Below are 71,547 nucleotides of genomic sequence, written 5' to 3' on the forward strand. Positions count from 1 at the left end.
AAAAAAAAAAAGTACTGATTATAATGATGACAATAACTACAATGGAAATAATTCGTGCATTTATTCATAACTAGGAGTTTAACGCGCGCAATGAGCGCGTGCTAATTGGAGTTTTAGTTTGTAAACGTTTTCTCGGTTTTTCTGGGTTTTTTGTTTTTTAGTTTTTTTAAGTTAATGTTTTTATAAATATGTATATATGAATGGAAATTAATCTTATAGATAATTGTATTTTGTAATTATGAATGAATGTAGTGTATGAACATTACTTAGCCTTGTTTTGATAAGAATTAAAGTTGTTTTTTTAATATAATTGTCATTTGTAGTGAGAGAGCAATAAACGAATTTGGCTTTTTTTTCTCAAAAAAATAAAAATAAAATAAGTATGTCTATAATATCTTGCTTGATTTCAGGAAGCTCTCAAGCCTCAAAATGAGTATTATAAAAATATAGTTGTAACTCTTGTAAGTACTTAGGTCCTTCATCAGCAGGTATTAAACCAAGCAAGTAATGATAAATTTGCCCGATTATCATGCCCCTCTCGTAAGCTAATTGCCCGATTATCTGAACTGAATACTGAAGTGGTCTCTTGATTTTCTTATGTAATCTTCTTCTTAAGTGATCTTTTTTCGTTCTTGAGTGATCGATCTTTCATTTTTTTGAAAACTTTCTAGCTTAAGTGGTATCTTTCTCTCTAACATTTAGTAACTCTTTTTCCTAAGCTAATTTCTTTTATAAGTAATCTTTCTTAAGTTGTCTATTCTATTTTATGTTAAGTGACCTTTCTTAAGTGGTGTCTCTCTCTTTTTAGCATTTTGTAACTCTTTTTCCTAAGCTATCTGTTTAAAAGTGATCTTTCTTAAGTTGTCTATCCTTTTTTATGGCAAGTGACCTTTCTTAAGTGGTCTATCTCAATGATCTTTTGTAAGTGGCCTCTCTCTCTCTATAGTTTATTAATAGGTCACTTCATTACTAGCTAATTGCCCTGATTTTCTTAAGTGGTCTATCTCAATGATCTTTTGTAAGTGGCCCCTCTCTCTCTATAGTTTATTAATAGGTCACTTCATTATTAGCTAATTGCCCTGATTTTCTTAAGTGGTCTAACTCAATGAACTTTTGTAAGTGGCCTCTCTCTCTCTATATAGTTTATTAATAGGTCACTTCATTATTAGCTAATTGCCCTGATTTTCTTAAGTGGTTTATCCTTAGTGGTCTCGCTCTGTTTTTATCTCTCATTTTAGAAAGCCTTTTCCTAAGCTAATTGCCCTTTTTTTTTAAGTGATCCTTCTCTCTCTCTTCTAAGACAATTGCCTTGATTTTTTAATAGTTTTTTAATAGATATTTAATAGTTTTTTCATTTTAGCTAAACAGTGATTTTTTAAAAAAATTGAAGTGGAATTATGTTTAGATCGTATTTTGTTTGAATTTTTGTAATTGATTTTAAAACGACTGTCTAAATTGAAAGATACACTTTTTGTCCTGTCCCCCCCCCCAAAAAAAAGGAAATTTAAAAACTTTTGTATAATACACATTTGTACAGAAGAAATCAAAAGGTATTATACTATAGTTCAGCTTGTATCTTTCTCTTTCTCTCTCTCTCTCTCTCTCTCTCTCTTAAGTGATCTTTCGTAAGTAATCTCTCTCTCCGAGTCTATGTCTCTAAACTGTTATATCTTCATAAATTAGCTTAGGAAAACGTAGTGCTCTCTCTCTCTCTCTAGCATTTTAGTAAGTATTTTTCTAAGCTAATTGTGTTTTTCTAAGGTAATTGCCCTAATTTTAGTAACTCACTCACTCTTTTTTTTTTCTCTCTCTTTTTCTCTCTCTCTCTCTCTCTCTCTTCTTAACTAATTGCCTTAATTGTTTTTTTAAGAAAATTTTGTCAACAACTACCAATTAAAGTACGTGTTTTGGAAACAACTACCTATTTTTTTTTTTAAAGAACTACCACAAAGTTGTAAAAACTTTAACAAGCACTACCACTTTAACAATTTCGACTAGAATCTCCGGCATTTGGTGTTAAATTGTGACTCGAAATCTAGTCGTGTTGACTTTGAATGCAGATGTCTCTCAAACTACAAGTGATTTTGAGGTGATTCAAGTTGTAGGTGATAGATAACTTAGTTCAAGTGCTTTCCAACGATAGTATATGCCCAATTCCGATCAGAAACGAGAAAGTTATGACTGTTTTATGATCAACTAATGCTGTTGGAAATATACTAATGACGTACGCGACCAGGCACGGCCATGCGTAGTCGAAATTATAGTTTTTTGGTCCAGTTTTAGCTTAATTATTTTAGGGATAATTTCCTAAAATTATATCTTTTCTATGATGGCTATTTGGGTATACTTGGGGAACACTTTTAGGGTTTTATTAGGGTTTCCTTGTGTTATAAAAGGACCATTTAGTTAATAAATTATATCATACCTTTTTGAGCCATTTAGATTTAAGACTCCTTGTATTATTCTCTCGTTCTTTCTCCATTATAGTGAAGAAGCTCTCGAATCTCCCCGTGAATATAAGTCTAATTTGATCGAACCACGTAAGTCCTTGTGTTCATTGTTTATCTTCTTTATTGCTTTTCTCATTCTTATTTTTCATTGATCTGATCTGCATTAATCAAACACAATTACACCCTTATATCCTAACAAGTGGTATCTAGAGCAGATTTTAAGGTCTTAGGTTTTAGGTGTTTATAGATTAGTTTGAATAAATTATGAAAATGAAATTTGACGTTGAGAAATTTGATAGGCAAATGAATTTTGGCCTATGGTAATTGAAGATGAAAGCCATCTTGGTTCAAAGTAGCTGTCGCAAGGCTCTTGAAGGTGTATCCAAAAAGCCTTTGGGCATGACAAAGGATACGTAGGAGGAGATCGATTTGAAGGCTCTTTCGGCAATTCAATTATGTCTCTTTCATGATGTTTTGAGAGAGTTTGTCAAGGAGACGACTTTGATTTGCGGGTTTGTGGTTGAAGTTGGAGTCACTTTATATGACAAAGAACGTGACCAACCATCCACTACTCAAATCTAGACTTTATGATCTTCATCTAGAAGAAGGTAAATCGCTTAAGTCTTATTTAGATGAATTCTTCTCTATTATAATGGATTTGAAAAACATCGATGTTGAGATCGATGATGAGGATATGGCTATTAGGTTGTTGTGTTCTTTACCGCCTACGTATAAGCACTTTCGAGATACTTTATTGTATGGTAGAGATGATTTGAGTTTGGAAGATGTTAAGGATGCCTTAATCCAAAGAGATTTAATTGATAATAAGTTGGTTAATAAATCTACTAATCCTACTTAAAATATTGCTTTAGTTGCTCATGCATGGTGGGAATAAGAATTTTGGTAAAGGAAAAGTTTGTAACTATTATCATGTGAAGGGTCATATCAAAGCCGAATGTTGGAAATTAAAGAAGAAGAATGAGGCGAAGTCCAATGAGGACAAATCCGCAAATATTGCCAACACCAACGATGATGATGATTATGCACTTTAGGGTTATGAGATTCGGGGTTGCGGTTTCTACGATCTTTTCATGATAATAAGCGCCCCTTTGAGATCTCTTGGTGAAACGAGAAACCGTGTGGATTTTGGTATGGAGTTTATGATAGATTTCTTTTGATTTTTCGTTTGTAATAAAGTAGCAATCTTGGTTATGCATCAGAATTTGATTTTCATAAATTCTCCATAAAGGTGGGTGTACGTTAATTTATTGTAAAATGGGTTAAAATTATGTTAAAAGTACTTTTTTTTGAAGGAAATGTTAAATATAAAACGAGTTAGAATTATGTTAAAAGTTATTATTTTTTATTAATAAATTGGAAAAATGTAATATAATAATCTCACCTTTAGTCGGTCTTCCATAAACAATCTCACCTTTTGAAATTCCAGAAACAATCCCACATTTAACATGGATCTTCCATAACGATCCCTGACCGGTTGGATTGTTTTGGTAACCGGTTTTCTTAGGTTTTATGACACGTGTCGATGTTTAATAGGTTTATTCTATTTTTTTTTCCAATTAAAAAAAAAACAAAAGTAATAAAAAAAACCAAAACCACTGCCGCATCCCTTCCCCGGCAACCCAACTCAGGCATCATCTCTTCCCCGACAACCCTAATCGGCGAATGATTGATTCAATTATCACCACGCATCATCATCACCACGCGTCTTTCTTCTTGGCTGTGCACTGCATCATCACCACGCAATCCACACATCATCATCAACGATCCTCAACAGCTTTCATAAATGGTTTAAGCTCAATCATGGCAGTTGGATTGATTCAATTTCATTCATACCGTACAATTTCACACGCGAAATATGGTTTTGGGTGGTGATGTTCAATTCATGTGGGGGTTAGGGTTTAAAATGGGGTCGAGTTTCAGCTAAGGTGAGGGCGGGGGTGGGGGCTGCAGCCAGGGGAAATGGTTGGGATGGTGGAATAAACTTGCCGCGGCGAAAGAAGTCATGGTTGGTGGAGGAATGCGTGGGTGTTAGGGGGTTGCTGGTAGAGGAGTGCGTGGGTGTTAGAGGGTTGCTGGTGGAGGAGTGTGTGGGTGTTAGGGGGTTGCTGGTGGAGGAGTGTGTGGGTGTTAGGGGGTTGCTGGTGGGGTTTTGTGAGGGTAGCGCTTGGTGCTGGGCGACTGGTGGCTGGTAAGGAGTGAGGAGTTGAGGAGGTAGTGGTTTGGGTGGCAGCTCAGGTGGTAAACATGGAGGGAGGTGGGAGGAGAAGAATTAAAAAAATAAAAAAATTTGGCCGGTTTAACCGGTAATAGGTCAAAAGGATCGTTAATGGAAGATCCATGTTAAAAGTGGGATTGTTTCTGGAATTTCAAAGGTGGGATTGTTTGTGGAAGACCGATTAAAGGTGGGATTATTAGATTACATTTATCCTAATAAATTTTATCTTACAAAAAACTTATAATTTATTAGATTAATTATATTAGTTTTTATAGTATGTAATCCGTAGCTATAAGAAATAACACATTAAAATAAAATTCAAACCAACGACAAATTAAAAGTTACCCTTTAAGTAGTTAAAGTTACCATAAAAATAGTTAAAGTTACACTTAAACAGATCGTTTTTTAATAAAATTAGAGTTAAGCACAAATTCAGGTACTCAATTCTACTTCTTTTCACCGTTTAGGTACTTAATTTTTTTTGCTTTGCTTTTGGGTACTGAGTTAAGAATTCCGGCAAAAAAAATTAATTCAGCCTAAGAATTCAGTACCTTTAGTTTAGAATTCAGTACCTTGGTTAACTGAAAGTGGGCCCCACCCGATTAAAAAAATGCGTGGGTCAGCCCTTTTCTTTTTCCCCTTTCTTATTCTTTATTCCCCCCTTTTGCCCCTCAATTCTTTCCATTTCTGGAAATATTTGCTGCGCATAACTCGAAGAACATGAGCAACAAAATTCGATTCTGGGGAAAATGACAGCGAAAGCCGCCATTTTTTTGAGGTATGCTTAATTACTCATGGTTTTTTTTGTTAATTAGATATAAATTTTGAATTTTTTGCCCAAATGATGATGTTATTTGCGACTTAGGGTTTTGCGTTTTTTTTAAACGAAATCAAAATGACGATTTCTTGTGTTTTTTGTGTTAAATTTGTTGTTGTGTTGTTGTTTGTTGTTGTATTAAGCTTGTGTTGTTGGTGGATGTTGATTGCATGTTGATTATTTTGCTCTAGGGTTTGATTAGTTGATCTGTTTTGCGTACTAAAACAGGGGAGGTTTTGGTGAAATTGTGTATGTGTGATTGATGGTGTTGTGTGTGTTTTTCTTGTGCATTTGAAGTGCCTAACTTCAAAATATGGTCAGTGTTCTGTTTAGGGAAGAATGGAGCAGGGAGGAGCTGAAAATGAAATTCAGTCTTTTGAAGAAGGTGTAGCTCCCTGTTTGGGTGTTCAAACTGTTCAAACTACTCTTTTGAAGAAGCAGCAGCAGGGGAAGAATTGAAGAAGTAGCAGCAGGGGTAGAAATGAAGAAGCAGCAGCTACTGTTTTGCTTTTTTTTAAAAAAAAAAAATCTGGGAAAAACGTTGTTGAAGAATTTGTGCCTAAATAGACATGGTGAATGAATCTGTTTTGATGATAGGTGTTGCTGGTATACTGCTACTGCAGTGCAGAAGGGAGCTTGAGAAAGAAGCAGCAGCTTCTGTGTTGCTGATTTTTTTTTTTTTTTTTGAAATTGAATTAGGGAAAATCGTTTTGAATGAATTTTGGTTAATAAAACATGGTAAATCTTCCTATTTTGATGCTACTGTTTTGCTGGTGTTTTCATGGCATTTTTTGGCCAAGTTCATGCCCCTTTAAATAGAGTATAACGGCTAGTTTCTGAGTCTTGGTTAAGAAATTTTCTTTTTTTTAAATATTAATTTTTTAATTAGGTATGGTTAGTGGTGAGTTAGTTCACCTGAAAATCAATTTGAGTACCCAAAAGCAAAGCAAAAAAAATTAAGTACCTAAAAGGTGAAAATTGGAAGAATTGAGTACCTAATTGTACTCTTAACTCATAAAATTAATGTATACCCATTTTACACAGGACTTATTCTTTGATCTTCTGGTCATCACTAGCAATGTCATGTGGACATTAAAAGGCATACTATTACGGAGTTCAAGATTAACCATGACCTACATAGAGAACAAAATACACCCAATCACCCACCAATCCACCATAAACTAGTCAATCGACCCCAATCAGTGACTAGTCAATTTGGAAGAGTTGAGGATAAGGGAATCTCCTCCCTAAGTTGTCACTAACAGGCCATTAGGAAAAAGTAACAATTGTTAAAAAGTCATTAACGTTATTCTTCAACCCCCCAAAAAAAAAGTCATTAACGTTAGACTTTGGGCATCTCCCGCGCTTTTGAGCTTAACTCAACCAAAATGGCGCCTTTCACTGCCCAAATGTTCATAGGATTTCGAGGAGAGAGAAATTAACCAGAAATTCTCCAAAAAAAAAAAATAAGGAAAGAAGAAGAAATGGGAGTAGAAGCTAAGGAAGAACAATGGAAGCAGAAATTTCCAGCATTTCCATACAAACCCTACTCCATTCAACTCGATTTCATGAACTCCCTCTATCAATTTCTCGACAATGGCGGCATTTTCATGCTCGAAAGCCCCACTGGTAAAACCCCTTTTCTTCCTTTCTAAATTATTCTAGAATGTTCTCGAAATCTCAACAATTTCGGGTGTTACAGGTACTGGGAAAACTTTAAGCATTATTTGCAGCGCATTGCAGTGGCTCGTCGATCGGAAAAATCAGCAAAAACCCAGTTTAGGGAATTCATGTCCGTCTGATGATGAACCCGATTGGATGCGAGAATTTGTGGTAAATAAAGAAAACCCAGTTCAGGAGAAGAAGAAAATCGGGGTTAAGTCAAAAAAGTTCACTGAGGCAAATCGTCGAACAGGTGGTGTGGGTGATTTATTCGGCCATGAGAGTGAAATTGGGAAGAATGAGAGGGTTGAGAAGGGGGGAAATGGTGAGGGGAATGATGGGAAATTGTTGGATGTTGATGATGAGTTTTTGGTGGAGGAGTATGAGAGTGACAAAGAAGAGGAAGAGGGTGGGGCGTGTAAGAGGAAGGGTTCGATTAGTTCGTCGAGTGATGAGGATGAAGAGGATAAGTTGGATGGAGAGGAAGAGGGATTGAAGGTTTTCTTTTGTAGTAGAACTGTTAAAAATAAGAGGAAATATTTGACTGGCTGTATTTTTCTATATGACACTTAAGTTTATTACATGCCTTATATAGGCTACACAACTACGGAGCCCTAATATACAATGAAAATATAATAAGTCAGACCCAATACATAATATGGGCCTTGTCTATGTTTTCAATACTCCCCCTCAAGTGGGAGTGTGAGGATCCCGAACACCCAACTTGGACAATAACGTCATAAATTGGGCTTCTCCAAGAGCTTTAGTAAACAAATCTGCTAGTTGTGCATGAGTACGAATGTGAGCTGTGGTAATGACACCGGCCACAAGAAGCTCACGAACAAAATGACAGTCAATCTCTATGTGTTTAGTGCGTTCATGAAATACCGGGTTTGCAGCTATATGTAAAGCTGCTTGATTATCGCAAAATAATCGAACAGGTTGTGTATGAAACACACCAAGAACAGCAAGAAAACTCCTTAACCATTTTACCTCCGCACAAGCAAAAGCCATAGACCTATACTCAGCTTCTGCCGAAGATCGTGAAACAGTTGTTTGTTTCTTCGTTTTCCATGAAATGGGGGAATTCCCTAACATAATAAAATAACCTGAAACTGATCGGCGTGAAATTGGGCAGCTTGCCTAATCTGAATCACAATAGGCATAAAGCTGGAGATCACTATCTGCACGGAGGAATAAACCTTGACCTGGACGAGCTTTCAGGTAACGCAAGACCCTAATGGCAGCATCATAGTGATCTTGGCGTGGTTCTTGCATAAACTGTGAAAGAATGTGAACCGGGTATGAGATGTCCGGACGAGTCAAGGTAAGATAGATGAGACGTTCGATGAGACGCCGATATACAGCAGGGTCAGAGAAGAAAGGGCTAGTTGAAGCTGCAAGCTTGTGATTTTGAGGAAGTGGAGTACTTTTAGGTTGTGCTCCAAGAAGACCTGTCTCAGAGAGAATATCCATAGTGTACTTCCTTTGACATAAGAACAATCCTTCAGCAGACCGAGTAAACTCAATACCCAAAAAATATCTCAGCGGACCCAAATCCTTCAACTGAAAACACTTATCCAAGTATTTTTTGAAAGAAGCACAAAATGTGGGATTGTTACCTGCTACTAGGATATCATCAACATAAACTAACACTGAGATACAATCATCCCCTTTTCGAAGGGTGAAAAGAGTATTATCAGCATGTGATTGTTGAAAACCATACTGACGAAGAGCAGTTTGGAGTTTGGCAAACCAATTTTGAGGAGATTGTCGCAGCCCATATAAAGATTTTTTGAGACGGCATACTCTGTTGGGAGAAGAGGATGAGAACCCGGGAGGCAACTTCATGTAAACCTCCTCATGTAAGTCCCCGTGTAAGAATGCATTATTCACGTCGAGCTGGTGTATCTCCCAATTCTTAGTAACAACAACAGCAAGAAAAGTACGAACGCTCACCATTTTAGCAACAGGTGCAAAGGTATCTGTGAAATCCTCTCCTTCCCTTTGCAGATTTCCAAGAACTACGAGTCGAGCTTTATCTCGCTCTATTGTTCCATCTGAGTGATATTTGGTCTTGTAGACCCATTTACAGCCAATTGGAATTTTTCCTGGAGGTAAGTCACAAATTTCCCAAGTGCCATTCCTCTCCAAAGCATCTATTTCCTGTCTCATAGCACCACGCCAACGTGCTTCCCGTGCAGCCTCTTTATATGACCTAGGCTCAACATTAGAAGAAACAGCAGCAACAAAATTTCTATGGTCAATAGATAAATTCTTGTATGTGACATAGTTTGCAATAGGATACCGCATACCTGAGGAAGACATTGGCAGGGTTTTGGAGGAGATTGGGTGTGAAAGACGAGCCGTGTGACATATATAATCAGTCATCCAGAATGGTGGACGACGTTCACGTTGTGGGTGACCAGTAGGTTCAGGAGACAATGGAGAGGCGGTACTCGATGAAGAGGTACTTTATTGAGTAGCATTATCAGAATCTTCTCGCACCACTGAAATCGGGGTAAGAACTGATTGGGATGAGGTAAGTTGTGGTGCAGGAGCACTTGTACTAGAATTGGGTATCAAAGGTTGCTGGGCAGCAGCTTGGTCATTGCTCCCCCTTACAACAGGTTGTGAGTGTGGAATGTGGGCATTAGGAGCAACATATTCTATCTGAAACTCTCAGTCACACATCTCAGTAGTTGGAAGTGATGAAGGAGCAACAAGTGAAGCATCAAGGACTGGGGAAAACGGAAACACATCCTCCTGAAAACGAACATCTCTTGAAACAAACACCTCATTAGTCTCTAAGTCCATTACTTTCCACCCTTTCTTGCCAAATGGGTATCCAAGGAATACACACTTTCGACTTCTAGAGGAAAATTTATCCTTTTGACGAGGTTTGTTATGAGCATAACAAAGGCATCCAAAAACACGGAGCATATTATAAGGAGGAGGAGAACTAAACAGAATATCGTATGGAGTTTTACCTTCTAAGATTTTTGTCGGAGTACGATTAATCAAGCTGACTGCAGCATGAACTGATTCACCCCAAAAACGTATGGGAAGTGATGCTTGAAATCGCAGGGCACGAGCAACCTCTAAAATGTGACGGTGTTTCCGCTCCACTCTACCATTTTGTTGTGGTGTTCCAACACACGACGATTGAAACAATATTCCCTGTTCACCAAAAAATGGTAGCATACATGTAAACTCAGTACCGTTGTCAGAACGGACAATCTTAACAACCCTGCCAAATTGGGTTTTTACCATAGCAAAACAATTCCTGAAGCATGAGGATACCTCAGTTTTCTCCTTTATCAAATATACCCACACTGCTCGTGAGCAATCATCAACCAAAGTAAGAAAATAATGTGCTCCAGATATAGTAGACTTTGTGTAAGGACCCCATAAATCGCAATGCACAATATCAAATAAATTCTCAGCTTTATTATCACTTAAAGGAAATACAGAACGAGTTTGTTTGGCCTTAAAACATACATCACAATTATCCAAGGCCTTTTTAACCTTGCTATTACGACTAGAACTAGAAATAAATGATAAAGCTTGGCTAGAAGGATGACCAAGACGCTGATGCAGGAGCAAAGTATCATCCAATGTGCTGAGATGCGAGCTAACCTTCTGAGTAACTGGCCGAAACACATACACCCCATTCCTAAGCTCCCCCAGACCAATAGCCATCCTCGTAGTGCGGTCCTGGATGATACACAAACGTTCAGTAAATGTCACAAAACAAGATATATCAAGAATTAATTGACCAATAGAAATCAAATTGCATTTGAGATTGGGAACATATAAAACATTGTGTATGATCAGTTTTGGCATCAATTGCACACTTCCGGTTTTAAGAGCAGAGGTTTGAATTCCATCCGGCAAACTAACCGACAATGGTGGTAAGTTAACACAATCAAACATTAAATCCAAATTGCTTGTCATATGGTGGGAAGCTCCACTAGCAAGTAACCAATCACCTATAACATCAACCTTACTGTTTTGGGTAAATTTACCCTAGCCACGTGGGCTAATCAATGGGCGACACGTGTCATTCTCGCATTGGTCTCAATGGGACCAATGTCCTTTTGACACGTGTCACCTCGCAGTCTGGGGGAAAATGGCGGCCTTCAGGCCCAATTCCCGAGGCAGTCGTAAAACGGCGCAGCCCACCAATGCTTAGGGCAATGACCTAATCATGGGCACTTTTTTCGATGACCCTATAAATAGGGGAATTTCCTCCATTTTGGGGACATCCACATTTATTACAACCTAACCCACTTTCTCGAAAACAGAGAAAACACCTGATCTGCTCGGAATTCGAGACGATCTCACCTAAATTTCCGCACCTTTTTCTCTCCCTTCAAGTTACTAACTTGATCGTCGGAGGCGGAGCACCAACCAACCGGTGTCTCCGTTTGTTTTGCAGGTACAGGCGCGCCTGGATCATACCTTGTGCTGTAACTCTCCCGAGGGACTGAAAACACCCAAAACATTTGGCGCCGTCTGTGGGGAGAGTACCTCAAGGATGGTTCAAGAGTCTGTATCACCTTCTGATCACCATGATCACCAACCGGCTATACAGCCGGGTAATCCGCATGACCCTCAGCCGATGGTCTATACAGACCATGAGGATGATGAGGTCGAAGCTTATGTGGCCCAAGATGGGTCACTCGTTTCAAGATACATCCGTTCTAGAGAACAACTAGAACGGAGACCAGACCAAGCGGGTCCTAGCAGGCCCCCTGAGCAGCCGGAAGGGGAATCCCGGATGGCAAGAGGATCAGCTCCCGTCACCAGAGACGAACTCATGAAATTCATGACTAGTTTCAAGGGTGAGATTAAGGACCTGATCAACAAAAACAAGGCTGGCCCAAACAAGGGTCAGTCGGCAAAGAAGACTCCTCAAGCTGAGAGGAGAAAGCCGGTCAAGGACAGGCAGCCAACTCCGCATCCCAAGGAGAAGGCAGCCGGTGTTTTTGATTGGTCAAAGATCCTTCTCCCAGATAAGGGTCCCAGGAAACCCATCCGGCAGCAGCAGCCGGGTGGAAGTAAAAAGTCCATCCCCGACGCTCGGGAAATTATCGAGCGCCGGAAGAGCCAACAGCTGTCTGAGTCGGCATCTACTTCGACCTTCCCAGACAGCTTCCGGAATACATCTGCAAGGAATGCTCAATCCTTGCATGAGAGCTATACAGGCGGTAATACCGTCCTGTCTGGACCTCAGATGATAGGGAATGCCCCGTATGTACCCCCTATGGTATATGGGCAGTATTCTCCTCATTTCATGCAGCCTGCCCTCTTCGGGGGTCAGGCGGCATACAACGTCCCTCCACCGGACTGGCAGCTCCGTCTGCTCAAACTTGGTGAACACACTTCTGCGTTCACCAAGGAGATAACCGAGGCGGCACAGCCGTCTAAGGTTAAGAATGTGTTGGTCGGTGCTTATGATGGCACCACCAACCCGGAGGATCACCTCATGGCTTACACCAACCTTATGCACATGCAGGGGTTGGAGGACGCCATGTGGTGTCGATGTTTCCCAGCAACGCTGAAGGGCATAGCCCAACAGTGGTTTGGCAATCTGCCGGCTGGGTGCATTGATAGCTTCAGGAAGCTTGCCTTCCTGTTTGCCTCCAACTTCTCGATGAATATCCCTGCCAAAAAGACAAGCTTAGACTTAAGCACCATCCGGCAGGGAGATAGAGAAGGGCTGCGTTCCTACGTCAGGCGGTTCAACCTGGTTAGAATTCAAATCCAGGGGCTGTCTGACGAGGTTGCGTACACAGACTTCTTCAAGGGTCTGAAAGACGGGTCAACTTTCAAGTTCGACCTTGTCCGAAAGAGGGTATTCACCCTTCAAGCGGCGTTGATGGAGGCGGAGAGCTTTATTCAAGCTACCGACCTCTGCTCGTCCAACCATCAGTCGGACTCAAAGAAGTCTGACAAGAAAGAGAGTCGGTCTTCTCAGCCGGCTAAAAAATCTGCCGAGAGCAGTAAAAGAAAGGAAGTGTGGGCGGTGGAAGAATCTGACCAACCGTCCCAAAAGAAAAAGAAGGAATTCAAACCGTATGCCTCACGATACGAATTCAACAAGGACTGCAGCACCATCTTTAAAGAGGTGAAGGACCGGCTGACCTTTGAGAAGCCGAATCCAATGAAAAGTTCCGTCCAGTCCCGGAACAAGAACAAATTCTGCCATTTCCACAAGGAAGTGGGCCACGACACCAACGGCTGCTATAGTCTCAAGCGGTCGTTGGACCGTCTAGCTGACAAGGGCTTGCTCAAGTCCTATGTCTCGAAGTCCAAAGCGGCTTCTAAGACGAATCCGGGACAGTCCTCAAAGACTGCCCAACCGGCTAGTAGCTCGGAAACCGACAAGGATCCGGTCTACACCATAGCAGGCGGATTCGCATGCGGTGGCCCGACCATTCGGGGCACCAAGGATCATCTCAAGAAGATGATCCACTCGGTTGATGATGAACAGGCATCCTCAAGCGGGGTATTCCCGGATGTACTCATCACTGAGAAAGATCGGGGCAAGGTCCGCCGACCGCATGACGACCCAGTCGTCATCGAAAGCAAAGTGGCCAATCAGCTGGTTGGTCGCATTTTGATAGACACCGGTAGCTCTTCTGATCTCATCAGCTACAAGTGCCTATCCAAGCTCAATTATAAGCTGAGCAATCTGCAGGCGGTCTCCCATCCTCTGGTTGGTTTTGGAGGGGGAGTCGTCCACCCAGTCGGTCAAATTGATTTACCCATCCGGCTGGGGCAGAAGGGCCAAGGGCGCCATATGGTCGTCCGGTTCTTGGTGGTTAAAGAGCTGACCGCCTACAACATAATTCTTGGCCGACCCACTCTAAACGAGTGCAAGGCCGTCATCATCCCGGCTCTAATGCTTTTGAAGTATGAAAGGGATGATGGCTCTGTTGGTTCCCTTTACGGAGATCAGAAGACGGCAAGGGAGTGTTATCTCTCGGACGTCAAACCGACTGCTACTGCAGCCGGTCCTCAGAAGGAGCCAATAAACCTTGATGATGTCAAGGACCCTGACTCACCCCCACCAGCAGCCGGAAAGAAAAGAAAAGTTGATCAGCTGGTGGAGGTGAAGAAGGAGAAGAAATAGCAATCACTGACCGGGGAACGGTCAGATGATCTCCGTCCCCAGCCGGCTGGAGAGCACATTGATGTTCCTCTGGATGATACCCATCCGGAGCGAACTGTTAAGGTGGGGACGGCTGCTCTTAAAGAGTTAGGTGCAAATTTGCACCTCCTGCTGAAAGAATTCAAAGACATTTTTGCCTTTGAAGTGGAAGAGATGCCAGGCATCAGCCCGGATCTTGCTGTCCACAAACTCGCCGTAGATCCTAAAAAGAAGCCCATCCGGCAAAAGAAAAGAAATCACGGTGAGGAAAGAAGTCAGGCGGCAGCTGCCGAGGTTAAAAAGCTGTTAGACGCTGGGTTCATTCGGCCATGTAACTTCCCGGATTGGGTTGCGAATGTTGTTCTTGTAAAGAAGCCGAATGGTACCTGGCGCATGTGTGTTGACTATACTGACTTGAACAAGGCATGTCCGAAGGATAGTTACCCGCTTCCAAAGATCGACAGTCTGGTCGACTCTACAGCCGGTCATGCCTTGATGAGTTTCATGGACGCCTACTCAGGTTTCCATCAGATTCCCCTGTGGAAAAAAGATCAAGAGAAGACGGCCTTCGTCACTGATCAGGGGTTATTCTGTTATACGGTGATGCCGTTTGGGTTGAAAAATGCGCCTGCTACATTCCAACGGATGATTAATACAGTCTTCATTAATCAAATTGGGAGGAATGTAGAGGCGTACATTGATGACATGATAGTCAAATCCAAACTACAGGCGGATCACCTTGCTGATCTCCGAGAAACCTTCACCACACTCAGGCGGCATAAGGTCATGTTAAATCCTAAAAAATGCGTCTTTGGTGTTGAGTCTGGGAAGTTTCTCGGATTCTTGATTGATCAAAGGGGGATAGAGGCTAACCCCGAGAAGATACAGGCGGTTATTGACATGAAGTCACCTCGCTCTGTCAAGGAAGCCCAGAGGCTTACCGGTTGCTTGGCTGCGCTTGGGAGATTCCTTAGCCGGTCAGGTGACAAGTGCCTTTACTTCTTCCAAGCAATCAGGAAGAAGACTAGATTTGAATGGGGGGATGATGCTGAGGCGGCCTTTCAGAAATTAAAAGACCATTTGCACTCTTTGCCACGGCTGGTTAGCCCTCTGCCAAAGGAGACGCTTTACATGTACTTAGCCGTCTCAGATCATGCCCTAAGTGCCGTTCTCCTTGCTGAGAGAGACGGTGTTCAGCTCCCGGTATATTTCATTAGCCATGTTCTCAGAAATGCTGAACTCCGATACCCCATGGTTGAAAAATTTGGTCTCGCCCTTTTCATGGCTGTTAAGAAGTTGAAACCATACTTCTTGGCACATCCGGTGGTGATCTACACAGATCAGCCACTCAGGCGGCCAATGACAACCTTGGAGTCATCCGGTAGAATGCTCAAATGGGCTATTGAAATGCAAAGTCTTGAAATCACCTATGAACCAAGAAAGGCAGTGAAGGGTCAGACGTTTGCCGACTTCATTGTTGAAATGACAAGGCCGGCTGTTCCGGATAACCTCGATCAGGTTTGGAGGGTGCATGTAGACGGGAGCTCTACTATGAACGGCTGTGGTGCCGGTATTATCTGTCAATCTCCGGAAGGGGATAAATATGAGTATGCACTACGGTTCAAGTTCCAGGCCTCGAATAATGAGGCTGAATATGAGGCCTTGCTAGCCGGTATCCGTATGTGTAAGGCGGCAGGGGCAACTAAAATTGACGCCTGCTCGGATTCTCAGTTGGTCGTTAGCCAATACCATGGTGAGTATGAAGCCACCCATCCGGCTATGATCAAATACTTGCAGGCGGTCAAAACCGAGGCTGGGACACTTGAGGAATTTCATCTGAGTCAAGTGCCCAGGTCGGAAAACAATCAGGCGGATGCACTGTCAAAATTGGCATCCTCCGCCTCCTGTGATACGCCTCGGTCAGTCTTTTGGGAAGTTATGGAAAAAAGAAGCATATCTGACGAAGATCCCATTGGAGTGCTTGACCGAAGCTCTACCTGGATGGACCCCATCCGGGCATATTTGACAGACGGTGCGCTTCCTGATTCACCACAGGAGGCGGCCTACTGAAGAAACGTGCTGCAAGCTTTGAGATAAGAAATGGAGAGCTCTTCAAGGCGGGGTTTCTCAGACCTCTATTGAAGTGTGTTACCCCAGAAAAGGGAAAAGAAATACTCGAAGACTTGCACGCGGGATACTGCGCCTCTCACTCAGGCGGCAGATCATTGGCCGTCAGAGCCACGCGGCATTACTTCTGGCCCACTCTTGAGTCAGATGCTATGGAATTTGTGAAAAAATGTGACAAGTGTCAAAGGTTTGGCAAGCTAATCCACCGCCCGGCTACTGACCTAACGGCTATCCACAGCCCAGTCCCGTTTGCTAAATGGGGCATGGACATTTTGGGTCCTTATACGCCTGCACCAGGCGGGAAACGCTACATCTTGGTGGCTGTGGATTATTTCACCAAGTGGGTGGAGGCAGAGGCGGTTAAAGGCATCAAGACAAAGGATGTCATCTCCTTCATCTGGAAGAGTATCATCACCCGGTATGGGGTACCTATGTCTATGGTGTTTGATAACGGCCCTCAGTTTGAGACGCCTCAGCTTAAGACTTGGTTGGGAGACCAAGGGGTCTCACATTGTTTCGCATCAGTCGGTCGACCCCAAGCAAACGGCCAAGTTGAAGCCTTCAACAAACTCATCTCAGACGGTATAAAAAAGAAAATTGAAAGAGCCGGTGGTTTATGGGCTGAGGAGTTAATTCATGTCCTATGGGCCATCCGGACAACTGAAAAAGGGGCAACCGGTAAAACCCCATTTCTCATGGTATACGGTGCTGAAGCCGTCTTGCCCATCGAGCATTATGAACCGACTCTAAAGGTCATGCTTTACGATGAAAAGGCAAACTGGGAGGCCATGCGGCTTGCATTGGACTCACTCCCGGAGCGCAGGGGCAATGCCGCCCTGCGTCATGAGATTTACCGTCTGCGTATGACTCGTGCCTACAACAAGAGAGTGCACAAGCGTCCTTTGAAAGTTGGGGACTTTGTGTTACGAAAAATGGAGGCAACCGGTAGGGCCAATGAGCAGGGGAAGCTGACTCCTAATTGGGAAGGCCCCTACCGGATCTATGATGAAGTAAGAAACGACACCTACCGCCTGGAAACCCCGGACGCCAGGCGGCTGCCTAGAACTTGGAATGTAGACAATCTAAAAAAGTACTACTTCAAAGAATCTGTAAATTTTGTAAATGAAGAGCTTATCAATTAAAACGTTGCTTTTCGTTTCAATTTCGTTATTGCTATGTATACATACAGGCGTTACTCCTGTTCGCCGCCTGTGTAATACACAGACGGTCAAGCTAAGTTAAAAACTTAGTAATTTTATCTTTCCCATCTGCGTGATACACAGGCGGGAAAACTAAGTTGATAACTTAGTGGTCTTTGCTTTACCATCTGTGTAATACACAGACGGTCAAGCTAAGTTAAAAACTTAGTAATTTTTGTTTTTCCCATCTGTGTAATACACAGACGGGAAAACTAAGTTGATACCTTAGTAATCTTTACTCTACCATCTGTGTAATACACAGACGGCCAAACTAAGTTAAAAACTTAGTAATCTTTACTTTCCCATCTGCGTGATACACAGGCGGGAAAACTAAGTTGATAACTTAGTGGTCTTTGCTTTACCATCTGTGTAATACACAGACGGTCAAACTAAGCTAAAACTTAGTAATTTTAATTTCTCCCATCTGCGTAATACACAGACGGAAAAACTAAGTTAATAACTTAGTAATTTCTATTACTACCACCTGTGTAATACACAGGCGGGCAATTAAAAATGAGGCCAACGGCCGGATTAAAAATTTTATAAATTCGTCTGCTCCACTATGAGTATGGCGTCCGGCGACGCTCCTCCGGGTGTTATCGTCGCAGAGAGTATTTTTATCAAATGCTCTACACATATATGCAGACGGCAAAGATTAAACGGCCTAATTGGTCAACTCATAGCTGGCTGACCACGATAGTCTAAGAACAAGGTCTTAAACCGGGTGCCTAACAGCAGCCGGTGGACATTCTAAGTTCGGGATTGGACTATTCAACGAAGTTGCACAAGTTAACCCAATGGGGCAACTGAACAAGTGCAATGGATTGCAGGTATCACATGCGGCCTTTAAGTTGTCCTGGAACCATCATTTAGGCGGACTAAATGTCACCTATCTCACTGAAGGCCAGGCGGGCTATATGCCCCCGGCTGTACCATGAGACCGCAATTGGTCTTTGAATGTGGTAGATTATTTAACAAAATTACCGTTTGGTAAGACGGATAAATGTTAGCTTTATGACGGCTGTGTGTTGGTTTGGGGCAATCACCATTGTGATTGATTGAACTTGGAAACATTCCATACTCCCTAAAGTATCAAAAGTTCCAAGTCCAATCAATCATAGCATTGAAACCAACCACCCAGCCGTCAGGGGCAAGATCAGCCGGTGTACTGACCGCCGCATGCTTTAAACGAGTTAGGCAGTTTCAGGCATAGGTATATTTAAACAAGCTTAATAAGCAAATTTCAAATGAGGGAAGCAAACCGACTCAGTCGGCAAAATTCATAAATAGTCCCGGCTGAAAAAGCTCGGGTTGAAGTAAATGTATACCGGATCCTCGTCCGGGAAAAGAAAGATTGTTGAGTTACAAAGAAAAATACTCGGCACGCAGGCCGGAAATAAAGAGAAGCATTAAAATGGCATACTGCCGCTGAAAGACTAAGGCTTCTGGGTTTGCTGAGTCTGCTCAGCCGGCGCATCACCCGCCTGAGGAGCAGCCGTCTCCTCACCCTCTGCCGGCTCCTCCCACTGCTCGGCTACCCAGGCCTCAAAAGACGCTGGCAGAGGCTCTCCAGCATCTTTTCTGCGCAGAAGCTCTTCGGCATACTGGATAGCTTGTTCCCAGTGGCCGTAGCTGCTGCCGGGATAGAGAGCGGTCCAAGCCAGCTGCATCCGGAGGGTTGTGTCCTCCTCCTGCTCGGCAATCAGGCGGTCCTGATCCGCCTCGATTGTTGCCCGGAGGTTCTCTCGGACTTTCTTAGCATCCTCCTTCAGGCGGGCAACCTCAGCCTTCAGCTCAGCATTCTCCTTGGCAGCATCTTGGAGGGTTTTGAGTTCGTCCTTTGCCTTTTTAGCCTCCTCCTCAGCCGCATTGCGCTGCTGCTGAGCCGCTTTCAGAGCCTGAGCCGCCTCCCGGAGACGATCCGCCTGTTGCATCAATTTGGCTTTAGTTTTAAGGTTATTAATGGTGCATGAATATTCAGCAACATTCAGAGACTCTCTAGCGGATCTCTCTGCTCGTTTTACCTCCTCCCTCTTCCGGGTGTAGGGCCGCTTGAGCCCATCTACTCTCAGCATTGCCTGAAGAAGAGACTGTATTAGGCATCCGGGGTAAAATACATGTATTATTTCAAGTAAATGAGCATACCTCAGAAAGCAGGCTAGTGATCCGTTCCAGGTTGAACGTCTCAATGCCTGGAATGGCATCCTTCTCCCGCTTGGGAACAGCCGCCAGCATGGCCTTGGCATGCTCCTGCACGTCCGGCCACCTAGGCGTTTGATCTGCACCAGATGTATAACTGGGTGAGTGACCTATATAGGCGGCACCAATTTGATGCCGGCTGTCTGACGAAGATGTCTGTTGGGAGTGAGATTTCACCCTATAGGGCCATCCCAACTCCGGCGGGGTAACAAAAGGATTATATGTACCTTCCGGGGGAGGGACTGTACTGCTCCCGGGCGTAGAGACGCCGCCTAGGTCTAAGCCTAGACCATATCCTCCTAGAGAGACGCTTTTCCTGCCTATAGTCAAGCGGTTCCCAGGAGCACTGTTTGGCCCAATTGTAGCTGAGCCGGTTCGGGCGGATTTTGTGCCCGAAGGGGTGGAGGCGGTCTCGTCTCGCCCTCTTTTTCCAAGGTTCTTCGTTAAGGACCTTGGAGCCTCTCCTCCCTGCAAAGAAAAGAGTAAGTAAAAATAGCCGTCTAAAATAACGACTGACTCAGGCGGTGTTTCACTTACCGCAGCCTTCAGCTTGGCTGCCTTGGCCTCAGCCAGATCTCTCCGGATCTGGGCGGCAGACCGTTTGGGGGTCTTCTCATCAGACACCATTGTCAAAGCTTTTTCTGCAAAAGAAACAACATTAATCAGTAAACTTGCAAGAAAGCAACACAGACGGAATGCAACCGGACGTGTGGCAAACGTACGCTTGGGGAACATGGTGCTCAGACCGCAGGCGGACAAGAACGCCTCGTCTCGAAACCATGCGCACATGGGAATCCAGTTTCTAGGGACCTTTATTACATCCCCGTTTGACAGGGTTTCAGCTCTAAGTTCAAAGAACTTGGTCTCTAGAATCTTGTCATAGTCATCAACCGGGATTCGGGGCAGAACGGCTTTCTTGCCTAAAAGTTCAGGCTTCTTATTATACCGCCTAAGCTCCCGGTTTTCCCTCTGTGTGGGGGCAGACAGGAGATAGAACCGACTTTTCCAGCTGTCGTATTTTGACACTTTGTCAAGCGTCATTTGATATTGGGGAAGAGTGGTTAGGGTGTACCAGGCTCTCCAGCCGCCTGGGTTGCGGCTAAGGTAATGCATATGAGCAAATACCTCCCAGCCGGGGTTCAAGCCCTGCATCTCGCAGGCGGCGACGTATCCTAGAATGTTAGCCCATGAATTGGGGGTTAACTGCCAGACGCCTAGCCCGTACCCCCTCAGTATAGCCTTCACCGCATGGTGAAGCGGGAAGCGGACACCGGCTAGGAAAGCCGCCTCATAACAGCCAAAATAGGAGTTGGCGTTCGGCTGATCATCTTTCCAGGCAATGGTGCCCAGCTCAGGCGGTATCCGAACGGTGAATCCCTCGCCTAAAGGCCGTTTTTTGAAAAAGATCTCTATGTTCTGAAGCATGTTCCGCCTGTCCTTGGCGGAGAGGTGAATGTTGAATGGGTCATCCTTCTCATCCCATTTTTTCCTTTCCTCAGCCTCGCTATCCACAAGCGGGGAGAGGGGAGCATCACTATCCTCAGAGCTGGATTCTGAGGAAGATTCTCCGGATGACCCAGAGCATGAAGCAACAGCTCCTTGAGCTTGTCTTTGTGAGACGGTTTCCTCACCGTCTCTGTCCTCAATCTCGTCAAGGATTGAGTCGCTGGGAGTCCTAGGAATCCCAGACGGGGAATACTCCCCGGCATCTCTTCCCTCCTCAACCGGAGAAGTTTCACTAGACGGCACTTCCAATGTACCGTCCCTTCGACACCGTCTGTGGGCGGTCTGCTTAATCCTTGCCATTGTGTCCTGCATAGACACATAGACAGGCGATTGAGGAGGGGTACAAAACTGCTTCATGCACCCAGAGCCGGCACTCCCAGTCCTAGACTCAGCCGTACCTGGAGACCGGCTGACTGCTAACCTAGGCTGTGCCGTGTGTGGTGGTGATGAGTCCATTTATTGAAAAATGAAAATGAGTTGAAAGGGGTAGAGGCGGTACCTTACTATGAGCTCTGGAGATTGATTTGCTTGAAGATTGCTTGCAAGGGTCACAGACGGTGGAATGCCCTTCTGTGTCTAGTTCTTCAAATTGAGAATTGCTTGCAAGGGGCACAGGCGGTTGATAACCGGATGTGTTAGGCTCTCAGATTGAGATTGCTTGCTAAGGTGACAGGCGGTTGAATACCGGCTGTATCTGTCTTTGAGGCTAGGATTGCTTGCTAGAGTGTCAGGCGGAGAAATTACCGGCTGTATCAGGCGGAAGTCAGACGTTCTCTCTCTAAAAATCCGTGAGCTTTATCTCTCTAGAAAATTTATGTAAACGTCCGACTGAGATGGTTGACCCTCGTATTTATAGAGGGGTAAATTCAGGGGCAAAATTGTAATTTCCCTGGAATGTGAAAGGTCATCTTTTAAAAAAAAAAATTATTATTATTTGGCAAGAGTGACACATGTCACAGATGCCACGTGGCGCGCCACGTCACATCTGTGAGGGGCAAATGTTTTGGGTAAATTTACCCTAGCCACGTGGGCCAATCAATGGGCGACACGTGTCATTCTCGCATTGGTCTCAATGGGACCAATGTCCTTTTGACACGTGTCACCTCGCAGTCTGGGGGAAAATGGCGGCCTTCAGGCCCAATTCCCGAGGCAGCCGTAAAACGGCGCATCCCACCAATGCTTAGGGCAATGACCTAATCATGGGCACTTTTTTCGATGACCCTATAAATAGGGGAATTTCCTCCATTTTGGGGACATCCACATTTATTACAACCTAACCCACTTTCTCGAAAACAGAGAAAACACCTGATCTGCTCGGAATTCGAGACGATCTCACCTAAATTTCCGCACCTTTTTCTCTCCCTTCAAGTTACTAACTTGATCGTCGGAGGCGGAGCACCAACCAACCGGTGTCTCCGTTTGTTTTGCAGGTACAGGCGCGCCTGGATTATACCTTGTGTTGTAACTCTCCCGATGGACTGAAAACACCCAAAACACTTACCATTTAATTTATCATTGGTGGAAGATGTGTCAAGAAGGGTCAAAAGGCGCTGCATTTGCTCAGCATTGAGCCCTGGAAGGGATGTAACTGATGTTGCGGTTGAGGAGCTACTTTTGTTGTTGTCGCCTCGGCGAGGGGTTGATGACATAGCATTATGAGCCACCGCATTAGATGAAGAACCTAGCCCACGACCAGCTTGTCCTCCTCCCCTACCATGGCCCGAGCCACGGCCTCTACCACGACCACGAGAATTAGATGGATAGCCATGAAGTTGATAGCAATACTGAACTTCATGTCCCTGCCTACCACAATGAGTGCACACCATAGGTGTGGTTGCAGAGGGAATAGACTGCTTTGATGGAGTATGGGTAGCTGCCTGCACGGCGAAGCTCATAGCATCGGTTTTGTCATCCCGACCTCGAATGATATCTTTGTGTCTCTCTTCCTGAGTAGCCAAAGAGAAAGCCTTATTGAGCGTTGGAAAAGGATCCATGCTCAGAATTTGAGTACGAAGAGGACCATACTGCTCATCATCAAAACCCATCACAAAATCATGAATCTTCTCTGTTTCAGCCCGAGCACGAAGCTTTGGAGCAGCAGCACAAGTACACCCACAAGTGACATCCTCAGAACCATAAATCAAATCCCACAATTCCTTAAACTTATTGTAATAAGACACAATATTCATGCCTTTTTGGCGAAGAAGATGATATTGGGATTTCAATTGGTTAATTCTAGGTCCATTTACAGTAGAGTATCGTTCTTTCAAATCAACCCACATTTCAATTGCAATTTTATGAGACACGACACTAGGTTGTATGGACTCAGCAACAGAATTAAATAACCAAGAGCAAATTGTAGAATTATTAGCTTTCCAAGCTGCAAATTCAGGTGATTTGTCATCCTCAGGTTTACCAAAATCACCATTAATAAATCCTGCTTTGTTTCTACCTTCTAAAGCATTGATAATTGCCTTTGACCATACATCGTAATTTTCGCCAGTTAACAAGTATTTTGTGAGGGACATACCTGAATTTTCCGATGGATGCAAATAATAGAATGATGATGCGTCATGAATCAAGTGTGGTTTCTTGGTGTTGCTTTCACTTCCAACCATGGTGAAAAAGAGAGATTGAATAGTGGAATCCAATTGAAAAAAAAATAAATAAAAGGTAGGTGCTTTAGTGGAGGAGTATGAGAAAGCCACGTACACCCACAAAACAAATTAGGAAATTGGTGGATGTAGTGCAGCAACCAAGCAAACCCAAAAATAAAATAAAAATTGATTCGATAATGACGGCTATTGTGGAAAAAAAAAAATTATATAATTGATCTTGCGGAAGAAAGAAAAAGGGATCTTAAACCCTAAGCTGTGATACCATGTTAAAAATAAGAGGAAATATTTGACTGGCTGTATTTTTCTATATGACACTTAAGTTTATTACTTATATAGGCTACACAACTACGGAGCCCTAATATACAATGAAAATATAATAAGTCAGACCTAATACACAATATGGGCCTTGTCTATGTTTTCAATAAGAACACATTCACAGCTTTCCCAGTTTATAAGAGAGTTGAATAAGACTGTGTTTGGTTCTGAGTTGAAGGTTGTCTCTTTAGGTTCTAGGAAAAATCTCTGCATCAATCAAGGTATATAGACAATACTGTTGTCCATGTTTATTTGCATCTTCTGAGTTACATCCATATTCATCTTATAATTTTAATAAATAATTAACTTTTTGATCCTGAATCCTGGCAAAAGCTGTTAAGGATTATCTCTTTTAATTTACATTGAGGAACTGTGCATCATATGTATGAAATTATAGCATCGTCTAATGTTATTGAAACCTGCAACTTTTTAACACATTTCTCGCCAATTGCCATCATTAGCTATACGAAACCAATAAGAATCAGTTTTTCTTAGATGGAGTCTTGTGGCATTGGGGGTTTCTAACTGTATTATGATAATGGGAGGAAGGTTGTTCATTTTATATTTAGCTGTGGCCTGTATTACATTCCTGCTGCTTGGTGGCAAAGTTGTATTCCATGTTTCTTAATGTTTTGCAATGTGGGATTTTCTTTATTTATGTTAATTCAGAGGTGCTGAAGATTGGTAACCCTGCTAGCATCAATGAACGTTGTTTGGAGCTGCACAATAGTAAAAAAAAATGGAGGTTCTAAGATCAAGGTGTGTGATATCTTGCTTATTTAGATTTGCCCCAACTAAGTTGCAGATAGTTTCCTGGATAAGATTTATATGTATGGTTTATTTTTACCCCCTTGTGGATAACTGGATAATCATTAATTATCAGTTTGAAGGTTCCATGCGTGTGTTTTTCTCTATGGAACATCATTCTAATATCAAGAGTTTGCAGAGCCTCTTCACTTGATGTTCAATTTATTTGTTTTGTTTGAGGCAAGCCCCATGATGCATGTCTGAAGCTGCTGCACTTTTTGCTGCTTTCCAATTCAATACAACCTTTTTGTTTTGCGGGAATTGTGTTGAATGATATTTCTGTACATTTTTGCATACTTGTGTTGTTACCTGTAAGATTTATAACCATATACACTTTATCCAGAGATAGGTTAATTTGTAACCTCTTAACAGTTAAATGCTTAACTCTGACATGGCACCTGCTGATTTCAGAAGCTGGAGCCTGGAGGAAGGGTACGGCGGACAAAGGCTTCTGCAGGCTGCCCAATGCTTAGAAAACAAAAGTTGCAAAAGGATTTCGTGAGTGATGTCTCTCAGCAAGAGGCTTTAGATATTGAAGATCTTGTTGATCTTGGTAGCAGATTAGGAACTTGTCCATACTATGGCTCAAGACGTATGGTTCCAGCAGCGGATCTTGTTGTGCTTCCTTATCAATCTCTATTATCGAAATCTTCTCGTGAATCCCTTGGTATAAATTTGAAGAACAATATCATTATAATAGATGAGGCTCATAATTTAGCTGATTCACTTATCGGCATGTATGATGCAAAGATTACTTTGTCACAGGTAACTTTTTCCTCATTCATAGCCCTATTAGAGTATTAGCACCAGAATTCCTATCATGAATTGGCCATTCTTTGGTATTGTTTTGAATTGGACTACTGGAGCTCTTTATATACATAAAAAAGAAAATGACAATTTTTTTTCCCATCAGTTTAATTGCTTTAGGTTATAAAATTCAATTAATTTTGATTGTCTTCTATTCAGTTGGAAAACTTGCATCAATGCTTGGAGAATTACCTTGAAAAATTCCGTAGCCGTTTGGGGCCTGGAAATAGGAGATATATCCAAATCTTAATGATCCTGACCCGAGCTTTCATGCAAGCTATATTCAATGAGGATGAAACAAATGATAATGTAACTAGCAATGCTGTTGAAAGAGCTACAAAAGGTCCAAACGAATCATCAGTGACAATAAATGATTTTCTATTTGCTTTGAATATCGACAACATCAATTTTGTAAAGCTCATAAATTACGTTAAGGAAAGCAACATCATTCACAAGGTGCGCAAATGTTTGCAGCATTATCTTATGCATGATATTTTTGTGTTTCCTTGCAATCTTGTGTAGCTTACTGTCGTAGTTTAATGCTCAGGTCAGTGGATATGGAGATAAGGTTACATGGTTGGAGAAGCAGATCCCTGGAGCTATCAGTAAAGAAGGGGGAAGTACTTTGTCTGGATTTCGGGCACTACTTGATATGCTATTATCATTGACAAATAAAAATGTTGATGGGAGGATAATAGTCTCAAAGCTGAGATCAAAAGGACTGTCCGAGCAAGATGGATTCATCAAATATGTTATGCTCACTGGTGAAAAGATTTTTTCTGAGGTTTGCTCAACTTACCTTCCATTGCTTTCTACTGTGTGGTGGTATTCATGGTTGTATAGGTTTAGTTGGCTCCTCTAAATGAATGATGGCCATTTTGTAGATTGTAAATCAAGCTCATGCAGTTGTCTTGGCTGGAGGAACTCTGCAACCTATAGAGGAGACGAGGGAGAGACTCTTCCCTTGGCTACCATCAGAGAGTTTGCATTTCTTTACATGTGGTCATATCATCCCTCCTGAGAGTATCCTACCAGTTGCTGTATCAAGTGGGCCATCTGGCCTGTCATTCGATTTCAGCTATGCATCCAGAAGCTCGCCAAAAATGGTCCGTCATTTGCCCTCCTATTTCATTTTGCAAGACTGCTATATTGTATTTTTCTAATCCTGAGGACATTGTGCTGAATTTGAAGTCATATAGATTCTTTAAAGTACTTATCTGCTCTGGTGTAGTCTTCTTGGTGACCTTAATTTAAGTTCCCTGGAGTTCCTTTTGTTTTCTTGTTGATGTACATTCTTCTTTCAAGTAACTATTCAGCCAAACATTTGAATGCTGAAAGTTATTCTTTGTTTATGTATTTTGGAAGTGCAGATTGAGGAGCTTGGTCTCATGCTTTGCAATTTGGCGAGTATAGTTCCTGAAGGAATAGTTGTATTTTTCTCTTCATTTGACTACGAAGACAAGGTCTATGAGGTATGGAGAACAAGTGGCATTCTAAACAGGATTACAAAAAAGAAGCGTTTGTTCTAAGAACCTCGAAGCAGTTCAGAAATTGAAGGTGTTCTGAAGGAGTACAAAGATACAATTGACATGCTTTCTAATAAAGCCCTAAGTGAAAGCAAAACATCTCTAAATGGTGCAGTATTATTGGCTGTAGTTGGTGGTAAGATATCAGAAGGCATCAACTTCAGTGATGGAATGGGCAGATGTATTGTTATGGTTGGGCTTCCTTACCCTAGCCCATCAGATATTGAGCTGATTGAGAGAATCAAGCACATGGAAGGCATTGGTGACACAAAATTTACCAACATTCTACAGGTTTCATATAATGACACATATAATGGTGGAAATCTTAATTCTGGGTTTGACATTTTACGACGTTGCAAGCAAAGAGGCAAGGAGTATTATGAAAATCTTTGTATGAAAGCTGTGAATCAGTCAATTGGTAACCAATATTAGAACTTGACCTATAATTAGATGCTTGCTTTTCAATCTATGTTTATATCATGTATTCCAAACACAGGTTTAACCTCATACATGTATACTTCTTTTCAACTTGCAGGCAGAGCAATTCGTCACATAAATGATTATGCTGCTATTTTGTTGGTTGATTCACGATATGTGTCTGACCCTATAAAGCGAAGTTCTTCACACCCAGCTAGCAAACTACCACAATGGATTCAAGACCGTCTTATCTCTTCTACTTCCAACTATGGTGAAGTTCACAGACTGCTACATCAGTTCTTTAAGATTAACAAGAATAAGGTAAGGTAATGTTCAAAACTACAGAATCAGTTTTCACTTGGCAAACCAAGTACAGGGCGTACAGCCACCTCTGATATCATTCCCTTGTATAGATAGATGTAATACAATAGAATCTTGGCCAGATTCAGCGATGACTAGTTTTTTACTCTAGCCATGATTTTTACTTCTAAGGTTGTGTGAGTGTTCATGATACAATGCACAGCTATAATGGCTATAAATATGCATAATTTCATGGTATAAAAATTGCAAGTCAATGCTAAGATCTTCAAACTTAAGCTACTCTGTTTGTTAATTCATTCTCTCTCGAGAAATTCTTGGTCTGTACCTACTTGAGTCCAATTTGGACTCAACCAAAGATTTAAAAAAAAAAAGATAAAAAAAGAAATTGAAAAGCTTTACTACAAACAAAATAACTGAAAAAATAGTACAACAGTAGGGGGCCGCCTTCTTTTTTCCTTTGTACCAGAGATACCTTTCCCAAATTTTCATATTATGCACACCTTTGTATACAAAACATGTTTCTAATAATTTTGTTTATGTTACTATACATAAGAGTTTCTACAAATTTAAGTTAACATAACATAAATATTGTTGCCAAACATTTAAAGGCACATTTTCCCGTCTCCAGCCCATTATGCTGAAGTTTTTTTCAATACAAACATCACTAGGTACTTTTTTTTTTTGAAACATCACTAGGTACTTAATAACACCAAGATACCATCTTAAGGCTTGTTGGTATTCAGATCGAATGCCTATAAAACCTAATGAATACCATCAAAGTCCATATTGGTATTCAAGACCCATATTTAAAAACCATTGATCCAATATGAATACCATCATGCGTCAGGTTGGTACCATCCAACAACAGAATGGTATTTACATACAGGCTACGATGAAGAAGTAACAACTGTATACAAAGGTGTGCATAATATGACGGGGAAATACTAATCTGACAATTCCGTAACTAAACTTAGATAAAGAACCATCTTCCGCATTTATACATTTTTTGAAGTCTTTTTCCCTTTTACTGGGTAGCCTAACAATTTTTAAGAGACCTTCTGTTAGTCGGTGATGCACCACGAGGTCCCTACAAAGCACCACAAATGACATTCGGCTAGAAAAAAATGACATCAATACTACCCTTGATAGTACCAGACACACCTCCGTTGGTGTCAACAAAACGCCAATTAAGTTTTAACATAGATAAAAAAAATAAGCGACAACATGATTTTATTTTTCACTAGTGTAAGCTAATTACTTGAATCCCAACCTCAAACACCCAAATTAAGAAATGGATTTACATACCCAAATTAGCAAGAACATTTAATCACATTATAAATAAATTTCAACAGAGATTCCTCAGTTTTGAATTCTTGGTCTCCCACTCAGATTGCAAACTCAAGCTTCGTCTGTTTTTGCTTTGAATTCTTGGTCTCGAGTATCTTCGCCCCTGTTGATTTCTCACTCTGCTCAGTAAAATAATTAAATTGCTTTCTCTCTCCTCTAAGCCATCCTCTTCTACAATTAAAAACAACGTTTTTAAACATTTTGAGTTTCAAAAAGCAATCTGAGCACGAGGGGCCCACACCTCTGCCTTTTCTTTTTTTTATTTATAATTATACAACAGCTGCCACCCCCTAAAATTACTTTTTTATCCTTGGTTGAGTCCAAGTTGGACTCAAGTAAGTAGAGACCAAGAATTTCTGTTCTCTCTCTCTTTTATTTTTCATTTAATCTTTAAAGCACTTGTCCAAACATGTTGATTTAGTCATTTGAACAAATTTATGTTGTGAATTGAACCTTTGTAACCTTTATATGAACAAATAATCTAATATTATTTGTCATTTTGTACACCTAGTTTGAAATTTTAATGTTTTATCTTTTTTTTTCTCGAATTTTAATTTAAGGCTAAAATAAAGAAGCTTAATTGTCGACACTATTTATTTATTTCTTTTGAAGAAAATTGTTGACACCTTGATACTAGCTTACTTTGCTTGTACTAAAATTTAAAGTATTGAATAAAGAATTCCGCCTTACTTCCCCAAATACTACTGCAATGTCTGCAAACTATAGTCAATTATTTTGAAATGGATAAAATCATTTAGTATAAAGAAGAAATAATCATTTTGAGTATTTTAAAAAAATATAGTAGTATAACAAAATTATAAAAATAAGAAGAAAAAAAAAAAACAAAATATCTACATAAGACCAGAGATTCAAACTGTCTACTTGGTAAAACATATACGGATAATATTAAAGATCAGTTTATTAAAGAAAAAAAAATATATTTTCCATAAGGAAATTTATCTATATATTTCATCTATTACGACGCCATATATAATCAAGTAATCAACTATTACAGCAAAGAAATTATACAAAGTTTAAGCAGAAAGACTTGCATGGACCTGGTCCACAATAATATTATTGTGGACCCGAGGTTTATACACACGTAACTGACATTATTTAACATAGTGACCCTTATTTTTAACATAGTAACCTTATTTTAACATAGTAACCTTTATTAAAACTTGTATAACGTTTAATATTATTGTGAACTTGAAGTACGACGTTATGACTCTAATTTTAACATAGTGACCTTTATTATTTATATTGAGCATATAAAATATTTCATTAAAAAATTAACCTCTTATAGCTTATATATTACCAAAATGACATTTATTTCAACATAGTGACCTTTTTTTTTTATTATAGTGACTTTTTTTTATATTAATAAAACAATCATAGTTTCTCTAATGTTAGTGGTCCACAATAAATTAGTGTGAATCAAGTCCATTTAAGAATTTGTAAAGTTTAAGATAACTTTTATTAGTTTAACACAAAAGAGAGATATTATTTGGTATAATGATAATACGCGTTTAAGCTAACAAACAACTAAGAAAGAGCATGAAATATGAATATCCTAGTGAGATTAAAATAGCGTAAAAGATAAAATTGTTAAGATAGTCCCGTATGAAAATCAGGCAATGAGGCATTGAGAAAAATAGAAAAATAACCTGCAAATGCATAAGGGTTGACGTTATTCCTCAATTTTAATTCAAAAATCAAACATTCAAAATGTCGAAACCCCAAAACCCTCCATCATCTACCTAGTGGATACAAGTACCCTTGACTCGTTATTCATCGATGTCATCTCCTAATTACTCACCCCAATACAAACCCAAGTCTTGACCACTTGGGTTCACCCGACTACACCCCGGATTCATCTCCGAAATATTCATCCGGTTACATACCATCGTCCACTCTCGATTACTCACCCGAGTACACGCCGTCGTCTCCTGGATACTAGCGGCTGATGTCTCGAAATTACGAGCCATGCTAAGCAAGGCACCTTTGATGTAGGATCTATGTTGCAGATTACTTCTAATTCAGTAAAACTTGTTAGTTTGTTGACAAATTGTAAAGCAATTTAGTTCAAGAGTTTTTTGTTGTTAATATTTGTTCAATGTTCATGTTCAAACTCTGGATACATTAGATAATTCTTGTCATATGTTGGTCTAACCTATGATGCAGATTGATAATTTTCAAGTTGTATACACGAAAGTCAAACTTAAAATCAATAACCTAATATTCTTTATATATGATCCGCCTTTATAACACATCTCCTTAGTTTGAACAAATCTCTAATGTTATTACTTATTAGCCCTTATGTAAACTCTTTTTGAATTATCGGCACTTATGGTTATCTAGTTTACTTTGTAAGTTTATAGTATTGTATTAATTACCGAGTTAAATTCAATTGTATAGTGATATCCCATGTGGCCACGTGTGTGTCAACTTAGAAATTAAATTGCAAAGTGGGTTCCATTTTTATTATTCTAATTATGATTCTCAACAAATTCAGTTGTAAAATCAGAGCAAGAATTCAATCTCAACAGCTTACATAATGTCACCTGCCAAAACTTACTTGAAATGTCATTTTTTGTGTACTGTCAAAAAACTGACATAGGAAGCCTCTTCTACTGTACTAAAATTTCCTTTGTCTACTAAATGACATGTACAGACACTTTTATCTGATTTAAGTACTGATGTTTCATTAATTTGGTCTTAGCTGCCAAGAACATTGATTAATAAGTATCAGACTCATCTCTTAATGAATGTCCGAATACTTTCTATAGTCGAGAACTAGTTGTCACATTGTCTCAATCTCTTCTAGTAAAATATTAATAGGTTATGAAACTTATGATTTCGCTAAACATTCATCAGTACAAATGGAGTGGCTGTGTTATGACTGAAATCTTCGCTGCATTAAAGTAATTGCTTAAGTTAAAGAAAAAAACCATCCTAACTTAAGCTAATGGTTAAAAAATGTGACAACTTTTTCCGAACATATTAATATATGGTATACGTGACAATTTTGAATGGACTAAGAATTGATTATGGCAAGTGTAAGAAAGTGACCACACTACTACTATGCTGCAGGTCCATAAATTGCTTTTCTAAAGTGTATCCTCTGAATTTAGCAAATTTTTTGGGTCCATTATTGTCCAATTTCCTTACAACTGTGAGTTTCATATATATTGCAAGTAACAACTCTACAAATGAAATTATGCTTAGCTTAGTGCCAACACTATCCTACATAATGCCTGAAAAATCTATTAGGTGACTAGCCTTAGTATCTTAGCATGTTGCACTATTGTATGTACTCACTACATTATTTCATACAATCCTGTTATCATGCTAATCGAAAATCTTATCAGCATCCCAGCAGGTAAGATTGATTCAGGATCATGAGATCGTTTTCTATCCTTAGCTTTAAACCCAAAAAACCCCTGTTAACATACAACTAATTTTACCAAACAATTAATATCATCGATCAACTAACTGAATGATCGAGCTATCTAAAATCCGTTAAATGCAAACATCTACATCTTGACACCACATTATAAGATGAGCAAGGTATATTAGCCCCATCAACAAAACTTGAATGATGATTGAAGCCTTTTGTTTACAAAGATCTTGGGACCAGAAAACAACTAGGCCAATCTAATGAATGAATTAATCCTACTTTTATAATAAAAAGTAGACATAAAACATTAAGTTTGTAATCCTAAAATTCTATCAGATTAACAGAATCCCCTGTTCATTATTGTTGCTTTCAATCCATGAAAATTGCCCTACATTTTCGGGAATCGCATGGTTTTAACAAATAATTGATCATGATTTACTTAGTGCTTGAGAGCTATTATGTGACCTTTATAAACTTTTACCCATCCTCCACTTATTGCCTTTAGCTTTTCTTCCTTAATCAATGCCACTATCTTTTCCTTACAAATTTACTAAACAGATTTATGTTTAACCTTCAGGTAAAAAACTGGTAATTATAGGATCCCTTGTTATAATAATAGAGATAATAATTTGAATGAAACTTCCTATACGTACACAGTACATAGTACACATTCATTGTAGATAACTAGATATGAAAATATCGGATACAAATTTTGGGATGCATGGTCATCGCGTGTACCTATTGTATCATTTTTTGTTGTGTATCTTGAGACGAAGGGAGTAAGTACTTTGTCTTTTGTATTAGAAAGATTTATTACGCTGATGACTTATAAAAGTACAATTAAAGAAATGAGAATAATGTAAAAAACAAAATATACTTCGAATAATACTAGTTAAATTATAACATTAGTTCCAAAGGACTAGATGGTTATTTAGTACATGACTCATTCTTCTATTTAGCCTTGTTCATAATACATTAGTAGTTGAAGTTAGAGAGGGAAAAAGAAAAAAGAAAAGAGAGAGCAAATGTTGTTTAAGAAAACCATGCAAAAAACTAAAAATTTCTTCCAAAAATCTCTGCAAAACATCAGAAGCTTCCTCTTTGGAAGCTATGATAAGATACCAAGAACCTTATTCTTAAACCCTTTATCTTGCAGCAGCATTAACCAAAGAAGCCATCACCTAGATCAAATTTATCCAGACTTCTTCAACTGCAACCAATCATCAGTTTCCGGCCACACTGACCGAGACAATGCTGACAGTTCGATGAAGCAATTTACCAACACTGATGCTCATGACAACACTGAAGCAATCAGCACTGCACAGGATACAGCTGATGAGACAGCGAAACAAGTTGAAGGTCCTAAGAAAAATCAGCCATCTACTACAACTTCAACTTCTTTTAGGTATGCAATTGCAAATGGTGATGCTTACTTACTAGCTCAAAAAATGAAAGAATTGGATATGATGGATGTAAGGGATGTGGATCATACATTGGATGTTGAAGAAGCTCTTCACTACTATTCGCGCCTTACTTGTCCAGAGTATGTAGATATTGTCAACAAGTTCTTCATGGACATGTACGCGGATTTTCACCTCCCACAACCTTCAATCAGCATAAGCTCTTCGAGCAGCAGGAGACTCGGTCCCTTAGCACTTTAACCAGATTATTTACTACATATATAGGATCTGATCTTCATCTCAAGGTCTCATTATATTCTTCTGATTGTCTATTTTTTTCTTTTTTCCTTCCATTTCAACCCCTTGAGTATTGCGTGCTTAATTGTCCAGTGTGTGTTATTGTACTACTTTTATTATGTAATAAGATAATAAGGTTATCAGTGTTGCAGGAAAACATATGAAAAATCTACAAACAAAAAAGTTGCAATCAAAGCTTTTTGTTTAATCTTTAAATTTCTTGCTGAAAATGAACAAAAGGCTGTTTTTTTGCTGTAAAAAGAAAGTATCACTCCTTAAAAATACACAGCTGATAATACATTTGACCAAATATGGATCTTTTATTTAGCATGGAAACTTAGCTACAATCATAACTTCATAAGGCACAAATACCAGACAGTCAAACTATCTGCAACAGAAATGAGCCTGACTTCAGAAGTTAAAGAACTGGATAGGCACGGAAGAATCAGACAAACCAGCTCCAAATAATTTGCAGAGGCTACTAATGAAGAATGTGTAGCGAATCTCTTCAATGCTCTGAGTTCTCCTGGATTTTAGATAAGCAGAAAGTAAGTTCAAATCACAAGCTGGTTTCGCTTGCTGGTTTGAAAATCTTAGACCAATAATTCTTAGAAGGGTCAGAAAGGGGTTTGACATCAGGATATAAAATTGGTTACACAAAGCTGTAATCCTTTCGCGAAACTTTAACTATGTCATTTCAAAGGCACAAAGCTGAATTCATGACTTTTTGTGCATTAACTCCTTGTATTATAAGTTGTGGTTGTCCAAATATAGTGAAGGTAGAGCTATACATTTTTCGAGTAATATTAGTACTTGCAACTGTCAAAGGAGGGAAGTGGAGGGAAGAAGTCACTACTGCCTCATAGGATAGTAGGTACAAATTAAGTGGAGTTTTGCAGTAGGAATAATAGTTGAAATTTGAACACAGCGGAATATTAAAATTTTAGGGCCTCGTATGGATGGCTTAGAAAGCGATGCCAATCTAGGACCATCCTACCATGGCTTAATTGTAGGCCTGGACAGTGGAACGAGTGGCTGGAGTTCTTTTAGTAAACCTAGCCTGACCCCTGAGGATTGGTATCTGTTTTAAGAGATCCTTTATATTGAACTTCAGGTTGAAATACATTACTATGATGATAAAATTAAGAGATTGAGATTGAGATAATTGTGCTATAGGCCTATAGGATCCATGCGGAGGTGTTGTAGCCATTACATACAGGCGAGCAATGCCATGATATTCTTTGGCAGGTGGACTGAGTGACTGTAGGACTTCTAGGATAAGAGGAAAGATGAAGGAATAACCTGTGGGAATTGTTGTCCAAATTGTCTTCAGGTGCTAAATATAGCAGAAAAAACAATGGTTGAATGAATAACCGATGCATAAAATTTGGTTTCAAAACAGAGTTATCTGCAGAAGAGTATTTGTGAGAAGTCATTGAAAGAGATAGGATAGGGTTATCCTGTCCATTCAGAGAGGCTTGCCAAGGGCAATTGATTTGCAAGAACAATTACTTGGGACATTTTGCTTAGTGAAATCATTCCTGAATAATTCGAAGTAGATATTGTATAAAGCAGAAGTTAATCAAAGAGTTCACTCCACTTAGCAATTTCAGTTTAACATGGAGAACAACCACTTCGTATTATAAAGTGATGCAGGAAATGATAGACATAACACATTGAACCATATCACCAATGGCCATGGCTAAAAGTTATCTTGCTATACCATCATCAGCTATCTTAAATATCATGCAAAAAAGCTTGGCTGGCAAATAATATACAGTGGTCAAGGGAGGTTATTTTACTAGAAATCTTTACAAATGCATGCTTAACTATGATGAAACACCTCTTCTCATAGTATGTTTATATGTAACATATCCTCTCCTGGCCATAATACGAAACAATAACACGAAGAGAATGAGCAAGGCTTTCTCCAAAAGCGAAAATCATTTCCAACTTGGTAACAGCTGCAACATATGAGCAGGAGGGTTAAAAAAATTCCTGCAGGCAGCAGGCATATCAACAAGGCACAACAATCCTGCAACAGAAGCTTGTTGATAAACAATTGATGGAGTTGCACTATGCAGAAAGCTGCTCTATGAAATCCAGCTTCTTCAATAGACACAATGAGATCAATAAGCTGTTGATGACATCAAAATATCATTCTCCTTCAATCGTTTTTGGAAATTAGCTAAGCGTGTCTGCAGCTGCATAATGCCAGAAGCCTTCTGAGATAAAATGGCATTGAGTCTAGTAATGTAATCATCAAGCTGATTCCCCGGTTGGTCTGCTTCAACCAACAAATTCATCTCCTGCAATTTGAAAAAAATAAAATATTGAAGGATTCAGGATTTTATCTAGTCTAAAGTAGAGAAGATATAATGCAATAAGGCTCAGACATGAGCGCACATAAACAATATAACAAAATATGTTAAGAGGTGCAAGTTATTTCATGGCATTGCTCATGTACATGTACATACCTCTCTTACAATATCCATAGTCTCCTCAACTTGTCTTCGGTGAGCATTGACAAGATCCTCTTCTTCCTGTAAAAATTTAGATCATATTCTGGTCAAGAAAATATTCATCGCTTCAAATTTAGAGCCATCATCAACAGTATTAATTGTACCTGCAAGAGGTCACTCAAGTCATCATCATCTGAATCAAGATTCTTTGTCTCGACTTTGGGCATGTCTTTCCATTTTGCCTGACCCTTGACAGTCCTTAATTTATCCTCAGAAGCATAGGCGCTTGAGTCAAGCTTTCCATTTTTCTTCATGGCAACTTTTGGATGATCATACGTTTCTTCAGGAATATCATACTCATCTCTCTCAACAGGTTGGGGCCAAGAATCATTGCTGTCATCCTTAAGCACAGCTTGTAAACCAGAAGATAACGGAAAATTTGTCGATTCCCTTAAATTCGCAGTAGGAAGTGAATTGTCCTTCTTTGCATTGTTTCCTTTAGAAAGGCCCTTCACCCTGTAGAGAGTCATATACAAATTATCTCTATTTTTCTTTTCATTTTTTAACAAAAACTCCTTTGGAAATTCCAATTATACTATTGTAGTGAAAACATAATTGTGCAATCACATCAAGCCCAGTCAGGGCCTCAGAGGAATTTTTTTTAACATCCTAGGATACTCAGGATAGTTAATCTTTTAAAGTACTCCCTCCACCCCCCAAAATAATATTCCCAATTTTCCAATTCCTTTAACAAGAAAAATAAATAAACAACTTCCACTAGCTTAGATTTTACTCGTTCTTTAAACTTGTAGTTTATATTGTAACATATGCTCCATCTTAAGAGCTTTCCCAGACATATGTGCCCAAAATATATAGGAAGACTACCATGGGATGAAAGTAATACTCCATGTTAAACAAATCAAAATAATTATTCTCTGCATCCCAAGAAACCTTACTCCTTTTTGCACTATTATATACTTACTTTGACCTTTTTTCTTAATAATATATATAAATTAATGTTGTTATATAGTCTCGACATATATTTTCATATATTAACTTGTTATAGTTTTTGCTAATGAATAATTAAAAATAATGACAATCAAAGTTCTGTGTTGGCAAACTTGCCTCTACTAGGCCAAAAGAAAGGGCAAGCTTTTATGGGTTGATGGGGCTAAAAAAATATTTGTGTTGAGAAAAAGTAAATTATCTATATGTATATAATCTACACTTTGTACAAGTACATTACATTAATTACTCTTTTAATTATAATGATATCTACCATTTATATAAAATGATGTTTACCATTCAATTAAACAAACCAGTTTATTTAAAATTGAAAGAGAGTCATATACTAGTGGGTGCAATTCTATCTGTAGAAAAAAAAATACCTGTCAGCATATCTCAGTGTGTTAAGAGTGTGTTCACATGAGCCGGAACTTGGGGAAATGCAAGAAATCATTACAGTCCTCGAGTTTCCAACAAAAGAGTCCCTCAACACCTCAGTCAATTTGCTCCCTCTGAAAGGTATATGATTTTGGTCATTGTCAAGAGCTCTGATGCATTCCTTCAAGGCAAGCAAGCTTTTATTGATTTCAGCTCCTTCTATCCTGTAAAATTGAATGGGTGAAAAGACTGAGACAAGCAAAAAAGATGGAGAACAAAAAGAACAAATGCATGATAGTACAACAGATTAAGATTTATATAATGGCGTAGTCACCAATGGTTTTAAATTTAAACTCTGAGACATCAAAACTGCACATTTGAAGTAGTTATCTGACATTACAAAACTATATCACACACACTGACTCACAGTTGTGCTTCATATTAGAATAGACTCAAAAACCAGCCAATCAATCAAGTGGTAGCATAGAATATAATGATATTGTGCTGCTTAGCCACTTAAACAACTCTATACTATTGACAGCTTACAATGGTTATGGGTGAAAAAAGAATCAAGTATTAACATACTCCAACATGCCCTAAATTCACTCGAGAAGTTACCACCAACCATGATAGGACCTTTTAGGCTTTGAATCCAAAATCTAGAAAGTATGTTATGCTTGCAAGACACAACAATAGGATACTACACTAATAATTTAAAATGCAATGGGGCCTACACCATTCCATCATTTCACTTGGGCCAAAAATCTAAAGTTAACAAGTTCAGATCAGTTCCTCTAGAGTTATTAAAGTCAAATAACTCCAAGCTATCGGTAAGACCTAGTTTTTTTTCAAAGATATGGATGCAATGCACCAAAGTCTGAAAGGAAGCACAATTTGGGTCTGAACCAGAAGTAAAAATTTGTTCAAGTAAATCAAAAATCTGACATACTTTTGAAATCAACCACATACACAGAGACAGGAAATACGGTCAAGTAAATCGGAAATCTGACATACTTTCAAAAGTACAACAAATACACACAAAAGAGATAGAGTAACAATGCCTAACAGCGGGTATCTCTCTGAGTTATACAAGGGGAAGAATAACTAATCAATAAGAGGTAAGATGCATTACCTCGTCTGTTTATCATTGTCTGTGGTATCTGCACCTCGTTCACTCCCGGCAAGATCAATGAAAGAAAGTTTTCCAACTAGTCGTGGAGGCTTTGTATCGGCTTTATCAACTGATCTTTTGATAGCAAGCTGAAGTATAGCATGTGAGCGGGAGGATTCTTCATTAGCACCAGTAGTCCCAGTACTTCTGGTGGCACTTCCTATCTCTATGAGCTCTTTAATCATCTCCACATCTGACACTTTATATTCTTGCAATCCTACTATGCACACTTGTTGTTTTCCATCTTCTCTAATGAAAAGCTTTCTACAAATTTGAGCTTTAGCTTTAGAACAGATTCAAGCAACTAAGCAGGTAATGCAAGAAGTGCAAACTTAAATGAAAACATGAAGCAACTCACTTTCGCTCATTAAGGAGATCGAAAAGCTTTCCACCATATATCTCAAAGAAGCTGACAAACAAATGAAAACCCTGATCTCTGTAAGTGTGATGCATTAGCCGTAGAATATCTCTTGAAGCTCTAAGGGGCAAAGGCTTCATCGTATAAGTCTTTCCACTTCCTGGAATGCAAAAGCAGCACATAGAATGATTACATTCATGTTGAGCACCCTCGTATCAATGCAGCATTACAATCCACATGAATGTTCAGCCCTTGAACCACCAATTAAATATAAACAAGCAAATTCAGAGACAGAGTCTACCTATGAACATACTGCAGATATAAAACCAGTATCCTATCAACTCAAGACAAGGTGGAGAATGTAAAGCTATATAATGTCTCTATTTCTCCGATATTTCCTTATACTACTACATCACTATTCAAGCTCCAGAGCTGGTCTTAAGACTCAAGATATAAAGTTTCTATACTTCAGAACATTATATTCCTCCGATATTTCCTTATACTGCTATATCACTCTATTCAAGCTCCAAAGCTGGTCTTAAGAATCAAGCTCGCACCCAAGCAGAAACTGAGCAATATGTCTACTGAATCTCACATGCTCATCACAGTGAGCTATTGAGCATAAGAACCAAAACTATGCCTAAACTGATTCCAGCAAAATAAAACGTAAAAATAATTCATTTAAAACAATCGACTAAACATAAAGCTAGCATTCAAGGATTTACAAGTATGACAAAGTATACAAACGGTCAATCCTAAACTAGGAACCACCGACTCACCTGTTTGTCCATAGGCAAAGCACGTGGCTTTCGTGCGTTGGAAAATAATAGGCACAATTGGCTCCACAGTTTCATGGTAGACCTGGAGCAAAAAGAAATATAGGATTGATTTATAAAAGAAATGAAAGCCACCACCAAGTATAATACTCCCTCCGTGTTTTAATAAGTGTTACACTTACCAAATCCGGCCGTGTTTTAATAAGTGTTACACTTCCTTTTTTGGCAAAAAGCTACATTAAAATATTATATATCTCTCCTCTCATGGTCCCCACCCAAACTCACTACTACTTTTTTTATTATATCTTACCTCTCACATTCATTACTTTCAATAAACTATTAACCCCACTATCTTTCTTTTACAATTTTTTAATACTCCAACTACCCCACTTTCTCTTATTTTATTTAAGTCAATTAAATTGCCTAAAACTATGTGCCGGTCAAACTATAACACTTAAAAAAACACGGAGGGAGTATGATAAATTAATAATCTATCATCTCACTTGTGTCACCTCACCTCATCATTTGAAACTTCTTCATCCAGCACAGCATCAAAGACAAAATTATGCTTGTCCACATATTCTGTCAGGTCAACCTGTCAAAACAGTTTAATTTTGCATTTGGTACATCAGATTTAACAATTGCATACAAACCTACAAACATGTCAAATGTACAGAGCACAAGCCATTAAGAAATTCTAAGCGGTTGCAATACTTATTAATATAGGGAAGCAATCAAGCAACACAAGAAGAAGCATGATGAGTGATGATTACTTTGTCCTTTGAAAATCCATAAATTTTAAAAAGCGGAAAGCAAATAAACATCAAGTGCGCTATGTCCTTTGTTTTTGTTACGCTTGAAATTTACAAAATAAATGCATGAATTGTGTGCAATAAAATCCTCATTTCACTTAAACAGAAGAAAATGCTCATCTTGACTGCTTAATATTCATCAAAGTAATCAAAGTGATTGAGAGAGTCAGAATGGCAGAGGGCGAACAGCAAAAGAAAAAATAGAGCAATCATAGATAAATATAAGACAAATTTGTCAAAAAAAACCTTTTAAAAGAACCATTTTGCGAAAAAAAACCTTTTAAAAGCTTTTTGGTTAAAAATAATCACCACATTCTTTTTTTTTTTAGAGAGAAACCTATTTCCTTAATTATCCTCCAATTAACCTAGTTAGACTCTAATTTCCTCCCATTTCTTCTAATTAACCACTAACCCACCCAATTACTTAATAATTATATTTAATTTATACATAAAAAAGAACCACCACCCCAACCACCAACCAACCACCCTTCCCCTTCTTCCTCCCTTTCAAGCAACCCCTCACCCACCGGACCCGCCGCCCAGATCCCCCCACCTCCGTCGACCTACCTCCACCGCCGGTGGACCATCCCTTTCCCCCTTATCCCCGTTGGCGACCACCACCTCCCTTCTTCGAATTTTTGGATCTTATATAACCAAACATGCTCAAATCAAGTCCAAATCAATTCCAATTTGTTTCTAAATCACCCTAGCATTACATACATATATAATCAAAGCCAAAACAAGCATCAATTGCAAGAAAGATGCACAAAATAAAAAAAAAAACCACAAATCAATTTTCTAGGGTTTTTCAAGATCAAGGAGATGGTTGTTGAAATGTGATTAGGGGGAAAGGGAGGTCGTCTGGCAGGGAGGAGGTCACCAGAGGTGGGGGATCCGGACAGCGGGTCCGGTGGGGGAGGGGTTGATTCCATGGGAGGAGTAAGGGGAGGGAGGAAGGGAGAAGGAAGGAGGGGGTGGTGGTTTTTTTTATATATATTAATTAAGTCTAATTATTTAATCATTTGGTAGGTTACAGGTTAATTAGAAGAATTTAGAGTTTAATTAAGTTAATTAGAGGATAATTAGGGGAATAGGTTTCCTCTCGCAAAAAAAATGAATATGGTGGTTTTTTTTAACCAAAAAGCTTTTAAAAGGTTTTTTTTTCGCAAAATGGTGCTTTTAAAAGGTTTTTTTTGACAAATTTGCCTAAATATGATCATCATTTCACTTTTATGGAAAAAATGTTCATCTAGCCTGCTTAATATTCATCAAAGTAATCAAAAAGACAGGGTCAGAGGGTCAGAACGGCAGAGGTAAACAACAAGAGAACACTTAGAACAATTATAGACCCGTAAATTTTTCCATTTCAGCATCAGATGATTATGTGACAGAAATATCACTTTTTCCAGCCAAAAACATATTGTAGGGCCAGATTGTACAGCATTTAACCCTTTGCTTAAAGAAAACAAAAAAAGAAGAATGCAATCAAAGATTCTAATTTATCAGCAACACGCACCTTCAATTTAGTTTCATGAACCGTCAAAGAGTTGCCAAGTGTATCAATAATATCTTCCTCATTTTTAGTCAGCTCCTTTTTGTTAAGAGGCCTCTTCCGAACCTACACATGCATAAGGAAAAGCAAAAAAATAATGAGTCCACCCAAACATAAAAACAACAACAAAAAAACAGACACATAGAGTAACAACACAAAAAGACATGCATCTCTACAAGCCCAACACTGGAAAACAAAAAGTGTGTTGCAAATTTGTTGTCTGATTGTGTTAATTAATAACAGAGTATGAATATTAATCAAGTTAATAGCCAATCGATTTCAGAAGTTGTTAAGCATGCATTATACTCACTAGTTTAATCGTAATGACTACCATACTACAAGTATATCATTAGTCAATTATCCAGAAACTTCAGTCTTTCTGGGATTTTCAACCAATACATTGAGAAACAGATATTTTTCCAATATACACCTAGCATCAACCCATAGCATTCCACTCACTCATATTGTACTTCACAGTTTCCAATTTGTTATAATACATGTCTCCCAAGCTATTGAGGAAGTGAAACTGGTAGTAGATCACCAGAAGAGGATAAATCTACTGATTACATTAATAGCTTAGCCTGAGAATGTGAAAAAACACAAATTTTTGAAACAAACAGAGCAAATATTGAACAGAATGTGAGATCTTTATACTTAGGTTGGATGAAAAAGGCATACCACAACTTTGATTTTTGCAACAGAATTACTTCTATCCTTTTCCACAGCAACACTTTTCAAAAGATTGTTCTCTTGCATACCACGAGCCCTATTAGTCCCATTCTGCTTGCTTGTGGGAATTTCAAAGTCGTCAAAACTTCGGCTGTGGATGGATTGATACATAGAACCATTGTACTGACCAGGAGCAGGCATCTGTAAAATTACAGACAATAAAGCATTTACTGAATCTGGAAGAAAGATGAAAAAGAAATGTGCATGTTATCATGAATAGTTTTTCCAAACTACCAACACATCTCAGGCTCTCAGCAAGCCAACTGACAACAAACCATATTGTACAAGCATGGACGCATCAAAACCTTGAAGCCAAAAGGAATGACAACAACTTCAGCTATTGATTGACTCCGTAGTATTTGTAAATGCTATTTTTGAAAGATCTGCTATCCCTAATTGCAGAGTTCAGACAACAAGGATTATAGACCCAGGAAAGCTAATGGTTTCAGAATGACCCTTTAAAAAACAAATTTGATAAATCACTTCAGAACTAATGCCCTACCATGTTACAGACTTACAATACCCTAACAAACACACCCAACTACCAAGAAAGAACTCAATTCACCTACTGAAGCAAGGTGGCAGACCTGAAAGATTACCAATAAAGAAACACATGCCCTGCAAATTAGTCTACAGAAACTCTACAATTGTCTTCCAATGAACCTTCCAAATTAAAACTTCTGACCTTTTTATAAAAAGAACAAATTTTAAAATAAACAATGTTAAAATTGATTATAAGGTAATCCTCTTAAAAAATAATCAATATCAATCAATAATGTAAAGTAGTGTGCATTGGAAAACAATCAACTGGTGTTACGAAATGTGATAACTCCTTACAACACACCATCCTCATCTCTCAAAGCAACATACCGGTTACTTGAATTTCACTCCTTAACCAAACAATGTAATTTATAAATGTAGAATGCAATCCAACACGAAACCAAAAACGGCATTGAGAGAGACAGGGAGATTTATTACACACCCACCTCAGTCAGGAGTTCAGTATCATGAGAGTGAAGATCTAAAAGACCGGGACTGAAATCATTCGGCGAAATCTGGTCCTCACTGTTCTTCCTCGAAATCCGGGACGAATTCACCGGTGGTGTTGATGGCTCCGTATAAAAGTCCCCACTGCCGTTGCCATAACCTCTCTGCCCATTCCTACTTCCCCTTGTTCCTTGCCCATAATACCCATAGTCCTGCATTCATCATTCCTATCATTAAACTAAATCCCTAAACTTTCCCTAAATTTCACATTACCCCAGAATATTTGAAGCCATTAAAACCTAATTTCTACTGATTTATTCAGTCAAAATTTCCAACACCCAGATAAATTTGACACTTAATTAGCCCAGCAATTCAGTGCCCATAAACTTAAATTAAGTCAAAAACACATAAATTTAAAAATATAGCATTGCACTAACTCAAACAACTATAAATCCCAAATTCTACTTATTTATAATTATTCAAAAAATCAAACACCCAGATAAATTCAACACAAATTAACCACAAATGTCCAGTACCCGTAAACTTAAATCAACTCAAAACCAATTAAATTTGAAGTACAAAAAAAAAGAATTAACTCAAACAATATCAAATTTGCATTCACAACATTCAAACTGAAAAAATATCAAATTTACAAAATGTAGGAATCAGATCTAACCTGTTGAGCCCCATTAGACTGAGCCCAAAACCCATTATCCAAAAAATTATCAGAATGTTGTCTCTGATGATGAGCAGTTGAAACCCCAGATCTCTGCGTTTGCCTATTGTTGTTCATCTTCAATTTATCAGAGAATAAAACAACTGAAGAAATTTCTCTCTTCTTAAATTTTCTAGAGAGAGAAAATCAATAAAACCATGAAATTTCTTAGCATTTACTCCAAATTTCAATTGATTGTTTGCAGATTTCAGTCTCACTCTCACTTTTGTGGAGGAGAGAGAAAAGAAAGAGGATTCAAAAAATTTTGAAGAGGGGGAGGTGGCACGTGCGAAATGCATTGCACACATGTGAGGTTTTTGATTGGTTGAGAAATGGGAATGAGACATTCTTGAGGAAAAAAGGGCCCACTTTTTTGAATTTTTTGGCATGTATTGACCGTTGCACATGGTGGGGTCCAATTTTTAAATTGAGCTAAATAATCACCGTTTTAGACGATTCATTATCCAAAATTATGAAGTATGGAGTTTGAGACTTTTTAGGGATTAAATAATTTTTATTTAATGTACTAATTGCTTGTGTTTGAGGGTACTTTGATTATTAATTTGATCAAGCTTTAATTTTGCATGATCTTGAGCCTTGTCTTTCCTTTCTTACAAGACATTGAATAGAGCCATGATATAATGAATTTACAAAAATGCGTTATTATAAGGCTATGTCTTATACTCCATATGGTATGGAGACATAGGGTATGATATGATCATATCTATTTTCACTTTTTGAGTAGGTAAAGGTACTAATAAAAAAAAAAAGGTTAATCAACAAATAATAATAATAATATGTATAGCAAGCGGGGTTGTTATTTAACGCCCACAAATTACTCAAAACGCCCGCAAAATTACAAAATAATTACGGTATTACCCTTGACTCTATTTCTTATCTTCCATCCCTTTCATAACTCTAACTCTCAAAATGGAGCTAAAGTAAACTCTACCACCACCGAACACCGCCACGGTTACCACCATCAACACCACCGCCAGTACCAGTGTACCACCAACACCCAACATCATCACCACCACCACCACCACCACCACTATCGCCACCCGATTACATGTCGGAGGCGGAAAGTAGGGTGTCCACCCCGCCGGACCCACTTCGTGAGGTAAATTTTTAATTTTTGTCGCCGGAAATGTACAAAACCGTCCAAAAAAACCGTTTTGACCATGGTCAAAACGCCCAGAAAAAGCGGTTTGACCGTGGTCAAAACGCCCAGGGAATCCGGTTTGTCCGTGGTCAAACCGCCTATTTTGGGCATTTCGGTCTACCGTTAAAAAAAATAACGAACCTGCTCCTCCGGCACACCGTCTTCCTCCCTCGACCGTCCTACGTTCTTCATCCTCGGCATCTTGGCGGTTCTCCGGTGGTGTTTTTGGGTGCTTGTGGTGGTGGTGGTAAGGGGGTTGGGTGTTGGTGAAAGTGGTGGTGGTTTTTGGTTTTTTGGGTTTCAAGCGAGTTGAAGAGAATGGTTTAGGGTAGAGTGGTTCAAGGGTAGAGTGGTAATTTTATTGTAATTTTACGGGCGTTTTGAGTAATTTGCGAGCGTCAAATAGCAGTTCACATAGCAAAATCATAAAAACTACTCCATACAACCTAATATATAACAACATAATAATAAAATGGAAACTAAAAATCTAACCTTTACACAGTCTTCTCATAAAAATCCAACATTCCATTAATCTCATAAAAATTCAATCTTTATACCCACATTTTTCAATAGATCCATTTGACTTTAATATGTTAAACAAGTTAAAAGTTTTTTTTTTAATTCTCTCACTTTCCCTTCTCACTCCTCCTCTTTCTCTCTCCTCTCTCCTTAAAAACTGAAACAGAGCAGCACGCACCTCCGTTGCCACCACCTCCGCCACCACTTACCCCACCCTACCCAAACCCAGAACCGAAACCCTTCTCCCACTCCGACCTAGGTTCAAAACCATATGCTTGGAGTCGATTAAATCTGCGATTAGCTCTGATTTTGGGACAGCAATGGTTAATTGAATGGGAGTTGTTGGGTGCGGTTTGCGATTGGTGGCGATGTGAGGCAATAATGGTTGTGGAGGTTGCCTTTGGGTTGGTGGATTGTTGCGTGAGGTAAATGTTGGTTGGGAGTCAGTGGTTGCGGTTTGCGGGAATACTGAAAGGAGGGTGGAAACGGAGATTGGGCGGTGGTGCGAACTGGATGTCGGTGGGCGATTTGTCAGCGGGAAGAGTATCCGTTTCAGGCGATGGGATGGGATGGGTTATGGGTTTCAGCGAAAGGGGTTGGAGATAGGTTACAGGTTTCAGGTGGGATGGGGGATGCGAGTTTCAGGCGGTGGTCGAGGTGGAGAAAGAGTCAAGCAGGGGTAGGGGATGGGGGTCGGTTTAGGGTCACCGGCGATTGAGGATGACTATGGGTCGGTTTAGGGTCGCCGGCGAATGGAGGTGGTGGTGTTATTGGCTGGTTAGTGGAATGGTGGTTGTTAATTTTTTAAAATTGTTTTTCCGGTGGGGTTGCTGCCTTGTTGGGTTCTGGTGGCCGGTGGGGATGGGGTGGTTAGGGAAGGAGGATGGGGCTGGGTTTTCTAAATTATTTTTGTTTTTTTTTTGTAATTTTTTCTTTTAATTATTATTTTTGTTTTTTCATAATTAAAAAGATAATTGACCTATTAATAGCTAACACGTGGCATATAACTTACAAAAATCGATCATCAACAGGTAATAGATGTTTAGATCAATGTGGGGTATAAAGGTTGGATTTTTGTGAGATTAACTAAAGGTTGGATTTTTGTGAGATTAACTAAAGGTTGGATTTTTGTGAGATTAACTAAAGATTGGATTTTTAAGAGAAGACCGAGCAAAGGTTGAATTTTTAATTTCCATTTTTCCTAATAAAATAGATTTATAAAATTTAGCCAAATTTTGTACTCTATTTTATGTGTACTTGGTTACTATTTTTATGATCTACTTCATCCGTCTCAAATTAGTTTGACATTTGTTTTCCTTAATAATGCTTAAACCAAAAGCCAACAACAAAATAAAAATATAGATTTCAATAGTCAAGAATCCTTACTAATGGGGTTGGTTGGAATTGCGTCTCACATTGAGTTTCTCATCAAATAGTTAATTGCATTACATATTTACTTCACTGCCGATTTCTAAGTTAGAGAATTTAAAAATAAAAATAAAAAATTAATTAGATGATACTCAACTCCAAACAATTTTTTACTTTATAGTGAGAGTTGCACATAGGGTAACATACATATGGATTTCAATCTAAGATAAGTTATCCAATCTAAGATAGGTTATCCAATTGGGGGGGGGGGGGGGGGGGGGGGCGGGGAGGAGGTACTTGATCACAGGCAAACATTGTGTCGTTTAGACTTTGAGTGAATGAAAGAGAATGAAAGATCAAGATCGATAACATTATAAGTAATAATATAAAAGGAAAAAACATATTAGACATTTGATGTGTATGTTCTTGTGATTGCTCCATAACCGCTTCTTCTCCACCTTTGTTAGCTTTCCCAAATTAAATCCAAACTTTCCTATTTCCCGGTTTAGTTTGACTGGTTCTTGGAATAATGTTATGGCATTGTTTGCTATCCTTTGGGCTATTTGGCTATCCTAGAATCAGTTGAGATTTAGACAGACGGTTTAGTTGCCTGGGACAATTGAGAGTTTGGTGAAGGATCACTGTGTTCAGGCTCAGAAGTTGAGGAATTCTTTTTTGGGGGATTGTTCGGTTTGTTTGTCGAAGGTGACGGCTATGCTGCGGCGTTGCTTGCAGGGGTTATCTAGTATTAACCCGACGACTTGTTTGGTTGTGGACGGGGCTTGGGACTATTCCACTAATAGGGCTGGAGCAAGTTGGATTATTCGTAACCTTTGTTCTTCAAAGGTTCTAGGTGGCCTGGTGGGAGTCGCGCCTTTATGGCTGGGTCAGCGTTACATTCTGAGCTCAAAGCCTGTTTGTGGGGGCTACAGTTTTTCTATTCGTAAGGGATTCTTGAAGATCCGGATTCATATCGATTGTGCGACCCTCCTTTCTTTCCTTTTTGTTTCTGGTGTAATGGATTTTCGGTTTGGTGGCTCATTCAGGAATTGCGGATGTTGGTTTATTCCCTGTCGGTGTGTCTAGTTCGTATAGTTCCTCTGGTTAGCTGGCGTAGGCAGTTGTTGTTTTTTCAGTTCTAGTTCTTTCTTTGTTAGCTCTTTTGTAAAAAAAAAAGAAATCCAAACTTTCACCATCAACTACGACTAGAGGTGGGCATGGGGCGTGCTGGCCCGCGGGCGGCACGAGCACGACACGGTGGTGGCACGGCCCGACACGAGGAGTGGGTTGTGCCACCGTGGGCTGTGCCGTGAACACAATTTTGAAAAATCGGCACGGACACGGTGGGCGACACGGTAATTTGGCCCGCCAGCACGGCTATATTTTGATGCTTCCAACAACCATAAAACAATTATAATAAAGAAGTAAAAGAACTATAAGAATAAATCAACAATAATAATATAATAATACAAAAATATAAACATAAATTAATAACATTATTTAAATATACTCATTTTCAAAGTTGTTAAAAAAAATTAAAAATTATGGGCGACCAGCTGCCCGACACGCCAAGCACGTGGGTCGTGCCGTGTCGTGGGCTAGGATGTGCCAAATGGTGGCCCGGCACGACACGACCCGCCAAGTTGCAGGCACGGCCCGCGGTGGCCTGACACGGCACGTTGCCTACCTCTAACTACGACCTTAGCCTCCTTAATATAATCCCACAAATGCTACTTTAGATGTGTTGCCAAGCTATCCATAATCTTTTACGCCCTCCTTTGCACATAATCTTATATACACCATTACAAATCGCCTCTAACTGCCTTCAATATTTCATCCACCTCCCTCAAACCCACCAACATCACTACTGTTGCAAACTTTGCCCTTCTTCATTATTTTTTTTTTGCCTTGGTTAAATTATTAACCTTTTCTCATAACACACACCCTTACTCATAAAGCCTAGAGCAGAGTCAAAGTGGAATGCAAGAAAACCAAAGCTAATGACTACTCCATATTTATTAGAGGTATGTTGTTGATTGCAAGTTGCAACAAGGGGGGGTGTTAGGTAAATGAAGATTAAGAAAAGTACTTTAGAGGGTATTATGAGGTCAAACTTCGAGATATTTATCATGTTCTTTATATTTGAAAGTAAAATACTACCTTCGTTACATATTGTTGTAAGTTTGGAACATTTTATCTCTCACGAATATTACCCAAAGTTGTAACAAATACTACCTCCGTGATATGTATTTTTTCGTTTGAAGTGGGCGTGCCAAACTATACTTCGTTCATGTAGGTGTTGAATCGTTCTCTCCATTGAGAATTAGGCCCTGTTCTTTTAAGCTTATGAGCAGAGCAGGTGTCAACAAAATAGGACTCTGTAGAGTAGATTTTAGCACAGACAACAGATTTTAGTAAAACAGAGTAGATTACAACAACTCAAAAAAACAGGGTCTAAATATGTTAATATACAGATAATTATGGCCCTCAAATGTAATGTCTACCCAACTATTGTAGTTGGGTCTAAGGGCTTGTTCTCTTCAGCTTATTTTCAGTTCAGTTCAGTTCAGCTCCAATAACTTCAATTCAGTTCTTAATTTCCTTCTCTCTTAAAAAGTTCAGTTCAGTTTAGTTTCAATAAGTTCAGTTTAGTTCAACTCATTTCAGTTAATTAGAACAGACCCTATATATGTCAAGATAAAAACACATTTTCTAAACACTTAGTAAAAACACATTTTGAATTGAGGAGTATAAGCGGGAAGAGTTTTACAAAGTAATTCAAAACCAACCAATTAGTAAAAACACATTTTCTAAACACTTGTCCTAACTCCTAAGATTAGTGACAATTGGTTGGGCTTGTTTGTACACTAAATTCAAGCCTTAATCAATTTGGACATCAATTTTCACAAATCCCAAACTCCTACAAAAATCATCATTATTACATTATAGAGCCCAAACCAAAGTAATTAAGCACGTTATATTATTCATCATCTTCCTAATACACGAAGTTTCTACACCCCTCTCATGGACAACCTTACAAGTGTGATAATCAACTTTCTTTCTCTCTCCTAAACCCCCCCATTTCCTAAGAACTTTCCAGAACAATCCAGGGCTCACCTTCTTCTTCCTCTAGATTCAAATCCTCCTTTTTAATTAAATCTCGAAAAAACCCTTATACCCCATCAACATCAACTCTTCAATCATCAAGAATCTCTGTTTTTTTTTTCTCACAGGCATTTCATCAAACACTTAGTGTGCATCAATGGCGGACAACGGCGTTGTACTTTTTTACGATGGAACCATTGTCACCACCGACACCAACAAAAACACAAACCCTTTTTCGATCAAAGTCGGGTTAACCCAGATGCTTCGCGGCGGCGTAATCGTCGAAGTCTCCGATCCACGGCAAGCTAAAATTGCTGAAAGTGCAGGCGCTTGCTGCATTTCTGTCGCCGGAGATCAAAAGGGTATCGGAAGAATGGCAGACCCATCAATCATCAAAGAGATTAAACGCACCGTTTCGATTCCCGTCATCGCTAAATCTAGGGTCGGGCATTTTGTCGAAGCCCAGATTCTCGAATCAATTGGATCCGATTACATCGATGAAAACGAGCTCTTATCAATTGCAGATGAAGATCATTTCATCAACAAACACAATTTTAGGGTCCCATTTGTTTGTGGGTCGAGAGATTTGGGTGAAGCTTTGAGGAGAATTCGAGAAGGTTCTGCTATGATTCGGACTCAAGGGGATTTATCTGGGTCTGGTAATATTGTGCAAACTGTAAGAAATGTTAGGCAAATAATGGGTAATATTAGGGTATTGAATAATATGGATGATGATGAAGTTTTCACCTTTGCTAAGAAAATTGGGGCTCCTTATGATTTGGTTGCGCAAACTAAGCAAATGGGTCGGCTTCCGGTTGTTCATTTTGCTTCCGGTGGGATTGTTACTCCTGCTGATGCTGCCCTGATGATGCAATTGGGGTGTGATGGGGTGTTCATTGGAGGTGAGGTTTTCGATGGCGGGGACCCGTTTAAACGGGTTCGAGCGATTGTGGAGGCGGTCAGGAACTATAATGATCCGGCTGTGTTGGCCGAGGCGTGTTCCGGGTTGAGTGGTGCAATGGCGAGGATGAATATCAATGATGATAACAGGGTGGTTGAAGTTTGAAAGAATGGAAGGTATCTTGTTCTGACTTTATTGATGAAGAGCTGAGAAATGTTATGCTAGAATTCATAGATGTTGATCTTGTTGACTTGTTTGATGTTGTTATAGAAAAATATGTGGTTTCTATATGAGGCATGAATCATATTGTAGTTGTGTTGTGTACTTGGTTATGTACTTGAGACTGTTTGTTGTAATATGAGGAAATATAGAGATATGAATGAATAAAATAGTTACTCTTTGTGTATGTTGCTGTCTTTGTCTTTGTTCTTGTTCAATTGTCTTTTGCTGAAACTTATATTACTTAGTTACTTACTCAGAAAGGATTTGTTTCGTGGTGCAATTTTTATCATTGGAATGTGTGTGCAAAGAATATATGGTTAGTTTTCAGATACAGGCTCATCTCAAAAATTTGAGCCATGTTGGAGCCCCTTTGATTTCTAATTCTTACCCTTGCATAGATTTTCTAATAGTGTTGCCAATATATAATGTCCTTAGGCATCTCCTAGATTATTAAAGTATCGGGGAACGGGGGTTGTCCTACTTTCATTATGGTTAGCCCACCAATAGCATTTCCATTTCCACCCCATTGGGGGGTGGGGGATAGGGAGGTGAGATTGTGCTAATCCCATCATGTCAGTACTAATAACATCTTTACCCCATCCAGTTGGGTGGTTGGGGGGTAAGGAGCAGTCCTATTCCCATGGTCAGCTTACAATTAACATCTCCACTCCATTTGGAGGAGACTCCTATTCCCATGGCCAGCTCACCAATAGCTAAAATGTACTTCTTCCGTTTCTATTTACTTGACTAACATTCCTAAAATGGAAATGTCATATTACTTGACCCTAACTATATGTGGTAAACTTTTGGTGGATAAATTCTCTAAATTACCCTCAAAAAGTGCACATGGGGACAACTTTTGGGGTAATAAGGTGGCCCATGTGCAACAAGGGCTACAAAACTACAATTTCTCTCTCCTCTCCTTAAATATTATGCCCAAGGCTATGGGTCAAGTAAATAGAAACGGAGAAAGTATAAATTAGCTTGTTTCAATAAAAATAGTGTAACATAAACAAATCTAAGCTGAAGATCTTTGCAATACTACTGGATCTATATTCTAGAGGCTAGAGATACTAAAGATTGTGTCTGTCAATCAATGATTTACTGTATTCCAGCAAGCTTAGCAATGAGGGTTGGTGATAGTTTTACTAACAATTCGATCATACAAGTCAAGAATGTGTGGGTTTTTTTTCTTGTCCATGATGCCAATTTGATGTTGAAGTGATTTTAAAAGGATTTGTTGATGATGCAATGATGGAGCTTAGAAGAGTTGTGTTGAAAGTACTGGCGGGTGAATCAATTGTTGGTTAGGTGACCCTGGTTTGTTAAATAGTTGTAGTAAAAGGGTTTATTCAGCATGGAGTAATATTAGTGATTTTGAAATTCTAAATTTTTATGAAATTAAAAACACTCAAATCTAGTAGGATGTAGAAATATAATTTTCTTTCCTCCTTTATGATTAATTGTGATTTATGACTGTTTTAGGCTACTATATTTCAAGCACTTATAGTAGTCGTTTCAGCTGTGTTTATACTTGGCAGTAATCTCATGCATTGTTTGTAAGTAGATTTCCTATCCCCTATGGGCAGTGGCAGCAGATCCTGAACCGAGTGAATTCTAGGTTGAGCCAGACAGCCAGTATACATTCGACTTTCCTTTACCCTGGCTGTCTAAGAGCTTGTGCAGGAGCATATTAGAAGAATTAAGATAATGTTGGTATTCTGTATGCTGTCTCTCGTGTAACTTTATGAGTTTTGACAGGTTGGCGTTTTTATGCAAATGCCAAGTGAGTACATAGCTAGGTGATGATACCATTTACCCACTGGGTTGGTCATGCATTCTTCATTTCTGCTTCACGGCTTACCTGTTTTGAGTGCAAAGAGATGGTGTTTCGAGTGCAAAGGGATGGTAGAGGTTGTGTAAGCATTGATGCTGTCAAAATGTCAAGCTTATGTGTCTAGGAAGTTATAATTGCCTTGTATTTTAGATAAATGTACTTGTCGGCCTTGTGGCATCTCTTTCTTATCCTATATACACATATTTTATCTTACTCTGTATATGGTTTAAGAGTAAGCCTATTGGGATTAAAGTAAAGTTGCTGTTATGCTTTCCCTGTAACACGAGCTGCAAAACCCTTTGATGATGAACTTAAAGATTGATGTTTTGCTTATGCTCAGTCAACTCTCTACCTGTTTATTGGGCATCTGATCTTGCTGATAGCTTCACTACGCTCTCCCACTCCCATCTCTTTTTAGTATGTAGGAGTAACTTGGTACAGCTTACTGTCTGTAGGTGACGACAACTTTTTAAACCAATAAGAGCTGGTGGCATGTGTTGTTTAGATCGAGTCTAGAAACATTAGTTGCTGTTGGTTTCGCCTCATCATGAGAAACCTGCAAAAGCTCAAGGTAGTATTATCTTCTAACTATGAGGTGCAGATCTGCAGCATGATAGATCAGATTCAATTAGTCAGTGCCCTCCGTAACACGACTCCTGAAAAAATAAATCCGAACTCTAAGTTTCAACAAGTACTTGGGACAGTCGGATCTCTAATTTTTTGTAACTTGCTACAAGTTCAGTAGAGTAGTACTCAGAAGTTTGTCCTAAGCGAGTATATCCACTGTGCTGATCAACCAGAAGAATTCTGTAACATGGGCGGTTCTTCATCTTATTATGCACAAGCTGACAAACTTATTTATTTGTAGTTTCAAAGTCTTGTGGAAAAGAGATCTATTTTGACACACCTTGGACCATGTCCTTGTAGATTTGATAAATGCAACTCATGCCCTTGATAATAAGTTGACGACCATACGTCTCTTACATTATTGCTATTGTCTCTCATATAATTGCGACATTATTTAAGAGTATGTCTCTCAAAAGCATTACGGAGTATAATATCAATTGACGTGTGATTTTGAAATTATTTTGAATTGCTTATCCTAAGAATTGTATATACTCTGAGTATAACCCTTAGACTGAAGAAACCTCTATTTTTATTTTTCAATTTTAGAGACTTATTTTATGAACATCATAAAAAATTTGTACCCGTATTATAACGCAAGACTATCACAGAATTAAATGCGGTCTATCTAGGAAATTGGCCTCTGAATGGTTAGATAGTGTAGCCAACTTTAAGTGGTGAAACAGAGGTTAGATGATGGTGTATTGATATTGGTGGATTTGCATGCAGTTTCAGACCTTTCAGTAGCAGCACATGATCGAACTACTTCCGCCGAATTTGATCCTCTCAATCAACTAGTACTGTATTTTCTCCTTAGTTGGAACTTGGAAGTACAAACTTTTGACGACAATTTGCTAAATTTATCCACATATTTACATATTTAACGAGTTAAGTATACAAATGGTCCTTTATGTTTAAGGTTTGTTTGAATTTAGTCCCTAATGTTTGAAATTGTTGAATTTAGTCCCTCAACCACCACTAAGGGTGGTGTAAATAATGACTGGGACAAACGTGAGGGAAACGTTTGATGATTTGGATATGAAACATCAAACTTGAGGAACCAACAATAGATGACTAGGCAAAACATAAAGGACCTTAACTCATTTATCTGATTTTATTGCTGAGTGGACTAAACTTGAGGGACTTTGGTCCACATATTTACATATTTAACTACCATTAGCCATTACGTCTCTACAGCCATATTCTCAATCTCTCCTAAAGTCGCACAGAGTACTCTGTATGGCACTTCAAGTCTTCAACCAAACCATCAAAAAAAGATTTTGAGTGTCCTCTTGAATATCTTTATTTATTCCCCACACTTAAGATTCAGAAGGTGATCTGTAACTCCATATCTTGACACATTCAAAAGCATGGAGGAGTATGAATATGGGAGCCAAGTTGAAAGATCAATCAGAGATTCGGTTAAGCATAGGTTAGATCTTAGATATCTCCTTACATCATGGAAACCAACAGCTTCCTTGCGTCATCAAGAACAAAGATCTTATCTTGTCAGCAGAACTTGTTTACTTGAGAGAAGTGTAACGGTTGATGATTGGATTTCTTAAACTGTTTGTATCTAAATTACGTAAAAGGGTATTAGTATTTGAAACTTACATGTAACATCTATCAGTTTCATTGTAAAACTGTTATTAACATTTTAAGATACCAGAATTGTCCAAGGCATATTCTTAATAAATCAATAATTCATACATTGTCAACTAAAGTGTGGGTATGCCACTTTCTCTGGTTGTTCTATTCATCAATACTTATCTTTTGGATTTCTTACATGTTCATACAACAGACAATAGGTCCAGCTGAGGTTTCTGCACAAGCAGCAAATGAAGTACAGAACTTCTCTACCTATACTAATCATATAAGTTAATGTGCCAAGTTCAATCATCCATGAAATAATCGCTTCAATTGCCCAAACTGTCTGTCACCCTAGAATTTCAGGGTAATTAACCTTATGGTCCTGAGGCCTTCAGTGTGCTTTCAGTCTGAAGACTCTCATTACCAACAGTTCCAACACCACTAAACAGGCACCTCAAAGAAAGCTCGTAGGCAGCAAAAATCGCTCCATTCACAACAAAAGCCCTAGCCACTGCAGTCCCTAGCCCTCTCCACAGAACTCCATAACCATCCTGCTTGACACTTTTCCTAAAGCAATCGACAATTCCACTGTATTTAATTGAATCTTTCGTTTGTGCCTGGAGTCTAGTCTTGATCACATCTAATGGGTAGAATGTGGCCCAGCTCGCAACTCCAGCTAAACCCCCAGCTACAAGCATTGTATTTAGGGACACTTGTCCACTCTTTCGGCATCCAGGGTGGAGCTTTTCTCTCATGTATTCATATGTCCAGAAGTACAACCCATGAGCAGGTGCATCTCTGAGGGCCGTGATGGTTAAACCACGATATAACCCTCTTAGACCTTCGGTTTTAAGTATGGTTTTGGCTAATTTTTTGGGACCATTTTCAGTGTTTGATACCAAATGGGTGTTTTGCTTCAATTGAAGACGGATTTTTAGCAGCTCAACGGGGCTCAGTATAAGACTTTGGAGTGCCCCGGTGCCAAATCCTCCTAGGGCTACCCCCTTATACGAAGGAGGTTCTCTTGGATCAACAGATTTATCACATGCTCGTGATAGGACTGCATATGTTTGGAAAACCATGGCATTCTGCAAACCAAAGGTAAGAAAGCACAGGCTTAAAAGATATAACCTATAAAGCAAATGCAAACAGGATTCTTAAAAGTTGAAGCGTAAAATCACAACCACAATTGAAGCTAGTTTTCTCCAAGGTTATGATAGATCTACATATTGAATGCTTGAGACTATTTTTCTGTCAAATTTAGCTTTTCTAATTGCCTAAAGATGTCACAAAAACACCAAGTGAATCAGATAGATCATCAGAAACATGTAAAGCTCCAATTAGATGTACAATCACATAGTTATGAAATTATGGTGGTAGTTTCAGTTCTATCAAATTCATAACTAGTGGCATGAAATTGGGTTGATAAAAACATCAAAACCAAGAACTATGCTTTGTTACTAGCATGAAAATCAGGACAAAATGCACACCCTATCTATGTTACTCGGACTCATAAGTGTCCGTGGTGTCCTACACATCCATAAGCTTGCGTACAAGTGTCAATAACACAACCAACTTATAAAAATGAAGTGTCTAAGTGTCATACCCACGTTTAACGATCAAACATCCGAAGAATACAAATTAGTAAATTACACAAATATTTTAGGTGAAATAAAAGTGCTACGGAGTATTATAGTAACTTGCCATGCATACACTTTTGACATGAAAATACAATATACTGTATGCAATTGCTAAAACACAGGGGATTTGACCTTTTCCTTTCTTACCCAGAAACTGGCATAAGATTCCCAAAAAAACGGTGGATTCCCATTTCCCAGGATCAATTAGTATCCTAAAAGAACCACCAAAATAAGTAATTATCCCTAAACCAATAACATGCAATACTTTCAATCAAACAAAAATAAAATACTCCAAAATACATAAATTAAATTTTAAAAAAAGGAAATTATGCAAACCTGAAAAGTGACAGAGGCCAAGGGAGCAGCCATGCCTCTGTAAAAGGCAGAGGGCCCTTCGGTGGCAAGAACTCGCCGGAAAATACTGATTGCACCGCCGGAACTTGAGCTCTGTTGCCGGATTCTGAGCGTATCCAGCGGATATCCGGCGACAACTCCGGCGATTCCACCGAACCCACCTGCTACAAATTCTTTCCCCCAACTACTTGCTAAAAATTCTGGCCAAAAATCCATCTTTATCTCCTTTTGCATCCCCCAATCCTCAAAAATTAAATTAATTTTTAATCAATCCTCTTTTTTTTTTTAAGTAAAAATTCTGTTTTTGGGTAAAATCCTTCAATTAAAAGGTAACCCAAAAGAAAATTTTAGATGATTATTCTTTCTTTTGGGTTATTTTAACAAATTGCAGAATATCCACCTAATCAAAACACCCTTGTTTTCCTTGAAAATTTCAGGGTGTTTTTTTTTTTAAGAAAAAAAAATTAATGTAATTGTGCAAATTCTCTCTTTTTGCAAAATTAAGGAGGATACGGATAGAATTTTCAAAAGGGTGTTTCTTTTCTGAGTTAATTTAACAAATTTAAGGAACACCAAACTTAAATTTGGCCAAATTAAAAGTTTCAGAACTTTCCCTCTCTTTTTAGGATATGGGTTCTGTGAATCTTCTTCACTTTTATCCCAATGATTCAAGCTTTTTATAAGATATAAATTTCAATTCCAAGCGATAAAAATCGAGACATAAAATAATGATATTTATTGAAGGAATTGGTTCAAAGAGGGAGAAAACTAATTGGGAATTTGAATTAAAAAGATGAAAGAAACCAAAATTGATCACACGGTGCAAGTTTGTTGGGAATAGGACACTGCTCCAATTTAAGATTTTCTTGTTCAAGTAAAATGGCACCACAATTTGTGGCACGTGGCCCAATTGTAAAAGACACGTAATATAATAGACCTTTAAATTTTTTGAAAAAATATTAATAAAGAATGACCATCACTAACTTTTTTATTTGGTGATTGGATTGGATTGGATTGGGTGAATTGATGGGTTGATGATGACGAGATGTCATGATCTTGATTCTCCTTATTAAGTAAGCTACTCACAAATCTTTATTACCCCTTCCATTATCAATCAACCAATCAATACTAATATACTAAAGTAATTCCCAGCCCTATCCCCAAAAATACATTGTTCGTGTTTGTATTAAAAAATTCACGCCAAAAACCTTTTTTTCTTTTTTTTTTCATGAAAATTAATAACCTAATAAAAAAATATACAACTTAAAAAATAGAGCAATAATAACAACTCAAATAAATAAAATATTTTTTTTATATTCCCTTGAATCTTTAATCGTTAATATCTAAAATATATTGTTCGTTTTCTACTCTAAAAAAAGATTTTAACTCAATTTTAAATTCATAAGATGTCAGGAAACTAAAATTAAGTACTCTACATTACCGTATCTAATCCTTAATAATATGATAACATAAATAGATACTTCTCAAACTTATAGTAATATATAAAAATAATTTTTTTTCTTGTGAATACCCGAGCATTGCTCGGGCAAAGAACTAGTATTCCGATAATCATATTTCAATTAAAATTACGTTATTATGCTTAGAGGTGTTTTTGTTAAAAAAAAAAAATTAAAGTTATGTTTAGTACTTCCTCCGTCCCTTATCTACATGCCTATTATGTTATATACATGTCTATTTACATAATAGGCATGTAGATAAGAGACGGAGGGAGTACACAATATTTCAATTAAAGTTATTTTATGGTGTGTTTAATTCAATTATTAACTTTCACTTATTTGAATTTATCTTATTTTATATGAACTTATATAAACTTCTCTGAATTTATTTCAACTTGTTAGATTGTATTAAAAATTATTTTAGATCTAATATTAACATGGATTCAATTCCTTAATTTTTCCTCAAATTATAATAACTTCATCTACCTTTTTGTAAATCATATTTTAACTCTTAAATTGAAACATGATTATCTTTTACGAATAATAATTTGTCAAATTTTGAGTCCAACGTATAAAATAAAGGTCAAAAAAGGTAAGTCAATAGGTGTAACGGTATGTTCTCATTTACTAAATTGAATAGAATTGATTGGAACTGAACTGAATATTTTATGAGAGAAGGAAATTAGAAACTGAACTGAACTAAACTAAACTGAACTGATTGAGTTTAACTAAACTGAACTGAAATTAAGATGAAGAGAATTATTTTGTATTTTCTACTCCGTAAGTGTTACACGTTTTGACATGTGATTGTAAAAGAAAGTAGATTAGCTGGAGTATTAAAAAATTGTCAAAATGTGTAACACGTTTTGACTTAAATAAAATAAACTAAAGTAATAAGAAGGAAGTGGATTAGCTGGAGTATTAAAAAATTGTAAAAGAAAATAGCGGGGTTAATAGTCTATTGAAAACACAATAAATGTGAATGAAAAACTATAGTACATAGTATAATAATAATAATAATAATAATAATAATAATAATAATAATAATAATAATAAGGAAAAATTGAATTTTGGTACCTCGAAAATAGGGGATCTTGAATTTTGGTACCCGTTTAAAACTTTATTTTAAATTGATACCTCCAAAGACACATAAATGTAGCTTTCAGTACCTCCGTCCAACTTCTGTTAAGTTTTCCGTTAGTGGGGCCCAGCCATGGTCATGCCACCTTCCATAATAAATTACACTAACGGAGACCATAAAGAGAAGAGATCTATAATACGATTTATTAAAAAATGAGTAATGCTATATATAGCCTTAAGAGTTATATATAAGCATTAAATACACTGTTGGAAATTGTATAAAATTAGGAATTCATGACAAAAACACGCGTAAATTAGTGTTTATATTTTTATGATTTCTTAACTTTTTACGATTTTCAAGTGTAAATTTAATGCATATATATAACCCTAAGGGCTATATATATTATTTTCCGTAAAAAATACTCCATAATTTTTTGTAAATAAAATAAAAAGTGTAATTTAAAAAAATTACAATTATACTTCATATTTGATAAATATACGAGTAATATTTTAAAAAAATACTCTACAAGATGGAAAAAAAAATTAATTGAACATGCCAAAAACGATTCATTTAACATTTCACGCAAAGCTAAGATGCTTCTATTTTAAAAAAAAGATGCTTCTAAAATCCCATTTGGATAAAGCCTTATGCTGCTGCGACGATAACAACTCTATATGATAAAAGTGGATAATTATCTAATGAAGTACAATTATTAACAACGGGGATCTGTGGCGCAATGGTAGCGCGTCTGACTCCAGATCAGAAGGTTGCGTGTTCGATTCACGTCAGGTTCAATATCCTGATCCCAACAGATCATTTGTTTTTCCTTTTTTTTAAACTCGTATTGTATTAGCTTTTTTTTTTTTTTGAAGGCCTGTATTAGCTTTTTATCATATGTGTTTTATATTGTTTTTTGTTTTTTCTTAAACTTATCTTATTTGAAAGTATTGATTAACTTTATTCATTTTTTTTTGAAGACCTGTATTAGCTTTTTATCATATGTGTTTTATATTGTTTTTTGTTTTTTTTAAACTTATCTTATTTGAAAGCATTAATTATATATATCTAACTTTATTCATCCTTAGGTTCAAAAAAAAATAAAAAAATTATTCACCCCTGAAGTATATTTAAACTTATCTTTTTTTTTTTTGACGGGCAAGTTTATCTTTCTTAAAGTAATATTTAAACTTAATAACTCTGATTTGAGTATTTATTCTTAACTAACCCTTATTCGAATTTCTTATTCAAAATATAATTGGAATCGTGGTGAAAAAAAGAACCTAAGGCCATCTCTAATGGTAAGCTAATAACTTGTCAAGCCAAATAAGATTTTAAGCTAACCCTCTTTGTAGGTAGCTTGTGTCCCCAATGGTTAGCTACTAGTTTGATTTGTAAATAAGCTTGACTTTCTCAATTAATTTTTTTTAAATTTAATTATATTAGTATGCTATCTTTAAAATTTTGTAAACATTTTCACCAACAAATTAGCTTGCCCAAGTTAATTTTAATGGTCAAGCTAGTAGATAAGGAATTTTGAAATTATTGCAATCACGTCCCTTGTTAAATTTCGAAACAATATAAAATGGGCCTTGGCAACCCGAATAAGGAGGAGGAGAGTTTGGTCCACAAACAAGGCTTTGGAGCTTCCATACATACTAAAACCAATTGGCAATAGTAGGAGTTACTCATCTACCTTATAAAGTGGAACCACCTCTCCCCTTTCTCCAATGTGGGACACTCACAAGTGGACTACAATGGGTTGCAACATCCCTAGTTACAATCAATGGTAAGAGTAACCTCAATAACATTCTTAAAGGATCTGCTTAAAAATAATAAAATAAAAAAAATTTGAGCTTGTAGTTAATTATGGGAGTGAAACAATTTTTATTAGCTTGAAAACTACCTTAGCTTGGTTGAACAACCTGCTTGAGAAAAAAAAAAAAGTGGAAATAACTCTAACATCGAGTAAATAGGCTCGAAATTTCTCAAATTTTGGTACAGTCGTTATAAGTAGGTATTCAAAATTGAAAATTTGAGATTTAATACCACCTACTCCCTCCGTCCACAATTACCTGCAACATTTACTATAAATGGGTGCTCTTTATTATCTGCAACAACATTTTTTCTTTTCATTTTTAGTAAATTTTAAAGAGTAAATGACCACCCCTTACTTTATTTTTTAAACTTTGTTTAGCATCTGATAATTACATTTACTTACCAAAATACCAACTAATTACCACCTTATCCCAACCACTTCGCCACCCCTACCACGAACTCAGACCACCGAAACCCACCTTAACCGGACCCCAGATCGCCGCGCCATTCTCCAACCAGACCCCACCCGCGACCAGACCATGGATCGCCACGCCATTTTCCCTACGCCACTAATCCAAAACAACCACTAATCTGAGTTCATGGATGTCGGTGGTTTGAGTTCGTGGGTTTCTTGATGGGTTTCGATTCCAGATCTGGGGTTGGTTGGTTTCGTGGTGGGTTTCGATGATTTGAGTTCGTGGGTTCGGTGGTCTGAGTTCGTGGATGTGAGTGGGTTTCGTGGTGGGTTGCGTGGGTGTTGGTGGTCTGAGTTCGTTGATGTGAGTGGGGGTTTCGTGGTGGTCTTCGTGCGTGGGTTTCGGTGGTCTGGGTTTCGTGGTGGGTTTCGGTTCAATGGTCTGGGTGTGCTGGTGGTTCGTGGTGTTACGTGGGTGCCGGTGGTTCGTGGGGTTGCATAAGTGTTGGTGGTTCGCGTGATGGTTCAGCGCTGTCGCGACTCACGAGTGGTGGTGATTCTCCTTGTGTGTTTTTTTTAATTTGAATTAATTAACCCTTCTCTTTCCTCTTAATTTTCAATAATGTTGTTTAAGAAGTTTTGCCTAGAAATCCGCAAAAAGGACATTTGGTGCAGATAATCGTGGGCGGAGGGAGTATATTATTTACCATAGGTGTCTTTCGCTTGGTGGGGCCTTTGAAATGAAGTAGAATTCCTTTCAATGTTTGGTTAAGCATAATTTACTGTTTTTGCTATGAAGTCTCATACTAATGGTATCTAACTTCATTGTCCATTCCAACTCCCTACAATCTCACATCCACCCCAAATATTTTAAATCCATTCCACTCGAAATATAAACTCTTAAGTAGCTGTAAATCCATTCCAGTTTTGCTCTAAACAAGTTTAAGGACATGTTTTGATTTATTGAACTGAGTTGAGTTGAACTGAAATGAATTGTTTATGAGAGAAGGAAATTAGGAAATGAAATGAACTGAATTGATTGAAGTTGAGCTAAAGTGAAGTGAACTGAACTAAACTGAAATTAAGGGCCTGTTCTCATTAATTGAACTGAATTGAACTGAACTTATTAGAGTTGAGCTAAACTGAACTGAACTGAAATGAATATTTTATAAGAGAATGAAATTAGGAGCTGAACTGAACTTATTAGAGCTGAACTGAACTGAAAATAATCGTATGACTCTAAGCTGAAAAAACCAAACCCTAAGTGTTTAATTAGGTTTTGGGTTCTCGATCCATACCACCATGATATGAATTCTCAATCCATTATATTTCAGTTTGTTGAACTAAACGACCCCAAAGTATGAGTATTGAACACAAGTGGCACAACCAAAGGACCCCAATTCCTTAGTCAAGTTGCCAAGGGTTTGAGTCTGTTTTACATTTAACACAATTTATTTATTGGCAAAGTAAAAAACATAAAATCCCCAAAACAACACTAACATCATCTCTTTTTTCGCCTTTCACCAACCAACCACAAAACCTCTGCCTCAAACCCCAACCCATTCGCTCCTCCATTTCTAGAGAGAGAAAACCTTCGCTACTTCAACAATGGCGTCGTTGAGTTTTTCAGCTTCTACTACTGCTCCCATGGCTTCCTTTCTACCTACACCTTCATCTTCCAACGTATCGACTTCTTCGTCGTCGTCGTCTTCTTCAAGCAGTTTCAAGCCTACTGGGCCCAGATGTTTTCTCTCTCCTCTTTCTGTTACTCGTATTTCTTCTTCTTCTTTGAAGGTGAAATCTCATCGTTCTATGGTTGTGTGTATGGCTCCTGACGAAGAGAAGATGACTCGTCGCTCTCCTCTCGATTTTCCAATCGTATGTTCCTCTTTCTTTCTCTATATTTGATTAATTTATGAATTGCGAGTAATTAGATTATAATTATAGGGTTTGTATTTCGAGTTGATTTCATCATGGAACAATTGATTTTTTGTAATTGCTTTAATTTGTGGCATTTTCTGATGTTAATTGCTGCCCTAGTACTTTGATTTTGATAATTGATTGTATTTATAATGTCAATCTTGTGATTTTAGGGAAAATAAGTTGAAATTATTGGTTTGAGAATTGAGAATATCATAAATCTGCACTTTTGTTTGCTGAGCTTTTTTCAATAAGTTTTCATGATTAAAATTTTCTTTTTTAAGGTTCACAAAGCAATTGAAAGAATTTGAGATTATAGTCAGAAATCTTAGAATGGATGGATTTCTCTTTTTGAAGAATGGTTAAAGGATAAGGTTTTAGGTCTTAGAATTTTAGCAATCATTCATTTACCTTTGTTTTGGTATTTTCCCCTTACCTGTTATCTAGTTAGGGTTGTGGCTAATAACTTGTCTAGCACCGTGCAATTTTTGTCAATATTGTCTCACTTCGTAGGTTATAAGGACATTGGAATTGGTATCGATATTCTTAAATTACAAATACTGTATTTCTTTGATGGGTTTAGGAATCAAATATGGGATTACATTCAAACTATAAAACTCTTATACCTTCGATTTCACCCTGCCCTTGCTCCTGCCTCCTGGTGGGATTTGATACACTTTGGCAATTCTAATGGTTTGAAATGCCAATTATAGATAGGGAGAGGATTTACGAAGGTTGCTCACTTGATTTGGCAAATTTGTTACATATTTTTATACTTTTTACATTACAAACCAAACATAAGAGAGTTATTGCATTAAGTGAATTCTCAATCACTCACTCCCATTCTTTAGCTCCAATATCCTTTTAATTAATTCCTAGAATCTACTTTACAGCCTTCTGTACTTTCTTTTGTGGCTTGGGGAAAGGAGGAGGATAGGATTGTAGCTTCAGTGTTATATATATATATATATATATATATATTAAGCTTGTGTGCTCTTTTTTCGTACATTTTTTTAGTCCTTATGCATCAAAGTTTGATCACGCAGTCTTGAAAGTTTGTTTGAGGTGACTTTGGCAATATTGGCAATCAGCCATTTAGGTATCTTAGTTACTAATTCTAAATCTAGCATTTTATTTTACTTGTCCCTCCCCTAAAAGAAGGATTTTCTTTGTTTGAGGTAATCCCGTGGTGATTTTGCCTTGGGAGAATGGGCATACCGTCTTTTGTGTCAAGGGGTGAGGAAGAATTTGATGAATAGAACAAGCCTAAGAAGACCTATGCTTGCTCTTGCTGTGTTGATTTTTGTACCTATTCAATTATTCAAATAAGGAAGCAAATAAGTGATAAGTACATAAGCTCTAATTAAATTCCTTAGCTTCTGTTCGAGTGAAACTGAGAACAAAGGAGGAATGTACAAGGGATGAGAGGGGAAGTTGAATTAGAATACTGAAAAGGAAGATTCACTTTTATTACATAGCTCAAATGTGATGACAGGGAATACTTGGTGCCTTCAGATAAGTGTTTTGAATCATCATTGATTCCATGATGCTGTCAAAATATAAAGCTTCCTGATAATTTCATTTATTATATGGTAATGTGAGAGTAGTCATTGAGGCTTTTGAGCACGAAGTTGGGTTAAGAGGCAAATTAGGGCAATAGTATGAGTCTTGTTAAGGCAGTTAATTTTTTTTTTTTTTTTTTTTTTTTTTTTTTTTTTTTTTTTTTTGTGTAGCTGTGTGAATGATTAAGGGTAAATGTGTTAATGGTGCAATTCAAATGGGTAATTGTGTAAAAGGTGTGACTACAATGGATGCAAATCTCTCAATTGATCATATTCATTAGCATTTTGAAGTGAACCTAGACCTAGTCAAGGATGAGAACTGAAAATTGTATGCTCCAATTATGTCTTGTATATTTTTATTTTTTTATTTTCTAAAATAATACTATGTCAATCCATGACATCACTGTTTTCATAGGGAAAATTGTCTATAACTTTCACATTTACATTTAAAGACTTGTTAATCACTGCAAGTTTAACATTTTGTTGCTTGACAGGAGTGGGAGAGGCCCAAGCCTGGGAGAAGACCTGATATATTTCCTCAATTCAGCCCTATGAAAACACCATTACCACCTCCTATGCCTGCTGATCCACCAGAGGAAGACGAGGATGAGGAAGAAAAGAAGGAAGAGGAAGAGGAAGATCCGGAAAAGGAAGAGCAAGAAAACCCAGACAAACCGCAGTGATAAATGAATGTCTTGCTATTAGGCAGTCATTACAATTCATATTCGATATCCTCAGTAGCATAATCAAATGCATGGATCCTGCATATAACAGAGCTAAGGTTGGTATCCACATCAACTCTCTGGCTTAAGCACAGGAGTTTATGACGTCAATTTTTTCAGGTCCTGTGCGGGTTTAGTGTTTTTCTGGGGAGTTATCCTAATTTTGTAGTATTGAGGCGATTTTAATAGGTTTTGTAATGTTATTCAAGGAATAAGGATGGTTTCATTTCCTTGTAAGTTGCCTTTACCTCTCTAATTACATCCTATTTGGAGTTATGTAGTTGGCCATTATGTTGATACGGTAATATATTGCACTTGTTTTCAGGCTTACGTAGCTTAGAGAAGCTTTATACTATACCTCAGCTCCTTTCCCTTTTAAATGTATTTCATGATTCAAAAATTTCACACTGGTCATTTCAAATGTGGGCTTGTAAACCCATGACCCAACAAAAGTTACAAATTTTTACCTACACGGCTACACCCCTATGTGGCTATGTAGGTGGTTTATCAATTTTATAATTAAAATAATTGAGCACTTTTAAATAAAAGGACTACTAGTACATGATAAAATAATGGTTTATGTAGTCGACTTCAGCCTATCATTAAGTTATAGTTTTCCATGTCTTACTGTTGTTGCTACTTGATATAGTAATTAACCATAGTATTAGCTCCATGGAAAATTGAAAAGAAGTTAGGAATATATGCATGTGAAAAAAGATAAGAAAAGCATACTAAAATTTATGGTTTATGTATGCCTGCTTCCCCTAGTTGGAAGGACCACCCTTTATTTTTGTAAATCCTAAATTTGGAAAGTTCCATGTTTTTACCTCTTTATTCTCCACTAACACTTCTGAATTTTCCAATCATTTTTTTACCATGCATGTTACTATTATGTTACCACTAGCTTTTCATGTTTATGATATGTTTCACCTAATTTCCCACCCTCTCAAGATATATATACTCCGTAGTACTCCGTAATGTCTTTTGTGTGTTTAGGTTAATTAAAGAATGAAACATATACTTGTAGGCAGTATAACTATTCCTCGTTTTGAAAAAATATATTTATTCGACTACTAACATTTTAAAATCAAACAATATAACGCATTAAGTCGAATAGAGTCAAGGTTGGCTAAGGGCCTCTGCAACCAGACCCTTAGCACAAGGCTCCAAAATTTTAGGGCCCAATTTTATTGGGAGCCTGGTTTTTAAAAAAAATCCGTTGTCTTTCTTTTTTTTGGTCAAATAGTCAATTTCAAGCTCTTAAATTAACTCTCCCAGTACATCTATTTAGTAATTACTCCCATCAATCACTCCTTTCAACTTACAGTTCCCAAAATACCACTTTTCATCTTCCTCCATTGATTCATACAAGTAATTTATTGTTCCGTACTACTCGCATTAATTTTATTATTTTAGTATTTCAATTTTTCAGTTTAGTTTAGTATATCACCTCTATATTCAATTTTTCAATAATTGGATTAGTATTATTATGCTAATGTAAGAAAATTCTAAAAATAATTGGATTACTCAATAATAATCTATCCAATTGGGAGAATTAGTCATAGACGTTATATGATGTATGTTTTATTCATAGTTTTTCTTTTTTTTTTTCTACAATTTGGTACAATTAGGGCCTGTTCTCATACGTTTATTTTCAGTTCAGTTCAGTTCAGTTCAGCTCCAATCAGTTCAGTTCAGTTCAGTTCAGTTCAGTTTATGTCTAATGATATTGCTAATGATATAAAGCCAGATTTCATTCTTTTACGCTCTTATTACAACGACGACAATAATAATAATAATAATAATAATAATAATAATAATAATAATAATAATAATAATAACATTTAATAATAATAATAATAAACATTTAATAATAATAATAATAATAATAATAATAAAATTCATTGTTCCTATTTATTATTGTACACATATGTATAATAATAAATAATCAAAGATCACTAATCCTTAGTTAAAAATCAATAATTAATAAGTTCAGTTCAGTTCAGTTCAGTCCAGTCCAGTCCAGCTCAGTTCAGTTCAGTTCAGTTCAGTTCAGTTCAGCTCAGTTCAGTTCAGTTCAGTTCAGCTGAGTTCAGTCTATGAGAACAGGCCCTTAATAGTTCAGACAATTGAGAATTGTTATGAGCTAAGTGTTGCATTTTTTTTATGTAGAAATTAAGAGATGGTTCTCTACTTCTCTATAATTACGAGTTGAGTAATGCTTTTTATTATTATTTTTTTTTTCAGGATGAGCTTGCATGATTTAAAGTTTGAACAATTGTTGATTGAATTCGTATTAGGTTGCTTCAATCTTCTTTCCACTTTTTATTATTTGCTTAATTACCATCGAAGTATTTTTGTTGATTTTGTTTCTTTTGGTGTTTTTCATTGGGTTTAATAATTATCTATACTATATACTAAAGTAATCACCGGAGGGGACACTTGACATGATTTTGTGAAAAAATTTCCCTCCAAAATGCTTTATTTTTTTTGTTCTATAAATCTTTTTTAAAGGATAGACATTATGTTACATACATTTAATTCAAATTTATAAATCAATTCAAATTTTTTTAAAAAAATGTTACATATATTTAATTTCAATTAACTCTATTTCAATTGACTATTATTATATCATACTTTATAAATCTGTGCATTGCACGGGGCCAAAACTAGTTTACAATTAAAGTAAAGAATTTTGCGTTTTTGATATACATTATTATAATGATGTGAATTTATCTGTAATAAAAAATTACATTAGTTTATTAGGGCCTAATTTTTAAGATTAGAACAGGGCCCGAAAATGTTGGAGACGACCCTGAATAGAGTGTAATTAGTATGTGAAGAGGCTTGGATGATATTTGTTCTGTGGAAGACGATAAGCAAAGCCTCACCATAATTACATGTTATTGTCTCGTGCTTGGAATTTGGAGATGAATATAAGAAAGGCGTAAACCGTTATCCTTCATCGATCAACTAGCCAGTAAAAAAAAAGAAAAAGAAAAAAGTAGTGTATTATCTACCAAAATTATTAATTATTAATTATAATTCATGGTACATAAAAACTTATTAGGCTACATAATTATTAAAAAGTGTTTATTGTTTTTGTCAAAAAAAACAAAAAAAGTTTTTATCCAAGTCTTCCTCATAATTTGGTTTTAATTCTCTATAACATGCATGTTATATACTACCTCCATTAATAGTTATCTGCAATTTTGGGTATTATTTGTGAGATATAAAATATTCCAAAGTTGCAGATAATCATTAACGGAGGTAGTATTTCTATAAGCTAATTATTGCTACCTAGAAATTAGGTAGCTTAGGACTTGTTTGACATTGTTTTTTGTTTTCAGCTTTCAGTTTTTTAGAAAACAAAAAAAACAAAAACAGGAAACAAGAAAAAGCTGTTTCCACTTTTTTGTTGCCAGTTTTCAAAATTATCATGAGTTTAATAAAGTTGACTAATTTTTTATTCATTATATGACATATATCATATGATTTTGAAAAAAAAAGACCAAAAAACAGAAAACCACAGTGATGCCAAACGAACACTTAGTTTTAACTATTTATGTAGCTATGAGTATCATTGTATTGATTGTGCTCTTTAATCTCGCTCATCTTATTGTCTTATTGTTCCATAAGATCATTCTAATAAATAATCACAACTTTCTCGATCACATTTTCATAATACAAGACTACAA

The 71,547-nt window shown here is 37.9% G+C and overlaps 5 protein-coding genes, 1 non-coding gene and 2 pseudogenes across 8 annotated transcripts; 5 read left to right on the plus strand and 3 right to left on the minus strand.

Moving 5' to 3' along the window:
• Positions 1-10,582: 10,582 nt before the first annotated feature.
• On the minus strand, positions 10,583-24,216 carry LOC145589709 (uncharacterized). Its single transcript, XM_081646387.1, has 2 exons — positions 22,857-24,216; positions 10,583-10,882 (listed from the first exon to the last, which is right to left on the minus strand). The coding sequence occupies exons 1-2, from the start codon at positions 23,971-23,973 to the stop codon at positions 10,842-10,844; spliced, it is 1,158 nt and encodes a 385-aa protein (XP_081502513.1). The 5' UTR covers positions 23,974-24,216; the 3' UTR covers positions 10,583-10,841.
• Positions 24,217-24,249: 33 nt separating this feature from the next.
• Positions 24,250-28,445, plus strand: LOC145589708 (uncharacterized; annotated as a pseudogene). The gene is made up of 8 exons (XR_014101792.1): positions 24,250-24,509; positions 24,958-25,047; positions 25,507-25,860; positions 26,062-26,358; positions 26,450-26,686; positions 26,787-27,008; positions 27,273-27,846; positions 27,964-28,445. The product of XR_014101792.1 is annotated as an uncharacterized LOC145589708 (transcript).
• A 5,511-nt stretch (positions 28,446-33,956) lies between these two features.
• Positions 33,957-34,574, plus strand: LOC145588985 (uncharacterized). The gene has a single exon (XM_081645565.1). It carries the CDS (start codon positions 33,957-33,959, stop codon positions 34,572-34,574), a length of 618 nt encoding a protein of 205 aa, XP_081501691.1.
• Positions 34,575-36,294: 1,720 nt separating this feature from the next.
• LOC145589711 (kinesin-like protein KIN-13B) lies at positions 36,295-45,848 on the minus strand. 2 transcript variants are annotated; one of them, XM_081646388.1, is made up of 12 exons: positions 45,517-45,848; positions 44,840-45,052; positions 43,803-43,994; positions 43,089-43,190; positions 41,278-41,355; positions 40,764-40,845; positions 39,985-40,144; positions 39,588-39,890; positions 38,461-38,679; positions 37,237-37,588; positions 37,088-37,153; positions 36,295-36,919 (listed from the first exon to the last, which is right to left on the minus strand). In XM_081646388.1, the coding sequence occupies exons 1-12, from the start codon at positions 45,631-45,633 to the stop codon at positions 36,740-36,742; spliced, it is 2,064 nt and encodes a 687-aa protein (XP_081502514.1). In that variant the 5' UTR covers positions 45,634-45,848; the 3' UTR covers positions 36,295-36,739. The 2 variants fall into 2 exon arrangements, with proteins under 2 accessions (XP_081502514.1, XP_081502515.1); XM_081646389.1 differs by lacking the exon at positions 41,278-41,355.
• Positions 45,849-51,608: 5,760 nt separating this feature from the next.
• On the plus strand, positions 51,609-53,195 carry LOC145587974 (pyridoxal 5'-phosphate synthase-like subunit PDX1.2 pseudogene; annotated as a pseudogene).
• A 3,769-nt stretch (positions 53,196-56,964) lies between these two features.
• On the minus strand, positions 56,965-59,721 carry LOC145589712 (mitochondrial arginine transporter BAC2-like). The gene is made up of 2 exons (XM_081646390.1): positions 58,860-59,721; positions 56,965-57,971 (listed from the first exon to the last, which is right to left on the minus strand). The coding sequence occupies exons 1-2, from the start codon at positions 59,109-59,111 to the stop codon at positions 57,258-57,260; spliced, it is 966 nt and encodes a 321-aa protein (XP_081502516.1). The 5' UTR covers positions 59,112-59,721; the 3' UTR covers positions 56,965-57,257.
• Positions 59,722-62,137: 2,416 nt separating this feature from the next.
• Positions 62,138-62,209, plus strand: TRNAW-CCA (transfer RNA tryptophan (anticodon CCA)). The gene has a single exon. It is a non-coding gene; the product is annotated as a tRNA-Trp (tRNA).
• Positions 62,210-65,137: 2,928 nt separating this feature from the next.
• On the plus strand, positions 65,138-68,129 carry LOC145589713 (uncharacterized). The gene is made up of 2 exons (XM_081646391.1): positions 65,138-65,523; positions 67,622-68,129. Exons 1-2 carry the CDS (start codon positions 65,254-65,256, stop codon positions 67,808-67,810), a joined length of 459 nt encoding a protein of 152 aa, XP_081502517.1. The 5' UTR covers positions 65,138-65,253; the 3' UTR covers positions 67,811-68,129.
• Positions 68,130-71,547: the final 3,418 nt, after the last annotated feature.

This window comes from Chenopodium album, chromosome 17, assembly GCF_948465745.1.
Source record: "Chenopodium album chromosome 17, dcCheAlbu1.1, whole genome shotgun sequence".
NCBI lineage: Eukaryota > Viridiplantae > Streptophyta > Magnoliopsida > Caryophyllales > Amaranthaceae > Chenopodium > Chenopodium album.

Coding starts and splice junctions, on each gene's coding strand:
- LOC145589709 (XM_081646387.1), bottom strand. CDS start 23,973: ATGGTTGGAAGTGAAAGCAACACCAAGAAACCACACTTGATTCATGAC. Junction 10,883..22,856: donor CACCAATGATAAATTAAATG/GTAAGTGTTTTG, acceptor TGTATCATCCAG/GACCGCACTACGAGGATGGC.
- LOC145588985 (XM_081645565.1), top strand. CDS start 33,957: ATGCAAAAAACTAAAAATTTCTTCCAAAAATCTCTGCAAAACATCAGA.
- LOC145589711 (XM_081646388.1), bottom strand. CDS start 45,633: ATGAACAACAATAGGCAAACGCAGAGATCTGGGGTTTCAACTGCTCAT. Junction 40,846..41,277: donor AAGAAGTTTCAAATGATGAG/GTGAGGTGACAC, acceptor TTTTTGCTCCAG/GTCTACCATGAAACTGTGGA. Junction 37,154..37,236: donor ACTTGAGTGACCTCTTGCAG/GTACAATTAATA, acceptor AAATTTTTACAG/GAAGAAGAGGATCTTGTCAA.
- LOC145589712 (XM_081646390.1), bottom strand. CDS start 59,111: ATGCAAAAGGAGATAAAGATGGATTTTTGGCCAGAATTTTTAGCAAGT. Junction 57,972..58,859: donor TGGCCTCTGTCACTTTTCAG/GTTTGCATAATT, acceptor TTTGGTTTGCAG/AATGCCATGGTTTTCCAAAC.
- LOC145589713 (XM_081646391.1), top strand. CDS start 65,254: ATGGCGTCGTTGAGTTTTTCAGCTTCTACTACTGCTCCCATGGCTTCC. Junction 65,524..67,621: donor CTCCTCTCGATTTTCCAATC/GTATGTTCCTCT, acceptor GTTGCTTGACAG/GAGTGGGAGAGGCCCAAGCC.